We start from the raw sequence: 70,213 nt of genomic DNA, 5'->3' as shown, positions 1-70,213 counted from the left end.
TTCTTCTTGTTTGATGCTGTCTTACTTAAAATTGGCAGCAGCTTTTGAGGTAGAAGCCCACCCTTTCTATAAAAGAAGAGCATTGTCAGCAGTGAATTTCATTAGCTAGTACATGTATTACTCTTCAGGGCACTTTTATCTCAAAGCTGGGCTGAGAATTACAGAAAGTTGTTCTTTACTTTCTAGGTCACGTTTTTTCTGTTCACTTTAGCTCATTACTCTTGAAGTTTCACTCTGGATACCCATGCATGGGAGAAAAAATTAATTCTCTATTAAACTTCGAAGACAATAGGGAATCCCATCTTCAGAGATTAAGAAAATCACTTCATTTTACCCCACATATGTAGTAGCCTGGCCAAGGATGGGTGACAATGGCTGCCACTGGCACCAAGCATCTCTCTGCATCGCTGTTTGCTCCAAGAGGCAATGGCCTGCTGTTCTGATCCAGCACCTCCTCTTCCCCATGGCCTCTGAGATCACACATGCTTTGCTGTGTGCAGACAAACACATTCTCCATTGCCAGAGTGTGTCCTCAGGGTGCAAACGAAACGTAGCAGATGATGGGTAGAACATCAGATCATTGAAAATCTTGACGTGTGCCTCGAAAATCAGAACACATGACCAACTGACACCTCTTCTTTATACAGGGTGTATCTAAGTGGTGAAGAATAGAAACCTGTCTTCTACTCCAGGGCTATGGGCTTCTCTGGCACTTTAAGCTTCTTTGCTTCATGAGTTTGATGGAAAATTCCCTAAAATTTTGCTAAGAACCTACACTGATATGTATTGCTCCTGTTAAGAATCAGCCTGAGGTATTGAAGAAAACCTGCCTTTTAAAGACAGGACAAAGCTTATTTTACAACCCAGAATCCCACAATATTGTATTTGTGATGTTAAATACTTTGACTGCATTTTTCGTCTGATTCAAAGTTTACTTAAAACACATTGTCACATGTCCTTTATAGGACATTCCACTGGAAAATAGCAGAATGAGTGGGTTTACTATTTTTATTCTGCAGCACCTGTTTCTTAACACAGCCAAGGTTCTTGTAGACCCATCTGAAATGCTGTCCATGAGCTCCTGCTTGCTGCAAACAGGCACACAGGGCAGTATTATTTCTCGCAGACCCTGTTCTGTTTGTGCTATACCTTGCGCAATTGCAGAGATCAAAGAGATGCAAAGCACCTGGAGTACGTAAACATATTACTAAATTAACACAACGTAAACAGTGCACATGGAAGGAACAGTTTGACCTTGTTTCACTTTCTGCTGCTTTCAGAACAAACACCGCATCAGCACAGTCACTCTGGTTAGTATTGGAGCAGACCTGTTGCTGAGTCCCCTGCGATCATTTCCGTGGCCCTGTAGGCAAATACAGCACTTATATGTAGGGTGATACACCAAGAAAGTCTCTGGAGAAATTTCCCTTGTTCTTCGGTGAGACTTGGGTGAATAGACACCTTTAACTGAACCAGGTCAAGCTTATGGGGAAGCACTGGCACGAAGGAGATGCTCCCATCTCCATTGGGCCACAAGGTTCCTCTCAAAGGCAAAATGCAAGGGATGGGGGTGAAGGTGATAGCATGCCAGGGGAGAAGGGACAACTCCTGCCAGAGCCTCAGCTTAGCAGAGATGCATGTGACTTATCCCAGCAGAAATCACAGATCCAGGCAGCTTTAATACAGCATTCTTTTATCTTCTTTTTTTTTGACTGCCATGCACTCCATTAGTCTCCAGCTCCTTCATACCACTGCAGTAGCATTTTCTTTGTAGATCTCAAAGCCTTTATTAATGGGGGGAAATATCTCACAGTCCCCCTAGGAAACAAGTTAATCTTAGGTCCATTTACAAACAGAGGAGTTCTTTGCAGCTTACTGAGATCAAAGTGAGGGGAAAATAAGAACAAGGAACAGTCTGAGCAGGTCCCGTCTTACTCCACTGTGGTGTTCCTGGGGGGAAGGAGCAGCTCTCCCAAACCCACCAGCACCCCGCCACGATTAATTACTACCATCTCTGAGCTCAGGTAAGAACTGATCCTGAGGTACCTCTATCTCTTTCAAATAGTTTTGTGTGAAGGACAGCGGTGAGCATGCACATGGATCTGCAGCGTAAAGCCAAGGGGAGACCCTCCCCACTGCAACTCATGCGCTGGGTCACTGGCTGAAGGAGGAGGTTAAGTGCCAGGGAGGTGTCTATCCCAGAAACTGGCACTGGACTCCAGGAAAGTCAGACAAGAATGACTTCCAACGAGTTAGAAATGTGTAAGACTTCAGAAAAAGATGAAATCTACTTGTGCCTCCTGGACTACTCCTACAGGACACTCTCCCTACAGCTAGCTGGCCTTCTACATTGCTGCTTCTGTGCTTTTTGTGACTTGAACAAATATGCTGCCTTAACGCCTTAAAGGATGTTTAAAATCGATAGGGACTTGACTTGCATTCTACCTCAGTCTGGCTTGGGACAAGAATGTTTTCAAGGTTGCTGGCTAACGATGAGGCACTTCTCACACAGATCATGGTGATCTGTATCCCAGAGCACCATGGCACTTGAACAAAAGCCTCAGTTCCCAGCACTTTCTCCAGCGCAACAAAAGGACAAAAAAAAAAGACTGCCTCATATAAATTGCAGAGACTAGTTTGAGAGCTGTTTTCATAAGACAAGAGCAGAAAAAAATGTCTAACTGGCACAGACAGAGAATCACGCCATGGATCCTGTGAGTTCCCAAGGAGCTTGTCATACCTAAGGAGGCAGTAAGCACATCCACCCTGTTGCACTGGGAAGGGCAGGAGACACAGATTAAGCTCTTTCCACTCCACTGAGCAGCTGGAATAAGTCCAAGGAACAAATGAAATAGTTTCAGGAAGGTGGTGTCCCCTTCTGCAGCAGCTGTGTGTAGAAAGCTGTCATGTTAAGAGTCTGAGGAGTGGCTAGGGGTGGGGGGACAAAGGATCCCCTTGCCTTCTAAGCTCCTTCTCAGAGAGGAGTCTAGGATCTAAGACTAGATCCAATCCTAGTCTTAGACTTGGTCAACGGTTTTAAATCTGAATATGTACAGCCGCTCATCAGTCAACGTTTGCCTGCCAGAGCCCAGCTGAAGGACTTCTACGGAAACAGTTTCGCAAAGTTGAAAAAACCCAGAAAAATAGATTATTATTAAGGCGACAGATACAAAAAGTTCAGAACTGCTATTGATGAATACATTAACTGCAAAAATCAAGCTCGAGTTAAAAGAACAGGGCTTTTGTCAGTAATATCGTCCCAGGTAACATCCCATGTCATTGGAGGTGCAAGTCTTACTAACGAGGCATCCCTGCCTGGGGAGGCGAGAGGTCCAGGCGCATCAACCCTTCCTGCAGTTACAGTTCTCATCCTCAGGAAAAAAAACCAAAACCAACCTAAAATGCCAGACTTTATACTTGTGGCGAGGTGGGACTAAGTCAATTATTGTGTGCCAATTGGCCCTTAGCAGGGTGTCAATTCAGGAGGGTCAGTTGGACCCAATGGTTCAGCGCGGAGTTGGGAGGATTCAGTGCAGACAGATTTATGGTTATAGATGTGCGGGGGTCTTCTGGCCTTCACTGAAGGGACAGCAGGCTGTAAGGCCCCAGCCGCACCCTGGGCATCACTCCGTTGGTTTGCTTGTTAGACTGCATCCGTTACCTATCCCGTGAGATTGACGTGCTGCTCAAGTCACACTCCTGAACCGGCTTTGAGCTGAGGGCAGTCATTCATTGCCAGGTCAGGATGGGGTGGGGGGAGCACACTGCCACAATACCACATCCATGCACCCTCATGGCCTGAAGAAAATGAATTCCTACTATCAACAAGAAGCAACATAGCACAAGTTGCCTTTTGAGAAGACAATGAAATATCTAGAATATGGTCTTAAGAGTCAAGGTCAGGAAAGATGTCATGGCTGGTCACGGGACTTTGAAACCCCTCAGATACCTCTCCCATGTTTTATATCAGACTTTGTGGACGCTGAAGCAAAGATAAATTTCTGTAACATTTCACTAAAGCCATACACTCTTTTAGCTTAATGCTAATGCTGACTTTTCATCATATAAACCAAGTAAACTGAGATGTAATTGAACTTAGTTTCTTTTAGCAGCATGGAGAAGTACCGGTAAAATCAGATGATTGACAGCCCTGGAAAATAGGTACAGTAGACTGTCTTGCTGATGTTTCTTATCTGGCTGTGATAGAACCAGATGGATGAGATGCAACTGAAACAAATGCATACTTTTATTTGATCCAGCAGTGGCATGTCAGAAGATCAATATAGAAGGCTTTAATGTACTGTAAACACCATGAGAAAGAAGATGATTCAAGAAGGGACTATGTGGCCAGACCCCTCAGTGAGAACAAAGCTGTCATTTCCCTGCAGTGAGGTTTTGGGCCAGATTCAGGCTCCAGACAGCCAACCAGATACTTTTTGTTCTCTTATGGACCTGTCAGTCACCCAGGCCATATTCCTTCAGCATTTACATGCACGTAGGTATGTCTAGATTGCAAGCCCAAGGGAGGACTTCAGTCTTCCTAAGAACACCCTGGTGAATGCTGTAGGGATACATGGAGACAGGACTTGGAGTGGGAGCTTCAATACAGATTCCTACAGATGTGCAAATCAGGTTTAATTTCAGTATCAGGTGAAGTGACCGAGTCCTTCCACATCCCAGTCTTAAAGGTATAGCAGTCTGCTTTGCCTGTGGGATCTTTGATGCTGAAGCATCTTGCAGCAAACTCACACATTTGTAAAATAATGATATATCCACGTTGCTCTTTCATAACCAACTTCAAACTAATGCCTGTAGGTAAGCTGCAGGGAATCAATATAGGCTTCCACATGACATAGTAAAGCTGTAAATAAATAAGCACTCATTAGGATCTCTTGTTTCACCTGAAGAGCAGCAAAAATGAGCTTGCAAGCACAAAACTTCATAACCTCCACATTGCCAGACATGGACCTGCCACCCAGCCTAAAAAAGTGATGACCAGTAATGGGTAATCACAGGGTAGTGATGAAATGTGTTGTCCACTTCTCAATTGTATTCTGTCAAGCAAGCCCTGCCTTAACATATGGGTGCTCATCCAGTCTGTCTTGAAGCTGAAAGGGTCAGATTTAAACTTCTAAGTGGAAGTGACTTTAGAATCACTTGAACACAAGACAGCAGGTTCCCAATCCCAAAGCTGCCTTTTATTTGTGTAACTTCAGATAAGCCATTTGAAATTATCCTCTCCATTCTCAAGTTTTAATCTAAGAGTTATAAAGGGACAGTTTCATCTGAACACATGAAATCTGTTCTATTTCTTTGCTTATTTGCACTTTTTTTTTTTTTTTTTTTTTTTTTTGTGGCAGCCTTAGAGCTGCTACACTGTGCCAGATATGCAAAAGTAGCAGAGCACGGTATGCCAGTGCAGTAACTGCACTCTCCCAGCATCATTTAAAACACTGATCCCAATCTAGACCAAGAGAGATGGACATGACATGCAAAAGTTTATCTGTTTTTAAAAGTCTTGCTCAGATTGCCAGCTTCCTAGGATACAGTGTGGTCTAGACTGATAATAAGCAGGAACTTCCACAAGAGTTGATAACATTTGTTATCAAGTGTTATATACTCCAAAAATCACTTGTGAAATCCATGGGCTATGTGTAGGTTGACAGAACAATACAAGCTGCATGGGGCTGACCAATATCCCAAGCAGCAAGATTTATTTATTGTTTTGGCAGCCTGCACATACTGCAACAGTTAACATCAGGAAAAAAAGAAAACTACTTTCTTTTTGGACAATGTTAATACTCTGCCTTTGCAAAAAAAACCCTTAGGTCATTCATTAGCAAACAATCAGGAGATGTCCTAAATGGCAGAGTCTTTCTGAGGTATCCAATGCCTTGCAAACGGTTTATCTAGAGATAACTGCTAACTTGTGGGTTTAGCTTGTGGACTTGATTGAGGATGTAGGGCCAAGATACGATCTGCCACTGCACTCACTGCTTTTCTGTGCAGAGCCAATGTCCCCACAAGTAACTCTGCTCAAGTATTTAGACAAGCTACAAGATGCAGGGGTATAGGGATGCCTGGAAGAAGCAGGCATCTCACAGAGCTGAACCATACGGTCAGGTCTGTCTCTGCATCCCCTAGGTAGTTGAGAGCATGGAATCTGAGCCATCAACGTTCCCACACAGAGCTCACTGCCTGCCCCGGGCCCTATGCATCTGCTAGATGAAGGTGGATGTCCCCAAGTGTGGGTTATAATAGTCCAGATCCCCTTGCAGTTATGCAGGATCAAGCAGGTGAACAAGTTAGGGGAAGAGGCACAAAATGAGGGAGTTCTCTGAGGCAGTCAAGGACCGAACCTAAATTTGTGGAGAAGCAGGTGTTCAGAAAAAAGAAATGGAGATTTTTCCATCCCCGTTCCTGCTACCATCATGAGGAGCGTTAACATGCAAATATGGAGAGTTTCTTCAATTTGCCATTTAGGGACACTTGCCTCCTAGAATGTCATCTGTTCTTTGGGTGTGATTAGCTTTGGTTAAGGCAAGGAGATGCATCATTCAGTTCTTTATCTCAGTTTCCTCCTCCTCCCAGCCACTTGGTAACTTCCCCGCCTGGTTATCCACAATACCCAAAGGCCATCAAAACAAAAAATCACATATCTACCTGTCGTTTCATGATGCTGCTTTTCCGTTGAGTATCACGACCTGCCAGATCAGACTAACCTGCCCAAGAGGCTGAGCTGGGGAGCCGTCCATTAAGAGGGAAATGAGAGCAAAAGAGGGAAGATGGCCCACAGCAGAACTGTAACATTTAAGTACACATGGAGACACACCAATCGCTAGAGCAACAGGAAGAGAGAAAACATTTAATATTGTAAAAAGTCTATCCAAATGCCTAAATAGCTGTCCCACAGTCAGCAGACCCTGTGGGTTAAAGAGTCCATAGCTCAGCCAGCTGCAGAGGTTAGACAGTTGTTGAGAGTTTATAGAGTTGTAAGACCCATTTGTTATACAAGAGGGTTAGTTAAAATCACTTCTGCCCTTGAGGCAATGTCAGAAAGAGGATTTTCCCCACAATACGTCACAAGTCAGTAACCAGCGTGAGAGAAGTGGTCTACGCCTCTGTACCTCACACATCTACAAAATGGAGGAGCAAGATTCATTTTTCTTCTGAAACGCTGGAGATGAACCTTAACTTGTTGTTCAGTGCCCTGATGGTCCTTCTGATGATACTCAACTTAGCAGCTGAATGGGTCATATATCTTGCTTGTGTGGTCAGGGTAAAATTACTCCCAGATGTGAGTTCCAAAAGGAAATCACCCCAACCTGGTCAGGTCACCAAGGCTGCTAGTCAGCCTTCCAGGCTCCTGCAAACTTTTCATCTAACACTTTTTTTTTTTTTTTTTTACAGCCTTGATCCTTGCTTAATTCTGCTCTCTTCTGGCTCCTGCACATGAGAAAAAGCTTACGGGGCTTTTCCAGCTTGTTTCTGCAGGTTTGAGGCATGGAAACATTCTGAGGCTTTAGCAAAGTCTGTGCCTGTCACCAAAATGGTCTCCTCTTGTGTTATTGTGAAGTTCCTTGCATTCCTCAAACTCTTTAGGCGATGGGGTTCAAAGTGCTTCAGAAACTTAAAAAATATATACCTTTGGTGACATTTGTTTATCTTCTCCATCTCACACATGGAGTTAAGCCCAGGTCTGCCGCTCATTCAGTACTACCTGCAGTGATGGTGCCCTTGGGGGCTGCTCAAGAATGACCTAAGCCAGTGGTCCAGAAGGGACCAAAAATGCCCAAAGCTTCAGCTTCTGCCCATGTACTGTGTTGACAGAAACATGGACCAGAAACTTCCCATTGCTCTGTCCCACCTATCCTGGTGTTGCCACCCTGTAGAGAGCAGGCATGCGATATGTCCCTGAAGCACTGTACAACATTGCTGCAAGGGCTGGGCAGGATTTGTCAGCAACTTGAATGAAGTAAGAAGACAAGAGTTTTGGGGTGTGCATTGGACTTTGAACCACTCCCAACAAACCAGCGGTTAACGGTATCCCACTGTTGCTTCTCAGTGATCTGCAACACACCATGAAGCAGAGCCATAATAACACACATCTTCCTCACTCCTTGACTCTGAGCAGTAAGCCAGATTTCCTCTCCTCTGTATTGGGGGGTGCAAAAAAACTCACCCCAAACAAAAAGTTTACTAAGAACTCACCAGCTCCTGTGGATTATTCCTCACTTCAATAACTTCCTAACTAGTAGAAACAGAAGTGACTCAACTGTAATGATAAGTTACAATACCACTTCAGGCATAGAATCTGAAAGGAAAAGTAAATACAAAAAACAAAGGCATGATATGTTCTATAAACCTAAAGTTATTTATTTAATGTGGCTTTCTGAAGATATAAGTAATTGGTACATAACATTCCAAAAATTAAATGAAGCACCTCAGGAGGTAAAGGTGGGCATGTTGGTTTCCATCGGTTGAGAACTTGCCCTTGTATTTCTAGTTATTCATAAACTCCAAAGCAAAAAGATACCTCCTATGGGAGAGGTTACCCAGCAAGGGACTGCTAGAATCAATGAAGTTCCAGGAGGCATCTTTCCCTATAGGGTTAATATTGAAATAAACCAAAATGAACAAAAAAGAATGATGTTTTTGTATTAATTTGGGCTCTCCATGTGAACATTTCACTTGCCATCCCTGCCCCGGCTAACCTCTCTTTTTGTGGTTTTACTGATGTGAATTGCCTCCTCTCTTTTGCTGCTGATATGCAACCTGCATCTTCCTGCACTGAGCATGGCCATTCTGGTCCGCCCCTTCTAGGAGGTTTTACAAGACATAATAGGTATTTGACTCAATTGAATATTCAGCATTGAGGACAAAACCAAAGGAAATGGCCATAATGTGTAGGATTAAGTTACCTTAATAACTTGACAAGAACTCTGCAGAATGATAACATTTTACGTTCTGGAAAAAGCGTTTTTAGTGATTAATTTCATTCATTACTAAACAGACACGGGCTGAATGAAACTCTGTTTCCAATGACAGCAGTGCCAAAACACCTACTGATGTTAAGTGGAGCCATAAGGACTTTACCTTCTGAGAAGCAGCTATAGTTGTAGTTGGGTTAGAGCCTTCTGCGATATTCTGAAGGCTCACATTCCATGGAGTAGTTGTTTCACTAGAGGCGACCTCAGCCTACAAGAGGGAAGAGGGCAGGAGAGGGGATGCATTTTCTCTCTATTCCTACAGTGATCCCAGACAAACCAGCAATTCTCCAGGTCTGAAAAAGGACTGAAACTAGCCTGTGCCTTCCCTTGCCTTCAGTCATCTTTGTTGCAAAGGTTTAAGAAGGTTTTATGTTGGGAAGCATGATTAGGAAAATCTGTCTCCCTCTTTCCCTTCATTAACCTGCTGCACACTCAGTCTCTCTGTTGCACACATGCTGGCTACAATAGATGTGTCCATCTTCACCCTCCTTCAGCACTAAGAGCGTCGTCTAGAATGAGGATGGGAAAGAGAGAGAAGACTGCAGGAGAAGAGACAGAGGAGCTGGTGGTAGCCTTGTTCTCTTCTTTTTGTCATGCAGTAGCAGAAGTAGAAACAAGCAGACAAAGCCCAGGGTGCGCACAGCTGACTGCAGCTATGTATGCCTGGAGTATCTCTGGGCATCAAATGTGCTCCTGCAAAAGTGAGGATCAGTCCCAGAAGACGTAAGCTGATGTCTGCAGAAGACAGGACCCAGTGCTTCAGACCAGCCCTGTATTCACTAATAACTTGGCCACAACTACAGCGGAAACTTCTACAGCAAAAACCTCCTGGTTCTTAGCTCTCTGCTAGAAATCCTTGAATAACTTTCTTCTCCCAGTTACATCAGTGAAATAAATTTGTTATTAAAGTACTTTTGTAAAATGGTAGAATACATTTAATATCTGTATTTAAGAATAAAATCTGGGTTTGACATAATGACAGTACAACAGAATAAAATGCCCGCTCTCAGTTATGAGGAAGAGTAATTCAGCATCATGCAGGCTCTAGCTTTTCTCTGAAGACTGAGTGCAGAAAACATTCCTCACTACAGTTCCTGTAACAGACAGGGCAGCAAACCTGTGTTTTTTCATTAGTGTGGTTGCTGGTGCTTTATCAGAGCCTGAACCCAGTACAAATTCTGCTCTAATTACCCTATTTTTTTTCACAGCACAGACATACTGCATAAGTCTTCGTGTTCTGAGGTACTATAGCAGTGGGAATCTTCAAGGGTACCTGATAAAATAATCTTCACCAATAAATAGAAAACTCACAGCATAAAGTCTCAGCCTTAAAATCCAATGAGATGTTTCTCTCCAGGCTGGGGTCTCAGACAAAATAGCACCATAAAACATGCTTCTCTGTTTTGCCTTCAGCCTCTGCTGCTTGCTTGCATTTATCCCAGGGCTACTGCAAAACATGACCAAAATTCTCAGCAAAAATCTGTATATTAACTTTTCTCTTCTTAGCGTTGCTTCTCCAAAGTGAGCAGCAATTCTCTCCGAAGTGAGAAGCCATTAGAGCCACAGGTCTGTGCACATTTGAGGAGCAACGCATGAATGACAGAGAAGGGGAAAGAAGCATTAAGCCAAGCAAAATGTAGGTTTGGGACTGGAAGGGAAATAAAAACAGTCAGAGCTCTGCCTTAATCTCAGCAGGCCATTCCTATTCAGAAACAGATGTAAGCATAAGCACAAGTACAACTCTGAACTTATGTTCTCTGTTTTTAATTGGAGTTAGAGTCAGCATTTCCAAGAAAATTGTCTTTGTTCACAGTCAAGAATTAAAAACGTATATCCATGCTTTCCTGCATTTGCAAGCCTTTTTTTTATTATTTTTTAAATTTCAGTATAATTTTTCCATTTAAAATCCAGATTTGCCTTTAGTACAATAATTTTGATTCATGTAGTCCTGTTGTGTATGCTTCAAATAAATCAAGCATCTTTAACACTGCAGTTATTTGGCAGTGTTATGAATGTACCAGTTTTAACTGTCCGCAGATTTAAACCTGTGCAATTATAATGCCAAGGACCTAAAGTCACTGAAGGACTTTAGACAAGTATTTAATCCTTCGAAGAAAACTTTCCAATGAAAACGGGCTCATAGCTTCCTGAACACACTGAGCATCTTACCACTGGTGGTGTGAAATCCCTGCAGCTCTCAAAGCACTCCTGAAAAACAAGCTTTGTCTTACTCCTCTCAGATATTCTTTGGGGTGAAACTCTCAGGGACAGCCGCCACTGCGCTAAATTAGCTCAAGATCATAAAGCAAGATATCTGCAGAACATAGAGCAGACATAGATACTCTGGCCTCAAGGACTGTTTAAACTGACCATATAGAAGAAAACACAGAATTATACAGATCATAATTGTTAAACTGAGTTGGTTACAAGCAACACCTGAGTTATTAAAATAATGACTATTTTATTGATTAGAAATAGGCTTTTATACTTGGATCCTTATTTATCTTTAGCTACATACCAGTTAAATCCATGTTAAGTTGTTGTGTTCTCATCAATGCATTTTAGATTGAGTCAGCTACATGCTCCCTGCAAAGGACTGTTTACACTCTTAAAACAAATATCATTTTATATGACTGTTGGATAGAGAGCTGTGCAAGTGAGTTTAATCAGATGTAACCCACTTCTTCAAAAGTCACCAAACAAGCTTGAACAAATGGTACCCAACATCTGGCAGAAAAGTATTTCCACCAGTTTCCTCAATCCAGAGTTCAACCACATCTGGAAAACCAGCAAACACACATTTCCCCTTTCAGGCACGAGTGAACAAGTAGTCAGTTTAAGGTCTACTTAAAAAAGTGAAATGTGATGGTGATAAAACATCAGTCTCCTGAGGCAGGGGAGGGGAGAGTAAGGACTGTAGCACTTACCCTGGCTGGGCAGAGAGTTTCAGAAATGCTAAAATTTCTCAATACTATGCACTAGGCAGTACTGAAGATGAGTAAAGTGAGAAGTAAGCGATCACCTGTGCTGCAATCAATGTTAACAAAAGCTTAAAGCTTTTTGAAAAAAGCTGCAGCTAAAAAGGTAGCTGTAGCACTCTGCATCGAGCATCAAAATAATACAATCTCAATTTCATTTTGAAATTTGAGGGGGAAAAAGAATCCAACCACATTCAAATTCTGTTGGTCAAGAGAAAGTTTGGTTTTGGTGTTGTTTGGAATGACATTTTTCCAGCAGACATCCAGCTTCAATAAATGCTCCTTTTGATACGGAAAATAACTCAGCACTGCCTCTCCTATAAAAATATTTTTCTCCTTGCACAACCAGGTTTCATTTCTAACCTCAGACAGTCTGACTACTTTGAGAACAATCAGCCACTTCTATTGATTAAACAAACATGAAAATAAATTAATTCTCTTTAAAAAACAGTTTTCTACAGCTTTCATAACATGGAAAACAAAATTTAAAAATAGGGTCATTTTGTGCTACTGCCTTTCTTTAATTTATGGAGTGTCAATCTAAATAATTAATACATATACAAAGTTACTTCATTCTAGGAAGAACAAGAGACTTTACAGTATAAAATTCCCTGAGATACAATATGTAACTTAAAGGATCACATACTTCTCTATTCTGTTTACACCATAATCAAAAAGTAACGTTACTTCTTCTCCTTATAAAAACCAGAAGAAAATTATCTTCCTTTTTTTCCCTCCACCCCAATATTTTAAGGCATGGAATAAAACACTTTTTCAAAGCATATTCAGAAAGACTCTTCTACTTAAAACAGAAAATAACTTTGCTTAATTTTTACAGATGGATTATATATGTCACCCGCAACATTTTGTGGAGTCTGGTACCTGATCTACAAACCAATTTGCTCAAGCAAATGTTTTATTCATCATTAAACTTCAGCTCTACAAAGTGAATTACAAAAACCAGTTCTTAGCCTACACTAGCTATGAGCCAGTGGAGTGGATGAGCCAAGAAGCAAAGCAGATTTACAGAGGTGCTGTATTACCAGCTTCAGCAGCTGTAGACCAAGACTGAATTCCTTCCAAATCTAAAGGGAAAAGCGTGCAACACACATGTAAGAATGCTGAAACTAGAAAAGGCTGCTTTTCTCCCAACACAAGTACTCTGCAATAATTATTGCAAGATTGCAGTTTTCATTATACAACTCTTGAAAATACTCAATATGTAACTTACAAATATAGCACAATGTGATCATCTTATTCAAACATGATGGCTTAATTATTGCATAGCTCTTCTCTGAATTTTACAGAACACTAGCTCATCAAAGATTTCAACTGCTTTTCTTAGAGAGGCTGAAAAAAAAAGTATCAGCTGCCATCCGTGGAAATTCCCGTGCTCCCGTAGCCTGATCTTCTGCCTGTGGCATCAATAATACACAGAACTGTGTGTCTGGAAACTTTCAGAAAATGCTAAAAAATTTAGAAGGACTGAAAAAAATGCACTAGTTTCAGCAAGAGTGATAAAAAGTAGTACAATCTTAAATATTATTCCACCACTTTTAAGATCAGAGGTTTGTATACATTTACATGAACTGCAATAAAAACTGACCAGAAAAAAAGGCTAATTCAAAGCGAGACAGACTCTATCATCCTGACACTTAGCTATTAAGTGTAGCTATTAATGCTATACTTAAATTAGATTTGTAAGATTATCAAAACCAATTTTAAGGGAGTAGTAGCCACTGGTAGAGAAACAAGATAGGCACACCAAGAAGAACATGCTTTTGCTTTAAACAATTACTTAAGACCACTTCAAGTGAAAATGCACCATTAGGGACCAGCCCTACTACACTCCACATTGCATTGACTGCCTTCTCTCCTTTCCTAACAAAATTTCTACAGCAACTCTGGCACTAACAACAGAAAGGTTCCTGAAGTACTTTCAGCCATCCTTCCTTGCACAAAAACTGAAGTGAATAAACATAGGGGCCAGCAAGATCCGATCTGGTAAATCTGTGTGCATTATTAATGAACTTCTTTATTATTAGGTTTTTTCCAACAATCCTTGGCTCTATGCTTACCTAATCATGGGGAACATAAAATTTAAAATAAATTACAGTAGGCTGCCAGCTCATAAATCTTAAAAGCAACTACCTGACAACCTGTACCGCTCAAGTCAAGTCTAATCCTCTAGTTCTAATCTATATATGACTCACAAATGCCAATAAACTCACCTGTTCTGATGCCCACCTTTTATTTGTAACTGACTTTCTCTTTTCCCCACATGTTCTGTGCCCATGATTTTACTTCAAGTGAAGCCTCTGGCTAACTCCATGGATTATCGAGCTCCTTAAATAGAAGCTGGATGAATCCCTTAATCATTTGTGCAGGACTCTTGTGGGTTATCATTTTTTGCCACCAAACCTTATAGTTGCAAAGGGCAGGGAGGGCTCAGCTTCCTGAGGCTGTGTAATCACAACTGAAGTTTCTTGGTGGATTTCACCAAGCAAGATCACACATAAACAAAACATAAACAAAAATAAATCACAAATAAACAAAAAGTAACTGTACACTGACTATTAGGAAGACTCTGGCAGAATGGCAGTCTGAAAGGGAATAACTACCATAAATGTTCCCGATAAGCACTAAGGAATTTTTATCTTAGGAACCTATTTAACGACTGAAAAACTGAGCCAGAAACCCCCCCTCAAAGTCAAGGAAAAAGAATAGTAATTTTTTGCCCTTTTGATACTCTCTCCTCACACACACGTTCTGTATTTTACCAGCAGATCTTGTTCTTAGATCTTACTAGCCTTTTTGGAAGTCAGTGATTTGGGACTTGAGTTTAGCCAGCGGGGGGTGGGTAATTACTGGTTTACAAACATCAAAGTGGCATTCTGAGTAGTCTGTCACCCAGCAGAATTTTTAAAAATGTGTGCCATAAACCAAAACCATTACTAAACAACAGGACTGTCTCATGATACTAAAGAATTAAGTTAGCCTCTCTGTATACATGTTCAATATAGTAATAAAAACTCTGTAGTTGTGAGCCTTTCCCTGCTTTTTCCTATACGGCAGTAATTTTGCGAAGAAAAACAAGCAGATTCCTGTAAACTTTTTCTAATTCCTGAATGAAGGAGGGTGGCAATGTTCTAACTTCTTTTCTACAATCTATCTTTTCCCATACTTAAAAGTTCTTCACTTTTATACAGGATAAATGTGCCTATGGTTTTGGTAGGCAGTGGAAGTAATACTCTGCATCATCTGAGCAGTTTGTTCCACTTGGATCCACTCCCCTCCATGCACTTTTTCCTAAACGGAATTATTATTTGGCTCAAAGCATTATTAGTCGGCTGCTGCAATTTCAAACATCGCTAAAAAGTGCTACTGTATCATTACATTCTTACGTTCAACATTTGCGGCTCAGAATTTGTCTGCAAAGAGTTTTCACATGCATAAAAATCACTGTCAAAAATATTCACTTTCGTCTTCAGAGTACGGAAAGCCAGGGCTGATGATGTATCCCCTGTAAGCAGAAGAAAGTTTCGTGGTCCAGGAAGCTGTCATAGCCAACAAAATTGGTTTCAGCTGTACAGCTGAAGAACTTGGCATCGGCTTTTTGTTGAGCTGTGCACAACTGAAACCTTCACGGATCTGTTCAACCTCTGGAAATTTATCTTTGCTCTTGAAGAATCATCTTGCCAGATGTTTCTTTGTACTCTCCTAATTTTGCACTTTAAGGAAAACCATTCTTTTGTAGGCTTTTCACGGCTTCTTCACCCATACCTGCGCGCCTCACTGGCTGACAACAGCCTGCTGCGTCCCACCTCGGCCACCCACCCCTGCCAGCCCCATCCCTCCCCAGGCAGCCCAGCCCAGCCTCACTGCCAGGAGCATCAGCTTTCAAACCAGCCAGCCAGATTTTGTACAGTCTTGATTTGGTTCCCAGCTGCCCTCACGGCCTCGCAAACCTTGCAGAAGTGCTCGTCCCAGAATGAGGTGACGTGGACCTCGTACTTCTTCCTCCAGGCAAAATACCTCCTGTAGTTGGTTTTGTTTTTATCGAGGAATTTCAGGTAGGTGGCCAGCAGCCGGGGGCTGGGGAAGTCGTCGACATGGATGAAGGAGTCGGGGGGGATGAAACGCTCGTAGTTGGCCCTGTGGGGCCCCAGGACGATGGGCACAGTGCTGGCAGCGAAGGCATTTCTCCAAAGCTTCTCAGTGATGTAGTCGGTGTGCTGGGAGTTCTCAAAGGCCAGGTAGAACTTGTAGGCCGAGACGGTCTCCACCACGCTGCCCTCGGCCAGCGCCAGCCCCCACGCCCCGTACACGTCGATGGCCAGGTGCTCCTTCAGCTGGCGGTAGTAGCGCACCCGGGCGTGCTCCTCGTTCCAGTTGCTGATGACCCAGGCCACCAGCCGTGTCTTGCGGGGCAGCACGAAGGGCCGGGGCGCCGGCGGGGCGTACAGGTACCCGTAGGGCACAAAGATGTCAGAGTCCCGCCGGTAGGACATGGTCCAGTTGAAGAGGCCGGCCAGCCCCCGCAGGCCGGGCGAGTGCGAGGGCGACTCGAAGTTCATCCAGACCCAGAGCTGCCGCGGGGGGCGCGGCGGGGGCCCGCGGGGCAGCCCCTCGGCGCCGTGCAGCGCCAGGTCGCGGTGGTGGAACAGCACCGCCTGCGCCTCGCCCAGGCGGCTCCGGTCGGCGCTCAGGCGGCAGCCCGTGATGTTGTAGCGCCGCCGGCAGTCGGCCGTGCGCCGCGGGCGGCCGAAGGGCTCCCACCACAGCAGCACGGTCACCTCGCCGCCCGGCCGGCCTCCCGCCGCCGCCGCCGGCTCCGGCAGGCGGGCGTAGAGGGCCAGGGCGGCGGCGGCGCCCAGCAGCCCGGCCGCCAGCGCCCACCGCCGCCCGCGCAGCCGCCGGCGCCACCGCCGCGGGCAGGAGGGCCGGCCGGCGGGGCAGCGGCGCGGGGCCGACTCCATCCGCGCCGCCCGCTGCCGCCGCTCTGCCCTTCGCGGCCGCCGTGGGGCAGCCGCGGGGCCGGGGTCGGCCAGCGCATGCTGCGGCCGGGGCTGCGGCAGCCGCCGCCGCCGCCTCTCCGCCCCTGGCCCCGGCGGCGGGGAGGTGCCGCCGCCCCTCCCGGCCGCGCCGGCCCGCCCCGGGGCACCGCCCTGCCGCGCCCCCGCCGGCCCGCGGCCGCTTGGCCAGCGGGGAGAGCCGGCCTGAGGCTGCCGGCCGCGCCGCGGGGCCTCGTCCGTCCGTCCCCGGGTGGCTGCCGCCGCGGGGCGTTGAGGGGCCGCGGGCAGCGTATGGGCAATGGCAGCCCGGGGCTAGCCCAGGGGGCCGCCAGCAGGTCCGGGCAACGGCAGCCCGCGCTCCCCGGGCCGCTCGGTTGGTCGTCCCCGACTCGGAGCTGCAGAGGGAACCCGTGTGCCTGCACTGGGGAAGGCCCCCCCCGGCTAGGGGCCAGACCCCAGGGAACAGAAGAAGGGTCGTGGGGATGGCTCGCATGGGGCAGCGGGGCACCCGCACCCTGCGGGCTGTGGCGGGCTGGCGCTCCTTCGGCTGGGCAGGGGAGGGAAAACGTAAAGAACGGCCCGTGGGTCGGGATGCGGACAGGGAGGGGTCGCTCAGCAATTGCCGTCACAGGCAAAATCGGCTCCGCCTGGGGAAATTAGTTTAATGTATTAACATTCAAATCACAGTAGGATAATGAGAAGTCAAAACCAAACCTTAAAACACCTTCCCCGCACTCCTCCCTTTTTCCCGAGCTCAATTCTACTTCACTCCCATATTGTCTCACTCCTCTCATCCCGAGCGGTGCAAGGGGGCAGGAACGGGGCTGCGGTGAGCGCATCACCCGCTGTCTCTGCTGCTCCTTCCCCCCCGCACTCTGCCCCTGCCCCGGTGCGGGGCCCTCCCACGGGAGACAGCCCTGCACGGGCTTCTGCAGCGCGGGGCCTTCCCGGGGCTGCGGCTCCTCACGGCCTGTCCCGGCGGGGCCCCCCGCGGGGCGCAGCCCCTCAGGCCCGGCCGGCTCCAGCCCCCCCGGGGGCACCGGCCCTGCCCGCAGCCCGGCCCCGGCCCGGGCTCCTCCCCGCGGGGCCACGGGCCCTGCCCGGAGCCGGCTCCGGCGCGGCCCCCGCGGGTCACAGCCCCCTGCGGGCACCCCCTGCCCCGGGCTGCGGGGGGGAGCTGCTCCCCCGCGGGCTCCGTGGGCTGAGGGGCACAGCCTGCCCCGCCGGGGGCTGCCCTGCCCTGCCCTGCCCTGCCCTTCCCCGCGGGCTGCCGGGGAGCCTCTGCTGCGGCGCCCGGAGCCCCCCCGGCCTCCTCCGGCCCGGCCCGGCCCGGCCCTGCCCCGGGGGGCTGCGGGGCTGCCGCTCGCCCCTCCCGGCCCCCCTCGCTGCCGCCGCTGTTCCCCCCCGCGGGGGTTTTTCCCCTTCTCAGCCCCTTCTCCCCGCGGCGCTGCCCCCGCGGCTGCGGGGCTCGGCCTCGGCCAGCGGCGGGCCCGGCCTGGAGCCGGGGGGCAGCGGCTCTGCCGGCCGGGGGGAGCTGCCCGCAGCCCCCCGCAGCAGCCGCCCCCCGGCACCGACACCCGGCCGCGCAGACCCCCTACATGTGCGCAGGTAGGCGCGTGAGGCAAGGGACCACCGGCGGAGGCCAGCCCTGCCACGAAGGCCGACCCAGCCTCACATCTCCCTACCCTGAGAGGCGCAGGGCTGCCCCGCTGCTTCCTCTGAGCCCTTCTCGCTTTTTTCTCCCCGCCCGCACCTGGAACAGTCAGAGGGTTTAAACTCCAGCAAAAGGGTTTTCCCACAGCAGCTGAACTATGGTTTATGTGCTGTATTCTGTGGCCTTGCAGGGAAGTACTTTGGAAGACGCAGAGGGTTTTCTTTTAAAACAGTTGCAATTTAGACGATGAAGTTGAGAGAAGCTTTGAATAAAGCAAAAAAAAAAAAAAAAGTTACATCAGCCACAGTAGCTTTGAATTCCTGTCAAATTCAGTGTCAAGCACCTCTAAAAGGATCTACAATGTGGAAAACTAAAAGTAAAGAAATTAGAGGATTTTTTTTGTCCTTTTAAAACTTTCTTAGACATATATACATTTACAATAAAATGTCACACCCATTTAAAAGCTACAGAACCCTGTGGTTGCCAGAAAATTACTTTTTCCAGCTCTGTGTGTGGAAAAGTGTATCGGATCAGCTCAAAACTTACCCCCCCCGCCCCCGTCATTTGCTTCAGTGAACTGAGAGATCATTGATTCACACAGTTCAGAGACTGTTTGTACAGAACTGGAGAGTTTCCAGCTCTGACCTACGCATTTTCATATCCAACAGCCATAAATCCAAGGTCCTCTCACATGGATCTACTGAAGGCAGTGGAGTTACACCAGGCCTAAGTTCTCACTGCCCATTTGGATTGTAGCACAGCTTTCACATACCACATAGACCAAGACCTTGTCTCTATATTAGGAAAAAGAAGTGGTTCAAGCCTGTTTACTCTGCAAAATGAAGAACAGTTGTGTGTGACGTTGGTGTTAGGTTAGGAGCTAGGTAGCGTGCATCTATAAAGTTATTAATTGCACATAAAAGTGCTTGCAGATTTCCATTGTCCATGTTGTAAGCACTCATGAAATATAAGAAACACCAACAGTTGTGGTCATAGCCAGTATCATACTTCCCCTGCTCCAACATACCGCCTTGGTTGGAAGGGGTCTCTGGGAGTCACTAATCCACCCTCCCACTCAGAAGAGCATCACTGCCAGCACTGGCCAAGGTGGTGGCTGGACTAGCACCAGGATGTTGAAAATGTTCAAGGAGAGAGACTCCACATCACCTCTGGCAGCCTGTTCCAGTGCTATGTCACCCTCTCGGAGAAGAATTTTTTCTAATGTCCAACCCTGAACCTCCCAACCTGGAATTTCTGGTGGTTGTCCCTTGTTATATCCAAAGAGAGTGGCTCCATCATTTTCATAACTTACCTTCAGGTAGTTGCTGGCTCCCATTAAATGATCCCATCGCCTCCTCTTCACATGACTAAACAAGACCATCTCCCTTAACCTCTGCCCTTGTGTGCTGTAGGATCTCTCATCATCTTGGTAGCCTTCTGCTGAACCATGTTCTCAACATTCTTTTTGAACTGGGAGGCTGGGAACTGGAGACAGTATTCCAGGTGCTCCTTCACCAATGGGGGGGAATAATTACTTTCCCGTTTGCTGGATGTGCTTCTCATGTGGCCCAGCAAGTGACTTCCTTTATTTTTGAGGCGAGCTCACACTCAGCTTGATGTTCACGTAGCCCCCAGGTCCTTCCCAGCCCAGCTGTTTATCAGCCAGCCAGTTCCCAGCCTGTACCAGTGCATGGCAGTTTTCTGCTCTGTATGTAGAACTTGCTTTTTGTCCTTGCTGATCTTCCCAAGATTTCCGTTGGCTCACTCCAGGGCCTCTCTGCGTTGAAGTTGTACAAGCCAAGATCTTAACCCTGCTTTCTAATTTAGTACTGTCTGCAAAATAATGGTAGACAATAGTAGCAAAAAAACTTTTTAGGGCAATAAACATAGCACCTGTCTTGACAAATAACACTGATTTTAGTCACAAAATGAGAATCTGGGAAAATTCTTCTACCACAGTAGAAAACTGCCAACAAATGTAGAAATACAATGCCAAGGGACAGTCAAATCCTCTGAGGCCATGAGCTGTACCTAGAATCAATCCAGAGCTCATCCGATACAACAAACTACCTAAAATGAGCACAATCCCTGGCCTGCCTTAATTAAGCATTCAAAGGATTCACAGTGGTCTAAAAGCCCTTCTGTTAGTGATTTTGTTTACTTAGACATTTTTGCAAACAATGTAAGAGATTTGGGACCCATGAAAGTCAGTGGGAGAGCTCAATTGACTTCCTTGGAATTCTGATTCACTCAATATATTTGATCGTATCAGCTGCAATGGCAGTTCCTATTTTCCTTCGGGAACTTAAATTTCAGCATTGACATATGACTTTGGAGGAGCCCTTGTCTAGTCAAGTTTTCATTTCCATTGCTTGAAGATGTGATGCTAAGCCATTCCAATTCCAAAGCCTAGCCAACTACATTGGTGATGCCAGGCCAGATCCTGCATATGGTAAACTCAACAAAAATGTTGGCTTTAATTCAGGGTTTATGAAATGTTTCAGAACAACTCAACATGGAAGCCTTTTCAAGGCAAGTAGTGACAAATCTGAAAATAAAATATACATGTTTTCCTTGTGAAGATTAATAGCAAGAGTTGGCTAGTTACTTTTGGGTTGTTGCAGTCTCGCAGTGAAACTTCAGTGTGACATTCAGCTGCACTGCAGTGACATCCATTTTAAGACTTGTCACATGGGAACAAATCTGCTGAATTATTTAGCATGAAATCAAAACAAGGCTCTCTATATTCATCAACACACCATCAGCTAAAGCTCTATGCTGCATATTGAAGAAAACTATTACTGAAATCCACAGTAAGTTGTGATGGTATATACCATGATGGAAATGCAGTATTGTAATGTTTCCTATCTGTCATCTTACAGCAAATAAGGATTAGATCGATTCAAAATGAGAGGAAAGTAGCCTGAAATGTTTCTATGAATAATACTGCCACTGTAAGTTAATTTTCGTGTTATACCCGCCTCTGTGGAGACTAAATACGTGAGACTAAAACATTTACATGTTGTGTATAGTCCACTAGTTCAGAAATCTAAACAGAATTTATATCTAGAGCATGAGAAAACCTGTTTTTAAGGTATAATTTAGATTTTTTGCAAATTAGAGATCCAAATGTCTTGCTATTGCTATCTGTCTTCAAATCCCTCGCAATGTGGGAGATAGCACAGAAATACATTTTAGTTAGATATCATAGTCACTACTGAAAATAATTATAGCTGTGCCTTCTTTGAAGAATCTAGCAGCCTTCTAGAAATTTTGGTGTAGTAAGCTTACAAGTAAGATGCAATGTGTTGCTGTACAGTGAGTCGCCTCACTGTCAGGACCACAGTTAGAAGCCCAGCGTCCTCAGACCTGCGTGCTGGTGAGGAATTTCTCCTTTTTAATGTCTCATTTCTCTTCTAGAAAAGAAAAACCAGCCTGGCAGTAACACCCATCAGCTCCAGTTTGCCTCATTTCCACCGTAAGACACATGTCATGATCATGATCAGCTACTCTGCACTAGTAGGGTTTTGTCAAGCATTTTTGTTCACTCTGACTTGGAAAAACTCCACAAACGCCACGGGGAGGTACAACATGATGAAGTTCGAGTAGCGTTACCAGATGCCTGCAGATCTTCCAGAGGGAACACACTTGGTTTTGTCTGCTTCAGTGGTAAACCAGCCCAGCAGATAGCTCCATGGACTGAGGACCACACAGACTTCTTGGAGCTGTATACACAAATTGGGGAACTGTGGTTTAACTGCTCTGTAGAAACCACACTAAGCTCTAACGTTGCTGATAGGAATTTAAAATAAAAAGCTAGCTGCTAGTAACGAAGCTGTTGCAAAATAGAAAAAATATTTTGCTGCTTTGAAGGTTAAATGTTTGCCATTTCTAACAGCAGTAAACATTTTTACCTAGAGCTTCCCAGCTGAATTCCTCTTCTACTCTGACTCATTCTATTTTGTCACACTTGAGAAGTAGTTAAGCCTAGAAAAGTCTTTGAAGTTATTTGTCAACTTCTTGCAAACACAGTTTAAAAGCTACTGCAACACGTGGCTGTGTTTTCAGCCACAGCTATTGAGTCAGATATTCTGTTGATCAAGCAAACCTTGTGGAGTTTTTTATCCTAAGAAAACTTGATCATCTTCAAAGCATGGCAGCATGCTACCTGGTACCAAAATGACACTAAGAATGACTTTGAAATCTCTTCTTCATAAGTAGTCCCCATGGTTTCAATGCAAGTTTTTGCCAATTAAGATCCTAAATCCTGTATGAAAAAGAGTGATAAAAGTTCTGTATAAATGGCACACTGTATTTTAGTGTAATTTGATTACCTAGGGTTTCATATTCAGGATTATTATCTTTCTGCATGGAAGTTTAAAATTGTGAAATATGACTAGACATAAGCGATTCAGTTGAAAGGTGATGCCTGCCTCACTGGATGAACAGCTTCTGGACAGACAAGACCACATTATTGCACACACAGCAAATGTGATCTTAAAATATTCTGCCTCGCTACAGTTCTGCTTGTGACTGTGAGCAGGGCTGGATTAAAACTATGTGACCTTGACACTTCCAGACCAAGGCACAGGCATGAACAAATGTGCTGTGGCACACTGTGGATGGAGGATCCCATCCCAGAACGCTCTTTGACCTTCCGTTGCAACATCTTTGTTGTTCACCAGGGTAGACCAGAGCCCAAATCAGAGCAGAAAACTTCCTACCAGAACCACATGATCCTCAGACACTTTGATGTGTGTGTGTACAGCAAGCCAGAATTTGGGTCTGTGGATATTTGTTAGCAGTTATCTTGACCTTCCATTTTCCTTGGGTTTTTTGAGCATTGGTCTCCCATCTTACGCAGCAGCAGTGGCAGGGGCAGTGCTGTGCAGTCAGCACCGATGCTCTCATTTTACCTAGTGAGCATTCCCCAGGCCAGAGGGCAAGGGTTTGTAATGGAGCTTTTCTTCAAGCATCTTTGAAGCTCAAGCAACAAGGTGACATTTCAGTCCAGGAGACAAGACTAGCTCTAGTTCGAAGTGAATCTCCTAAACCACATACAGTCTAGTTATGGGGCTCTCAATACTCATTGCTTTAAAAACTTGATCCCCTCCTATTGTGCCTCATTGCTTGATAATGTAGACGTGACCTTTGAAAGATGTCAGTGTTTGAACATTGCTATTAATACATGGAAGCAATGATAACATTTGTCTTTTAAAACAGTAGTGTTTCGTTTCAAAAAGAAATAATACCAAAAAAAATTAAGAGAAAAGGGTAGCTGAACAGTTAGTAAAAAAGTCACTGCAATAAGATGTGACCGCAGTTAATTTCAATTATCTGACACCCCATTTAATGAAACATATATTATAAATATAATAGCAATATTAATAACATTACTATAATATTATGCAATGTTATTATATTTTTTAAATTGCTTTGTTTTATTCAAATGAAAGATGAGACATATAAAAAGGTCATGAACATAAATATACTGGATTAGCTAAAAATTACCCAAGCCTCATAATTTAAATAAAACATTCAGTAGAAAAGATCTAAAAGACATTTCTCCATTGTACAAGGCTGCACAAAAAGGAAGAGAGAGCAAAGGAGCAAGAGATTCACGAATCTGCCTTTGTTGCAGCAAAACTGAGCTAATGCAGGAATCCAGGATAGACCCAGAAAGTCTTTTCATCTGGAAAATTTTAAAACAAGATCATGAAAAAAACACCACTAAGAATGAGAAAGCAGGGGGAGGGGAGTAGAATAAAAATGAAGCAAGGAGCAGTAGTGAGATGTAACAAGCTTAATCAAAGGCCTCTATCTGAAAGCCCAGTGTTTCTCAAACAGTATTGTGTGGTTCATCATCAAATTTGCATCTAAAAAGGGAGAACAAGGTTTTCAAAAGCAGCTAGTCCTCTCGTGCCTCAGGTGCCATTTCCAGTGCCAATATTTTTTTTTTCTTTTAGAAGTGAAAATGCTGAAAAGAGTTGGCTTGGAGCCAGCGAAGGGTGGAGTGTTCTTTTTCCCTTCTCACTGATACAAAAAGAAAACCAAACTTTTAGTGTCAGAGAAGGGTTCCTGACAACCTAAGCCACAAGCATCCCATTTCATTCACAGATAACTGTAAAAACAGCAAAAGAAAACAAAGTCTAGCTTCACAAAGCCTTCACTGAGACTTCATTTTTAACAGTATTCAGTTTAGTTTAAACACTTTCCTAGGATCCGAGAGCCCCAGGAACTCCCATCTCCACCTGTTAGGATCACACCTTAGAAAAGATGTGAACTATCATCTGAGGTATAAATGGGAATAAGGAGATCTTAAATTATCCATCAGTCCCAGTTCATTGTTCTCACTGCACAATACAATTAATTCCCTCCTTTAAAAAGCCAGTAACATTTATCCCACAAACATGCTGCAGGGATGTCTGGAAAGAATTCTGGCAGTGAAAACTGCAGGGTAAGCACTAAGTATTATTAATCTGGAAAATAATGTCCTACAATTATTCTAGAAATACACCAAAGTCTGAGCATTACGTTAGATTGTTAAACACGAAGACAGGAACTATCATGTCCGCTAACCTGGTCCACCACCTCCTCACCTGACTGCGGGTTGTCATCTCCCTCCCCTTCCACTCCTACTTATAGTTCTCCTCCCTGGGTTGGCCAGGCAAATGATCACTATTGTGTATTTCTTATGTTATCACAATGCTTAGGAAACAATCAGGGATCCTTCTACATATGGTACAAACACAGTTTCTGTACCACCCGTTGAGGTGAATCTCATCTCTTCATAGCAGTTCTTAGTGCTCAAAGAGCAGACATCCCATAGTCACAAAAGCCAACTCCCCATTTTCAGCACCAGCTGTGCAAACAATAGTTACAGGATCCATGCCTTCCTCCAGCCTTACTCCCTCACCAGTAGGACTGAGGAGAAGCCACCCGGGCACCCGTGTCTTTGACTCACCTTACAGCGATGTAGTCATGCTTGATAGGCTCCGTGCCTGCCCTGGCAGTATTGTTGGTGACCATGTGGAAAGAGGTGGAAAGAGCAGTAGGGAGTAAAAGTCCCAGTAAAAGGCCCAGACAAGACTCAGCACGCTCTCCACGTTGTCCCAGATCTCAGCCTCCCAACAAACCTTTCCAGACAGCACGTTGGGGAAGCAAATGGGAGCTTCCATCTCCCACAGCAGGGAGTCTCCAGCTATTCTCACTTTTCACTTCCCCCTGCATGGTTCAGGCTCAGCGAGCTCAGATGCTTTGCTGGAGGGAGCTTCCAGCCTCTCATCTGCTACCAGAGCACTGGAGCTGTGCTGCAGCTGCAAATGTCACTCCTGTCTCTGGTACCTCTTCCAACCACCAATGACCTTGGAAAGCTATCTTTTGTTCTGGTTATATACAGCACCTAGGAAAAAAACGTGGATCCTTCTAAGTGGTATGATAATACAAAACAAAGTAACGATCACTTGGTATTACCTCACCGTAATAATGGTTAAGGGTGAGAGTTAAATGACAGGTTCCGTTTCAGGTTCCATGCTGCCTCTGTGGTTCTTAGTAACTCTAAGATATGTAGAGACATACAGAGAGAGGTTTATTTATGTTAAACTTTTATTAAATCAGGCTAGATATTAAACCACAAACTCCTGGCTTCTGAACTGCTCAGTTCAATGAAAGGACTCGGCCTCAGGCACTTAAAGGCATCTCTTCAATTACATTACAATCTTCTGCCAGAACTTAGAATCACTTTGCAACAAAGAAGCCTATGAAAATGTCAAGTTTCACAGTAGTACATTTTTGTCAGCAAGAACATTTTGTAATCTTTGGATTATGACATCTTCATCACTGGCTGAAATATGGATCAGAGTTGGCTACTACAACATCAGATTAAAAAGTGCCATGAGGATATGAATAAAACAACAACAAACGAAGAAATAGCTCCCTATCCAAACAGAACTTCCTTCAAAATTTTAGAATTACAGATCTGCTTTTCCAAAGGCAGCCAGTCATTTTTGTGTTTGATTTGACACATCACAACAGGCTCAGGTCTTCACAGCACTGAAGTTCAGCAATCTGTAGAAAAACAAGATCCGTTCTAAGGACGGATGAGATAGCACACAGTGAGCCCCCCAAATCACTAATCACTTCTAGGGGAAGACAGTAAAAGGGAGAAGCAAAATCAAATGCATTAACTTATGCATGGATTTTTTTCCCCTCTCTCTTCTATTTATTTCTTCTACATCTTTTCCTTTCATTTCTTACAGTTTCTATCTTTGCATTGCTGAACTGTGTTCTCCTCTCTCTCCTCTCTCCAGTTCCCTTCAGGAATTCCCAACCTTCTGTTCTGTATCTCTCTCCTTTCATTCCCCTTGTCTATGCTGCTGCTTTTCCTTTTGCTGATGCCTTTCCTTCTGGCACTAAACACAGTAGGCTCATCTCCTCTCTAGAAACACCTCTTCTTTTGGGCCCATTTCCACAGCCTGTACCTTCTCCATCTCCCAATTAGTATATTACCACCTCATTTCCTCCCCAGATCCTTACACCGAGGCAGGTGTGTGAATGGAAACTGTTTGGTGAGTAGAGAAGCTGAAGCCAGATTGCTCTCAGTTTTTCTCCTGTCTTGTATCTTTTCTGTCACCCCTTCTCTCATGATACCTGGCTGTTCTGTTGGAAAACAGGCAGTATATATAGCTAGTAAGGAGAGCACCACTTGTCTCTAGCAGCAGTCCCTGGGAATGAAGGTGTATCTAAATTCCCAAAGGAAAACCAATAGAGCCTATAAATTTTAGCACCTAAATAAATTTGAATAAACTGCTTTGTTTTACAGCTGTTCTTTCCTCACAGATCTTAACAGGAAATGGAGGAGATCAGGATCTTTGAATACTCCGTGTGCTTTCACTAGCAGCCTCAGGTACGTGAGTTTTAAAATAATATTTTTTTTAAAAAAATATTATTTTTTAAAATTTATGTAGCAAAACTCTGAGGCATTCTTTGGCTGTATTTTCTATGGTGTGGCTAAAATTTTCTTGGTTTAAGTACATACCAGAAGTGACTGCAGTTAGTACTTGCACAGATTAGGCCTGCTCTATAACCAAAATATTCCTACAAGTAGTAACTCTAGAGTACAGGCAGCATGGCAGAAGGCTGTACTCATTAAATGCTACTTATACTAGCAATCACTTAATTGATACTGCTGTTGTAACTGAGATGCTGATATCTCTAAAGCTTACAAGATTAAGTTAGGAAGAAAGAGGTGCTAGTCATGCAGCTAGCTATATTTTTAAACCGACAGCTCCTGAGAATGAGTTAAGGAGCTTCATTTAATGGCAAAATATGCCGAGTTCATATATCATGCAACTAACAATGGCACTAACAACCATCCTCTTCCAAAACTAATGAGCTCTGTTTCCTTAGGGTTGGAAGCTTTCACCTTCCACTACAAAGTTTATACATTTCACGGAAAGAAAGTGAGCACATTGAGAAGACTATGCTAAAAATCTACCAGCTCCTAAGGAACAGGTCTGCTCCACAAAAGCCATACTCCACAGATGTGGACCACACTCCAAAAGCTGAAATGATACCTAGATATGTATCTTTTCAGGAGGTCTGTTGGAGGAGGCTTTTCCCAACATTTTAATTTGTTAAGGTTGGATGTTAAGAAAGGCCAGTAAGGTTCATTATGTACATGAAACCAACACTCACCACCTATCAGTAGGAAACAAGTGATTATTCCACACATTTACAAAAGGTTTCCGAAAATGAAATCAGGTGACCCAACACAGCAGTCCTAAACAGGTTTCTTATGCAAAGATTTCAAATCTGCTGGCTACTTACTAAAGGAAGAAGTAGGTTAACTCTGCAGAAAAATGCCCAGAAGCAATTACCGTAAGACCATATAGGTAATCTGCAATCCTACAAGATGTCTATGAATTATAAAATAATAATACCCTGTAACTTTAAAATGAGGTGGTTTAGTAAAAGTTTCTTATTATTGACTCTTACTTTTCATTCCTGCATGCCTTGAGTAGAACTGAGGCTGTAAAAGTAAACTGTTTCTGTTCTGTGACACTGGTTTCAGGCTTCCAATGGCAAAATTCTTTTTCACACTGCAAATCCCGTCCAGAGCCACTGTTTGTCAAAATAATATCATTACAACTGATTATTTCCACTTGTTCTAGAATTAATGCAACTTTTAAAAAGACAGTCCCTTTGGTCTATACAGTAATTAGAAGTAGTTAAGCAGAACACTATAATCTTCCTCCATAGTTAATGATATTGACATCTTCACAGAGCAATTCAGATTGCTAAGGGTATACGATGCTCTCTACTGTCTGTAGAACAGCTCAGGACTGCTGGGCTCCTAACTGAAGCAGGATGCAGCTGATTTATAACGTATAAGAAACAGCAGTAATACCATCAGCGCATTCAGCATAATTTACTGGTCATACTGAAATACCAAATGCCTTCATAAAAAGACAGCAGAACAACACCCCTGTGCCCACCCCACCCCCAAAAAACCCCCAAACCAAAAACACACAACAAAAAACCCAAACAAAACCAATGCCAGCAAAACAAAACAGCTAATTTATTTGGTGGAAAGGTTATAATTTACTAACCATCAATATATGTAAAAGAAGAAACTTAGTAATAATCTGTGTAAATCAGTAACCATCCCATCTGACAACCATCGTTTATCAGAGCCCAGGCCACTTGGGGAGTATCTCTTAATTTTCCAGATGCATACAGATGAAAAAGGAACTGGGTACTTGCTGAATAATCTGTACACCAGCATCTGTTTGACCTTATTATACATAGCATTGTTATTCTATGCATATAACATTATGCCATACATACCGTTTCAGTCTGAAATGTTCCAGACAATTTTGATCCATTGGCAGATGGATACAGTGAAATACAGTTGCGTTCAGCTCCTAGTAACTTTAGACTCATGAGCCAACTGAGCAGACCAAAGTTAACATCTGCAATTCAGCTACTAATGCCTTTTTCTCTCCATTTACTATAAAGAGAGCCTACTATAAGTCATTCATTTGCAGGTGCGCTGTAATTGCCTAAGGAGCTTAATCACACTAATGGAGTTGCAGGTTCAAATGGTCTTTACATCCAATAGGATACTGATTATATCACCTAACTTATGTACATTTTTGCCTGTGGATCTAGCTGTTTTAAATTACCGTTGAATGAGTTTAGACTTGGGTCTTAACCCTACATAAGAGAAACCAGATTTTTTTCAAAATGTTCCAAATTTTGAAACAAATGCAAAAATGCCCTTACTACATTTGTGGAGGATGTAATAATTAGGAGATATAGCAGTGGACTTATTCCAACAAAATGCAGCTTAATATCATCAAGGAATAGCTTTACTCTATGGAAGAGAATGTGGCACTAAAGAATGAGGACTGTGTATTGTGAAGCAAAAGCATCATGGATTTAGCAGCAACAGGTGACAAATAGTTCAAGGTCCTAGTGCTGGCAGCTCTAAAATTAGATGATTCTCTCTCTCTACAGGCTACCAGTGATACAAATACTGAAATTCCATGATCAGATTTGGTATTCACATTTTAAAAGAGGAGGCAAAACAACTGGTCAGAGTACATAAAGAGCCAAAATAAAATTTATGTATACCTTCCCTGGAAGAAAATCCTCGATACATATTACATATCCAAGAAAAGCAAGGAGCTGAACCATACAAACCCAAATTATTAATCAGGCTTTTTTTTTTTTTTTTTTTTTTTTTTTTTTTTTAAATACACTAACCACTAGAACAAACTAATGAGGGAAGCTGTGGAATAAACAGCTTTACTTAGTGGAATCTACAGAGAAGCGGCTAATAATATACAATGGCTTGGCTGATAAAGGCAATGAGACCTTATAGACAACCAGATGACTGATCCTTAAACACTATAAACTTCTGAAAATTGATTTTCTACAATTAGATTAATATATCTTATGGCTGCAGGAGATCACCAGCGTGATTTAAGTTTTGTCTTGCATAGGCTACGTGGCTTCAGGTCATCCCTGCACCAAGACGAGCCAGTATTTAAACTGTGTATTGCAAATGCTGAATCTAAGTGACCTTTATTAAATTGTTCCAGCATTAAGTTATCTTTCTGTTAAAAACTGCTAATTATTTCTTCTCTGATCTTACCTTGGTTTTACCTCTGGTTCTCAGAATAGAGTGAACACCTTGTTCCCTCTAAGACTTCCATGTCCTCATTTGCCTACTGTAACCAAGTCTTTCCATAACCTTTAAGCTGCCTAAACAGACTGATTTTCTTTCTTGCTTGCTTTCACTGTTTTCCTGTCTTTCATTTAGATTTGTCATTCTTACCTCAACCCTTTCTTTTCAACGCCAACTTCAGTTTCAAACAGCAGAAGGGAACAAAGTATTCTAATAACTACAGCACTTGTTTCAGAGAAAAAGGTCGCAGAACCTCCCTACTGCTTGACATTTGTTACCGTTTTATTAAACTGACAGATCATACAGAATTATCCATGTTCTCTATGGTGCTGTAATTTTAGACTGGAAAAAAAAGTGAGAAAGACTATAAGTAATTCTTCCATTTCTATATGTTCCCCAGGCTACTACAAACTGTGTTAGGCTGGTTTTTAAAGTAACAATTTGCCACACTCTTCAAAACAATTTATATTTCATTTCCCTGGCAAACACTTATTTGCTGCTAAGGAGGATTACCTGCAGCTGGGTGTTTAGTACCGCATGCTTCTTTCCAGAAATAAAGATCTTCTTCAATTACTTCTTTAACTCTCCTAGGTGGCTCAACATACACAATTTTTTCCCCTGTTAGTAAAGATAAATTACAAAAGAACCAGTTATTTCAAATCCCCTGAACGTTAACGTTGCTTTGCCAAATGTAACATGATTTCACGCTGCTCTACTTCTGTCTTTAACACGCTTCAAGTCAAATAATTTATAAATGCACGGTACCATTCAGTCAGGCCCTGCTCCCCCATATCGAGTATCAAGTGATTCCACTTGACGAGAGCACGGTGAGGGAGCGAGGGCATCAGCCAGGCCCAGCTCCCCGCTATGAGAGCGTGGGGAGGGAGCGAGGGCATGAGCCAGGCCCAGCTCCCCCCTATCTCACGACGGGAGCACGGTGAGGCGCCGAGGGGACGAGCTGGGCCGCCACACAAGAGCCAGAGCCACCCCTGGGCACCCGGGATGCTGTGCCTCAGCGGCCCAACGACCCCTGGCAGGGCTGCGGCCACGCACGGAGGCCTCCGAGGAGGTGCCCTCGCTGAGGGTACTCTCCAAGGAGCTGAGGAGGCCCGAGGGCCCCCCGCGGCGGCGGGGCAGCCACCACCTGACCGGGCACTGCCCGTGCTCCTGCCGGGGGAGACGTGCGACCGCCGCGCAAAGCCCGACCCCCCGGGGGGACACGCCGGCGCGGGGGTGGGGGGTACGGACAGCGAGGTGGGCCCCACCGCCGGGCCGGGGCACCGCCGCGCTCACAGGGCTGCCCGCCTCCGGCCGCCACCGGCTGCTCCTCGCTCGCCGCCCTCATGGCTGCCGCCGACGCCCGGGCAGGTAGGAGGCGGGCGGGTCGCCGCCAGGGGAGCGGGGCGGGGCGGCTCTGCCCCGCTGGCGGCGGGAGGCAGCGCGGCGGCGGCCTGCGCCCAGGCCCCGAGCCGGACGGGGCCGCCCCGCCCCCTCGTAACGAGGCGGGCGGGCCGGGGCCGCCGCTCCCGGGCACAGCTGGGGGGCTTTACCCCTTCCACCCGGCAGGGTTAACGGCAGCGGCCTCCGAGGCGGGGGGCGGCCGGTCGCCATCCCCGGGGGACAGTGGGCCACGGCCACCTCACGCCCGCTTGGGTCACAGGGTGGGTGAGGGCTCCAGGTATCATCGGGAGCTCCTCGTTTGTGTCAGTGTCACTGCACTCAGAAACCGGCACAAACATCAAAAACGTTTTATACCCCTGTGGGGTGTCACCACTGGCCTGCCTGGAGAAAAGACGCCTCGTCGTCCCCCCCCGGAGGCGGCAGCAGACTAACAGAACTAAAGACAAAAGAGCCCGGTTTAACTGGATGGATCATGTAGATCTAATACTCAGAAGTACTAGCTTGGTTTTAATAACACTTTTCATAAAAGGAGGCATATTGAGGTGCTGTTCATAGGACTGAAGTGGACTTGACTCCCCTTGTTTTGCCACTGTTAAAAGTTTTGAGAAAGAACTGCGGCTGGCAAAAAAAAAAAAAAAAAAAGGCAGAGAATGCTGCCGACAGGTGCACAGGGAAGCTGTCCTGCTCCCCTGGCTGCAGGCTGTGCCCCGCAGTAGCTTCCTTGAAATCAAGACTTTGCATATGGTAGTGAGACTTTATACAATACAAACCAAGTTTAGTTACACAAATGCATGACGTAACCCATTTCTCTATTTTTTCTTGATGCATTTCAAGGTGTATTCATCTTCCACAGGTGTCCTGAAACCAAACTTTCAAAACAGTAAGCATTAAAAATCATCTTGTACCATTCACAGGTCGGAGGCAGTTCTCTGTTTTGTAACAGAAGTCCTAACCGGACCTCTAGAAAGTGCCCTCTACAGTTGCTTGACCAGAGCACCAAATGTGGGCCAACATACCCCAAGCCTGCTGCTGCTGTTGCAAATATACTTCAGCTCTGTTGGTGGTGTCTGGAAGGAGCTTGGGATCACTAAGGTGTCTGCATGGGGCAACAAAGTGTTTTGTTACAGCCCTCATATGGAGTTACAGTACTTCAGGTTTTACATTCAGTTGATTAACAGGGAGAAGCAAGTTTCTCCCCTCTGAATTACAGATGGCATGAAGCTCAAAACCATGCCGCATGCCATTACCATGGGAAACCTTTAGTATGCTAATTCCCACGCAATACAGATCATCTACTGGGCTGACAGCACTGCTGAAGTTCTACCAGTATCCTTCTAAACCACTATTGATGAAAAAATATCTACCTGCTCAGAGTAATTGTTTTGAGATGTACTGTAATGATACTTAAAAACCCTTACCTGTTAGTTACTTGCATTTAGTAGTCATTTTTGGCAAAAAATTTACACTTGAACTGAGGCGGTAGAAAGAAAAAAATAAAAGACAGGAAGTATATATTTTACTGGACCTTTCACAAATAGCTGAATAATCCAGAGATGCTGATTCTCCAAAAGAAGTTGAAAGATTGAGAGATGCAGACTAGTACAGATGATGTGAACAGTAACACAGGTAAATTAAACTCTCACACCAATTCTAAAAATCATAGAATTTTCCACTTGCTAGCAGAAAGGCTGAACTGACAAGCAGAAGCAGCAAAATATGTCTCTTGTGAAAATTTGTACCAGTAATTAACATTTTTCTGCTAAGCTAAACCAAACAGTACTTGGCGCTAAGAGCTGCCTAGTGTGCTTCAGGTTAAGGGCCCCAAGTCTTCACTGCAAACCAGTGAGATTCTAGCTGGCATGATTGCAGAGAAGCTACACTCAAGTGTGTGCTGAAGGCCTCAAAATCTTAAGAAACAACCCAACAAACCCACCCCCACCACCTTAAGTTTGGTTAAACAATGGCAGCCACATTCAGAAGTCCAGCTCAGATGTGAATGCCTGGGATTAGTAACACAGGCTATTGCAAATTAAAAATGCATCAAATAAGCAAATAAAAGAATGGCCTGGAAATTACTGGTATTTTCCCTCAAAATTCCTTAAAGTTTTTAAACTATACTGAATATTTGAGCTGGAATGAGGGATTCTCTTTGGGGATTCAGAAGTGGAACACTGCCAAGTGCGTCCTGCACTAAATTAGCTGTAACTACATCAGACACAACATTATGTTGGCTGTTTATCCTCACACAGCTGAGGTTCCTTTGTTCTAATGCCCTATCCATGACATTAAAACTTTACTCCTCAACTTAATTTACAAGCAAAAAGTAAATAGGATCTTCACGGAAAGTAATTTGCTTGAAAGTACCAGAAAAAAACCTCACCAAAACTACTTTATCTTCCTATGAATAATACTTCTGATTTATGAACAAGCAATTGCATTAATAATTGAGCTTTCAGTTAAAAATATGACAACAAAAATACTTAGGGCTAAATATTTTATTTTATAATAAGCCTTACATGAGAATCACTAAACATTTTGTGTATCACTCAAATAAGTTACATTCATTCTGAGCTTTCATGCAGCTTTAAAAAAGTTAAAATTTCTCAAAAAATAATTTTCAAGTGGGCTGTAATAAACTGCATAACCAAGCCAGAATTCTTTCACATCAAGTAAATATTCCAGTTTTCCCTCCTGCTTTGACAGTACAGGGCAATTACAAAGGCCCCTCGGAAGCTGCACTAACAAAATGGCAACTCACTGAAATTACTGACACTTTCTGAATACCTCGAATAACAGCAGTAACGCTTCTAAGCATGTCTGAGGCCACTGAGCAGAGTTGCAAGAAGTGACGTTTTGCCTGAGGAGAATACTAAAGTATTATAAAAGAAAAACCTTGTTGCAAAGGGACAGACCACCACTGATAAGCATGCAGAACACAAACAGGAGGCAGCAAACCTCACATTCACAAGCTTAACCAACAGCTTTTAAGGGGACACAGCATTTATGCAGTCTTCTACAATTTCAAAAAGATAATGGTATACATCAGTCCTCCTAGCAATGTCAAGGGCAGTTTCATCCAAGTTGTTTTTCAGATCTGGTTTCACATAGCGATTCATCAGCAAGAGTTCAAGGGTTTCTCTACTGTTTTTGTTTCCTGCAGCAATATGCAATGGTGTCAGCAAACCATTTGTCTGCGCGTTGATGTCCGCACCCTGCTGAAGTAAGAACGCGGCCACTTTTGTGTTGTTCCACTTACAGGCGCTGTGCAGAGGTGTCCAGCCGTCCACCGTCTGCGCATGAACGTCTGCCCCTTGGGCAACCAATTCATGTGCAACGTCCAAGTGCCCACTGTAGGCAGCTCGATGCAGAGGAGTGTACTGATCTTCATCACGAGCATTCACTGGAGCCAGTTTTTCAGAAAGGAGCCTCCTCACTGTACTCAGCTATTTAAAGGAAACGGGCAATTCAAAATAAGACTCTACAAACAAGATGTATGGCTTTTACTGTTCTGAAATTTTGTAGGAAAGCAACTTCTGTCAGTCTCAAAAAGGCTTAAGTGCAACAAATAATTTTAAAACGAAACCATTTATTCTTACATTGGTGGGGTTTTTTTTGTTTTGTTTTTAAAGAGCTACAAAATGAACATTAGTTACAGTGCCTTTGGAGTACCTTTTTACCTTACACCTTCTCTCCATTCACTGTGAACACATAAATACCTCCACAGAACCGTAGGTGGAGCTTGTGTGTGTAATTAATGAAAATAAATGTACACGAGGGTGTAATAAGCTAGCTAACAAGTATCTTGATCATCTCTCCCTCACACCAAAAAATAAAAAGCCCCCCCCAACAGGGAAACATTCACCCATTATCTGCACATCGAGCTTTTGAAAAAAAGATTTCAGACACACCCTCTCCACCCCAGTTAAAAGGCTCACTTGCCATGAAGGAGGAGCCTGGCATGCTTTTAGTTCATAGAAGTTTAAGAAGAGTGCTGTTACTGTAACTTTGAACTACAATTCAAAGCTTTTGTTCTGAAAGCTAATGGATCTAGAGATAGTTTTTTGGGGTGAAGTGTTTTACATACAGTGGCTTGCAAAACCAGATCAAAATAGTTCAGAGAGATAAAGGAAACCGTAGGTAAATTTTTGTTTGTGGATGGAACTGTAGATATTTGCTCAAAATAACATTCTTGTCGTTGATACAAAGGAACAGAATAAATGCCTTACCCGATTATTTTCAGCTGCCCAGAGCAGCAATTTCTCTGGATTTTTTTCCATTTTTTTTTCTTGCATTTCGTACCATTCCTCACTTCTTTCCTGTTCATCATCGTCATCGTCAGACTGTCCTGACCAACAGCTCTGAGTTCCTACAGGAATCAAATGCCTGTGTGTCTCCAGCAGTTCGAGTTGGTTAAAATTCTCTGTAAAGTCCTCAAACTGCTCGCTGTCATCATCATCTTCATCGATTTGTTTGTCTTTACTCATTTTCAATCAGCATCTGTAAGCAGCAGACATACAACGGTATCTGTAATAACTTTTACTGTTTCCTGTGCAACTAATTGTCCATAAAAACATCTGACGAATGACGCAGACGCCAGCAACACCACGAACAGCAAAACTCAGGAGCGAACTCCATGTTGCGCCACTAAATGAGGCTTCGCCAGCTCTGCCGATATCCCCGGGTCACACGGTGTTAGCTCCATCCCCCGAAGCAGCACCGCCTTCAGACGGCGTTTCGTGGGGCGCACGGGGAACAATGCGCCCCGTATAAACAAAAGATTAGGGAGAAACGACGGGACTCCAGAGCAGCGCCCCAGCCCCACCCCGCGCTGCCCGTCGCCCCCCTCTCCCCGAGCGCCCCGAGCGAGGGCCGGGCGGGCCAAGCCCGGCAGCACCGGCCCTGCTCCCCTCCGCGGCGGCTGCACCACCCCGCCAGGGCCTCAACGCCCGCCCCCGAGGCCGAGCCCCGCACCCCCCGCTGCCCCAGCGCTCGCCGCCCGCCCGGCCCGGCCCCACTGGGCCGCGCTCGCCCCCCGTACCGCACCTGCCGCCTCCACCGCCGGGACGCGCCGGGGGCGGGGCGACGCGCCGGGGGCGGGGCGACGCGCCGGGGGCGGGGCCTCCCGCCGGGGCGGGGCCTCCCCAAGAACACCCCGCCCACCGCCCGCGGCCTTTTTCCGGCCCGCGCGCCGCTAGCGGACGTGACGCCAGCGGTTGCCGGGGCTGGCTGACCAACCACGGCGGCCCCGCGGGAGAGGCGCCGGGGGGGCGGGGGCGCGGGCGCGCGGGCGCCGGGCGCCAGCGCGCGCGCTTTGAACGAGACGGCTCTCGCGAGAGCAGCGTGTGGGCCGCGGCGGCGGGCCCGCCCCCTTCGGCGCCATGGAAACGGCCGCGCTAGGCCGCGGGGTGAGCGCTGCGCCGGGCCTCAGGCTCCCCGCTCGGCTTCTGCTTGGTCGCTCTGGCGGGGGAGCGGGCCGGCTGCCGCCGCCGTTACTATTCGCTGATGCTGAACCTCTTGGCGGTCGCGCTCGTCCCGGGGACCCGGTGCCGCTGTTCTCGCTCGCCCGCCTCCTGCCCCGCCGCGTTTTGCAGCCGTTCCCGTGAAATCCCTTTTCTTTTCGCGCTTCCGGGTGGCCTTGGCTTGGCGGGGTGGGGGCGGGCGGGGCGGCCCCCCATCTGGTGCGGTAGGAGATGGTTAAACCAAGCGAGGGGCTTTCCCTATCCTGAGGGTAGTTGCCGGTGAAAGGCTGGGCTCAGCTTGCTGTGCCGTTCATTCTAATTCGGTTCTGTTCCTGTCTCTCTGGCTTTAGTTAGTGTCTACGAGGGTCGGAACCGACTTCCTGACCTGAGTCCAGAGCCTGTTTGTGAGGAGCCTTGGAACCAAGATGAGCACCATCAACTCCCAGTAAGCTGCTGCTGTCTACAGCTCTGTGTTCTTCTGTCATATCATATAACAAATCTTTTGTATGTTTGGAATGAGTTGAGAACAGCAAAGGTCATCATTTGGGTTTACCCTCAGGTCATTACGATCATATGTACAAAGAGAAAAATGGAGTGTTTGCTTACCAAGATTTTTTAAAGGCAGAAGACATACAAAGGATTCTTTAGGTTTTTGTTAAATATTTCAGAGAGGTGGTTGCAGCCTCTGCTAGAGTAGGCTGATTGGGAAAACCAAATCATCAAACTGGTTGGTTTGGTGAAGGAAGGGCTATTTACAATAAAAGTAGTGAAATGCTTTGAGAATATTAACAGGAGTGATATTTTAGTAGAGTTTTATTAACAAATCTCCTGTGTGTTTAATGACTTCGGACAGAAAAGGTTACCTTAAGAAAGCTGGTGTTGAAATCCTTAAGTATATTTCCCTCAACACGCATTTTCCTGTTTTATTCAGGGATGACGAAAATACCTTTAAAATACTTATTGCTACTGATATTCATCTTGGCTATTTGGAGAAGGATCCAGTGCGTGGAAATGACACATTCGTAACTTTTAATGAAATTCTGGAGCATGCTCAGAAAAATGAAGTAAGTACTGCTTTTTGGAAAGTGAAGGAGTGAGACCATGCAAAGTACATTCCAACCTGCCAGAAGCTATAAAGCTTAGTCCTGGTTCAATCTTTAGTGATTTAATTTGATATTACTAAACTATTTATTCCAACAGTAATGTTTCTGTTTAGTAAAAGGAACGCCTATTCCTTTCTGAGAGCGTTTTTCTTAAATTATGACACTGGTTCGACTAATGGCGTTTTTAGATTGCCTACACTAGTTCCAGTAGTATTTGGAGAGGATGTGTCCCTGCGGTAAGGGAAGGTGATTATGGAGAGCAAGGGTAATGATACAAAGTCTTTAGGCAACTTGGAAAGTAGAAAAAAGAGTTAGGAAGTGTTGAGTTGCTGAGACGAGCAGCTCCGGTGCCGACAGGATTGACAGTGGAGTGCTCCAGTGTGGTGTGCAGTGGGATTCCCACGCCAGGGGAGCAGACAGTGCTGCTAGGAGCCTGCAGCTCATGCAAGAGCAGCTAGTGTGACCTGTGCGGGTCCAGGCAGGCAGGACGCGTGGTACAGAGGATTCCCCATCCTCTCTCTGCCTGGCTGAGCACACAGGGGGCAATGCTGACAAGTCCCTGCCTGGCGCATCAGACATGTCCCCTCTGTGGCCGCCCCAGGTGCCCTCGCGTGATGGGCGTGAGGCTCTGCAGGTGGAACCGAACAATAACGGGGACGATGGTTCCTCTAACACAGAGGCGTCGCTGAGGTTAAGTCAGCCTACACCCTGCGTCAGAACTGCTTCATAAAGAACAACAGACGGGCCCTTGTCAGCAGGCTCCCGTCTGATGGGACCGGAAGGCCCAGTGCACAGACCGAACCCACTTCTTAGGGAAGGCTGCGGCCTCCCTGCGGCCCGGGTTAAAGATGTGAAGAGAAACCTTCCCACCCTGGTGCAGCCCTCAGATCAGTACCCATTGCTGATCTCTCAGGCAGGCAGCAATGAAGGTGCAACATGAAGTCTGAGGGCAGTTGGGAGGCTTTTGGGCCTTGGGATGACTGGTTAAGGGACCAGGACCACAAGCAGTGTTCTACTCTATCCTTTTCCAACCTAAATGATTCTAGGATTCTATAATATGATTCTATTCTATAAATCTGTTTTTAAGGATTGAAAGTTTCTTAGTGAAATTATTTGTAATTTTGATGAAGACTTTTTTTTTTTTTTTTTTTTTCCCCCCTAATGCTTTTTCAAAAGCTTAATATATACGGAAACTCAGCTAGTACATTCTTGTCGTGTTTTAACCTCAGCTGGAAACTTAAGTACCACAAAGCTGCTCATTCTACCCTGCCCCGCTCCCCCCTCAGCCCCACCCCAGAGGGATGGGGAGGAGAATTGGGGAAAAAAGTAAAACTCAAGGGTTGAGTTATTTTAATTATTAATAAAATAATAATAACAATTGCAATGAAAGGGAGGGAGGGGACGAATAAAATCCAAAGGGAAGAAAAAAAAGAAGTGATGTACAGTACAATTGCTTACGACCTGCTGACCAATGCCCAGCCAGTCCCTGAGCTGTGATCCAACTTCCCCCAGCTTATATACTCAGGATGGTGTTCTGTTGTATGGAATGCCTCTTTAGCTAGTTTGGGTCACCTGTCCTGGCTGCGTCTCCTCCCAGTTTTCCCCCAGCCCTCTTGCTGCTAGGGTCTGAGAAGCTGAAAAGTCCTTGACTTAGTATAAACGTCACCCAGCAACAACCAAAACCATCAGTGTGGTATCAACGTTATTCTCATACCAAATCCAAAACACAGCACTGCACCAGCTACTGGGAAGAAAATTAACTCTGTCCCATTTGAAACCAGGACACTTCTCAAAGTAATGTGGTGATAGCTACTGCTTTCTTCCCACTTGCCATCACAGCAATGAAAAGATAATGTATCTCTTCGTGCCTTTCAAAGAAAATGTTCAGGAGCCAATCTGGAGACCCTTATTAAAACACTTCACTGGAATTTTTGTTGGTTTTTTTTCAATTGTTTCGGTTATTTTTTCCTATAGCTCTTCAGAAATGGGTCTTTTTTGGTTTGATTTTGTTTTAATGAATAACTTTAGTTAATGTTTCTTTCATGAGGAAGTTAAATACTGTGTTGACAACTACCAGCTTGTTTTACCTAGCAGTCCAGATATGAGGAGATACATGGAACTCCTTAGAAGAAATAATTTAAACAATTTGTTTAGAAGTCTTTCAAGGTAATACAGAATGTTGTATTAATATAATGCAACTTTTTGTTATGTACAGGTGGACTTTGTTTTATTAGGTGGGGACCTTTTTCATGACAACAAACCTTCCAGAAAAACAGTACACTCTTGCTTGGAGTCACTAAGAAAATACTGCATGGGTGATCGTCCTGTTCAGTTTGAAATTTTGAGTGATCAGGCAGTTAATTTTCATTATAGCAAGTAAGTATGTTCCTATAAATTACGGTATAAGGTTTGGTTTGCACATTGAGTGAATGAATTGTGATTTTTGTGATTTCTATCCTCCATGACTGGAACCTTGAAGTTTAGGCCTGTTTGTGTGGTACAGTTTACAGGATGACTTCACTTGTCATCTTTTGTAATCTAAGTCTATAATGGAATGCACAGAATTTTTTAAGAAACTTCTGGATGTGTTGTGACAGTTGATACATTTATGTAATCTATAGTTTCTATCCTGCAAGTACAATGCAAATAAACCAATTTAATTGAATTGCTGTGGTAAAATTGGCAGAGTTCTTTGTGTGCAAACAAAGGTTGCACAGCTCAGTCTGCTCCTCTTGCACATACCTCACAACAAGTTGTGCGATTCTGTTTGGGCTTGCCCTAAAAAACAGGATCTTTTTACTAGCCTGTTCACAGTGGGAAGTGCTGTTCCAGTCCATGAATAAGAATCCTCTTACATTGTGTAGCTTAAGTTTATCCATAGCCACATAGTACTCATTTGTGCTGCTGTCATAATATATTTTTGATGACATTAATTTGAAGAGAATACTGAGAATTTTCCACAACTTTGCAGATTAACTTTTAACTTTTAAAAAATGTAATTAAAAAAAAAATTACTTTTTTTTTCCTCTTTTTGTTCAGGTTTCCATGGGTGAATTATCAGGATGGGAATCTCAACATTTCTATGCCAATTTTTAGTATTCATGGCAATCATGATGATCCCACAGGGGTAAATATGATCATAATTGTGTACTGTGCTGTTATATTACAAAAATAGTATTATAGAAAGAGATTTGTATAGAAATACCGTTCTTGAAGAACAGGCTAGTTTTAGTCAGTTGCTCCACTCTTCACGTAAATATTTTGTGTATCTTTAGGAATTCTATTAGTTAGTAACAGGTTAAGCATGACATTAAAAAAGAGGGAGGAAAGAAGTTAAGGGATCCATATTAACTATGTTTAAATTCTGAATTTATGTAGATTTCTCTCATTGAGAACAGAATCACTTTTCATACCAAGAAATGGCAGCCCTTCAGAAAACTTCTAATACAAATCCAATCTGTTGAGACTGAAAGCCTTTTTCTTAAAGAAGGGGAATTTTGATATTTGGACTTGTGCATATGCAATTGATATGAATCTTACATTTTCAAAGAATATAATCTAATAATGATGAAATGCTAAATCAGCTACTAAAAGTAAGTTGGAAAATTACTTTTAGAAAGCAGCAAAGTGTGTGTGTTGAATTAAAAATGTTGCATTTTATCTCAAATAGCAGTGTATCATGGAGATGAGTGTTTTAACAACAGAAGTTTAACTTTGGACCCACTGTGAAGTAGTTAGCTTAACCAGATAATTTTCTATAGTAATTTAGACTTCGACTGTTTGGGTTTTTTGTTTTGTTTTTGTTTTTATGAATGATTTAATATTTAATTTCATGTTGTTCAAATGAAACAAAACTTGTAAGGAAAAGGGATTTTCTTCAATACCCATGAGTACTGAAAAACGAAACTAATATGTGTGGTGGGGTTTTTCAACCACAGAAGTTACTTGTCCCTTTTGAGTCTGTTTCACTTATACTTTAAAGATTAAATGTTCATTTAAAATTTTTTATATTTGTTTCTTAATATTTTCTACAGGCAGATGCACTATGTGCGTTGGATATTTTAAGCTGTGCAGGATTGTTGAATCACTTTGGACGTTCAACTTCTGTGGAGAAAATAGATATTAGTCCCATTTTATTGCGTAAGGGTAGAACAAAAATTGCTCTGTATGGCTTGGGTAAGTATTAGGCTGCCAGACTGTGGCTACGCTGTTCATGTATTACTGAAGCTCAATAGGTCTAAATTAAGTTGGAACAAACAGAGCTGCAACAAACATGAAAGCCTAAGTAATGCTCAATCAAAGTGTATCATTCTGTCACAGTGTCAGGTTTCTCCTCCTGTTGTCACTGGCTGACCGGAGTTCTTTTGTTTGCTTTTTTATATTTTAAAATAAATCCTTCGGTAACTTCATTTCCATACTTCTGTTGGCCTTAAATGAACCCTGCTTAAGTCAGCCATAGATAGTACCTGTGTATTGAATCAGGGCAATGACACTCTTAAATTCTCACTGTTGTGTATTAAGTTTACTTCCTCCTGTTCAGGTAAAACTTAAAATGTTGTATGTTCACTTGACATTTTGGTTATATTTAAAAACAAACTGTCGGAGCAGAAAGCTAATGTCTGATGTACCTGAAGTGGTTCATAAGTAACATCTGTCACAAGTAACCTCAGTTTCTTTAAAGAAGCTTACAAAGAGCTTCATAATTTAAAGGTATTCTATGGTAGGTTTTCAACTTCATTTTGTCCCCTTCTATTTTCTCCTCTACCCTCACTTCTTACTTAGAATGGTTATGTTTGACTGTTTTCATCTGGAGAAGTTAAGTATTAAGATCTTAATTTTTCCCCCTTATTTTACGTCCAGTCATGAGTACTTAAACACTTATTTCCAAGCAACCTTTATAGCTATAAGTTAAGTCCTAGTTGGCTGTGATTTCATGTGTTTAATGAGATACTTTAAATGCTCACTAGATGTTCTAAGGGTTAGTAGTGAAGGTTCTAATGCCACAATACAAAAGTTTTCAAAAAGCATTTGAACTTTTAATACCCCAAATATTCATGGGAAATTCAGCAACTTTCAAAAGTATGGGTGTTGCTTCATGAAAATGTTCATGTGGTGTTTCTTTGAGCTTGTGCCAGATTTATATACCCTCTTAACTTTGTCTGATTTAGAGAGCACTTGTTCTTATACAAAATATGTCAACTCCATATGGGGTTTTACTAAAATGCATCGTGTACCCTGGATATGGATGGTTTGGGTGTTTTTTTTTCCTTGTTAAAAACATCAAGGAAATAATCATTGACAAACAGTTCAGAAGTACTGCAGGCTTTTTCGTGCTGTGTGGGAAAGCACAGACTTTGCAGAATTCATGGTTTATTTCTTGTTTTGTAGAGAACTTCAAAGTATTTTTAAGAACTCCATCTCTATTCAGTACGATCTGTTTTTAGATGCCACCCTACAACAAAATATACTTCTTACTCTGTCAACAAGAAATAAAACACCTCTTCTAATATTTTTATTTCTTCCCTTAGGCAGTTATTTGGCACAGAAACCTGGCAAGGGTTCTTAAACCAGATGTAGTAGTTAATGAAACTGCTTTTAGCAGTTGTTTAAAGGTAGATTTAATGTTAAAATGTCTGATTTTCAGAAGTCTATGTAGTAAAATAGCCTATTTATACTTTGATTTGTTCAAATTCATAATCATGCCTCGGACTTCTTAGGTCATGAAAATGAAGATCTGATCTGGCCACAAAGTTGTATTCTTCATGATCTTTTTAATAGAGTTGCTAATAAAAATGCTATAAAATAAAAGAGTTGGTTTACCACACAAAAGTGATTTAATGTTTTGTTTTATCCATTCCAGGAGCCATTCCGGATGAGAGGTTGTATCGTATGTTTGTCAATAAACAAGTAACCATGCTGAGACCAAGGGAAGATGAAGATAGTTGGTTTAACTTGTTTGTGATCCATCAAAATAGGTGACAGTATTGAATGAATTTCAGTGACTTTTAAATCTGTTGTGTTACTTCATTAAACTGCCTTGAGAAGGGTAGGTGAGAAAGCCAGCTATGCTAGTTGGTGCTTCTTGTGAGTAGCTGGTCTCTTAAGATTTTCCCAAATGAAAGCATTGTTTTACAGCTCTTCTTGCAGAAGAATCATAAAGGAAAAGAGTGTAAATAAATGAGTTAGGGATGTTGGGAAACTGCTTCCTAAGCTTTTATAGTTAGGGGCAGCGGAGGGTTTGTAGTATAATATGCCTATAGTTTAGTCTTGTGTGCTGCTTAGAGCTGAAAGCATTAAACTTCGTATTGTATTTTCTATCCTTGTTTGAACCATAATTTGACGAGTACCATATCTTCCCTTGCACTGTTATACTTTGCAGGTTCTCTTGAACAGAGGATACGTAACATGTTCTTTCTGCCTACACACTTCTCCCAGCAGTGGTAGTAGGAACAGGCAGAATGCCTTTCGTACAATTTTTCCTGAATAAGAATGCAATCCTTATGTGCAAGTAATGGTGAGACAGAAGTAAACAAATACAGCTCAGATCATCCTGTGTACTGATCTCTATCTAGTAGGCTGATGGAGCTCACTCATCCTCCATCTCCTCTGTCTTCTGGAAGGGGATGGGAGGTGGTGTGTCCCATGTCTAATTCAGTGCTTTTTACCCCACCATTAAAAAAAACCAAACAAACAAAAACAAAAAAAAAACAAAAAACAAACCCCGAAAAAGGCCATGAGGTGCTATGAAAGCACTTGTACAGAAAAAAACCTAAAGTCTTACAAGCCAAATACTAAGAAAAGAGAGATCCGTATAAAAGGATGGGAGCAGAAAAGAATGAGCTGTGTAAGCTGCCTTTTTGTTTAACCAAACAATTGTGTACGGAAGAAATGTGAGGAGTACCAGATATGAAATGTATATCAGATATTTTTTGCTGGAGTTTCTGTATCACTTTAAATCACACCTCCTTCACTCCCTCTTTGTCCACCCAGGACTGTACACTTTCTAACTATTTTTCTCTTTTCTTTAACAGGAGCAAACATGGAGCTACCAACTACATTCCAGAGCAGTTTTTAGCTGACTTTATTGATCTTGTTGTGTGGGGTCATGAACATGAGTGCAAAATAGCTCCATCTCAAAATGAACAGCAACATTTCTATGTTACTCAGCCAGGAAGTTCAGTGGTGACATCTCTGTCCCCTGGAGAAGCTGTGAAGAAGTATGTGATCTTCTCTTTTTCTTCTTGTTTATCCCTTGCCTTATGTCTCTCATGTGTTGTGTTGAGAAAGGAAAAATATTTCCTCTAAATATGAAAGGATTTGTGTTATAGCATGGGTTAGCTTCAGACATAACAAATTAAGTAGATGGAATTAGTGCCTAAAATAACTTTTGCTTTATTTAGGATTAAACCTAACATTTGAAGCAAATGGAACATCTAAGAGGAGTTACACCCTTGTAAGTTGGAATACAAGGAACTGTGTACATGTGCTTGTGTATGGAACAAGCAAAATCTAAATACAATAGAACTGAAGTTCTGAGAACTTCCTATAGCTTTTAAACTTTTGCCCCTGGAAAGTAAACATTAATCTAAAACAAATCTTTATGCTATAGCTCTCTTCTAGTAAGTTACCTTTCTCCTTCTAGACACATTGGTTTGCTGCATGTTAAAGGGAAAAAAATGAAAATGCAGAAGATTGCTCTAGAGACAGTGCGAACTTTCCACACAGAGGATATTGTTCTAGCTGATCATCCAGATCTTTTTAATCCCGACAATCCTAAAGTAACTCAGGCAATACAAGCATTCTGCATGGAAAAGGTAACTTGTAATGCTAACAGTATACGGATAACTGTATGGACAGGGAGTAGGATCTGTGACTGGTTTTAAGACTGGAAGATGAGAAATCTTGTGTCTTGCCCCATGTTATTTGAGATGAACTTAGCCAGTGTTTCCATAGGAAGCTAATTCCATGACATTCACTGCAGCCTTAGCTTCCAGATTCTTTGACTGGGATAACTTATTAAAGTAGGCTGGAACTGGCTTTATGGGGCTCTGTATCATTGTTGTACAAAACCCCCTGCCTAAGAGTGGGTGTTGGTTGGGTGTGCACTTTGGAAACAGCACAAATACATGCACCTAAACCCTGAGAGCTGGGCTATGTGCTGGCACAGGCTGCCCAGAGAGGCTGTGGGGCTTCCTTCTCTGGAGACATCCAAAACCTGCCTGGACGTGACTCTGAGCAACTGCTTTAGATGACCCTGCTTTAGCAGGGGGTTGGACTAGATGATCGCTAGAGGTCCCTTCCAACCCTGACCATTCTGTGATTCTGCGAAGTGGCAGAAGTAACTAGGCACGTTTATTAATTGCTCTTGATTCTTCAATCTGTGTAAGTTTCTTCCTGCTTTTCCCTGGAACTAGAAATTTAGCAAAGGATGATAGCTATAAAGTAAAATAGTATGAGAGATCAGTGACGTAGATACTGCCAGACTGCACTATAACTGAAAGATAAGCCTTTCATTGTGATTTTTTTCTCACTTGTTCTTGTGTTTTTTTTCTGGATACTGGTTTATATGTCTGTTCAGGAATGAGAACACATTCTAGAATTACTTATTATTGTAGCTCTGCCCCCTGCAGCTGTATGTATTTTAAGTTATACCTGAAGGGTTCAGGCATCTATAAGAGAACAAAGTGGAACTGAATTTTGAATTCTGCTTCACAGGTTGAATTGATACTGGACAATGCAGAAAGAGAACGCTTGGGAAATCCACGCCAGCCAGAGAAGCCTCTCATAAGATTACGAGTGAGAAATGGTTTGGTTTGGATTGCTTTGTTTTGAAAGGTTACTGTGAGAAGTTTCAAGGCAAAGTTATGCTTTTTGTATAAACACATAATATATAAAATTTCTTACTGTGTACAGGCAAATATAAGTAATCTTTATACCTGATTCTGTTTACTTATAACCAGTATTCTACGGTAAAGGATAAGATTGGTCATAGGTGTACCTCACTTCTGGCCTGAGTAAGGGCATCAAAAGTGGCCATTTACAGTTTTTCTTGGGTCATATTATCCTGTGTTTGTTCCTACCCTAATTTATGGAGACTCTCTTGAAGACTAGTAAATAGAACAAGTTATGAATCTGGGCGGTTATTAGCTATTTTTTTTAATATTATTATTAGCTATTATTATTCATTAACTGTTCTGCATAGTATGGTAAAGCATTAATTTTAGGTTGACTTATATTTTACTTCAATTTTTCCTTTGAAGGGTAAGAAACTAATCCTGATTTGTGTGGCTTCTCTACTTCTGGGTGTTTCACATCTAAATTTTTCCTTTCCTCTCTTAGGTTGATTATGCGGGTGGCTTTGAACCGTTCAGTGTCCATCGTTTTAGCCAGAAGTACATGGACAGGGTGGCTAACCCAAAAGACATCATACACTTTTTCAGGCGGCGTGAGCAAAAAGAGAAAAAAGGTAAATATAAAAGAAGGGATCATTGACTTGCTTTGGTTTTCATTATTCTTCCTTCATTTAGTTGCCCAGCACTTGCAAAGCCTTGGTGTCTGCCATCTTAGTATGTTATAGAAGGAGTAAAGATGCATTTAATATATATATTGCACAGGTATTTCTGTTCTGTTTCTGGGTTTGTCTAAAATTCTGATGTTCAGCACAGCATCTTCTGACAGTTATTGATAAATAATTCCTTCTTCTTCAGCCTCAAACCTTAAGTTGCTTATGGTAATACATATAGCTCCATACCAGACTGAGTTACTTTATGATTCTATGATAAGTACCATGAAAGGCATTAAACACTTCACTCCTGAGGCTTCTCAGAGTGAGTTGGTTGGTTTGGGGCACTCTGCAGGAAAAGAGATGGGTGTTGTGCTTTTTCCTTTTGTTTTTTAATTTTGTTGTAGTAGCATAGTAGCAATTAATTTGTTTATACCTAAAATAGTAATGGAGAGGGATGGTTTTGAGAGATGTTTGTATTCCAAAAAAAAAAAAAAAAAAAAGGTCCGAGTGTACGACAGCATTTTGTTTGCCCTAATTAATCATGTGTATGAGGTGCTCTTGGCTTGTCTGTTCCAGGTATGTCTCTATTCAAGCAATTGTGGAAAACAAATAATAGCTGTTACTATTGTAGCATTTCTCACTGTGCCTAGAATTTTTAATAAATGTTTAATAGATGTTGCCCAAATACTGGATTTGTAATAGTCACTAATGAAGATACAGCTTGCACAAGAACATACTGTGCTAAAGAACTGTTAATCCTAGTGCTTTGTAAGTACTCAAGTTCCATTGACAGTTTTTACGTACACTGTCAATTTTATAAAGTTCAAAACATCATGTTTCATTAATAAAACCTGCTTTTAGTGAGGCTTTTTTTAATTATGTTGTATTAATCTTGGTTTATTTTGCTCTGTTTTTTTTAACAGTTGTGTAATCTCATTAACATTTTGAGAATACACGATAGCTACCACATCTGTCACCATGTTTCATCAAAGTGTTTTACTTTTCCTAGTTAATGTGCATCTCAGCTTCAAGTAGAGGATGTAAAAACAATACTATGGTTCTTCGCATTGCTTTATTAGATGTCCCCTAATACAAGGGAGGTAGCTAATAAAGGAGAGTTGTCAGTACATGTGCACATAATGGTGTGGTTCAGTACAGGTGATGTAAGGACTTCATGAGTGCAGAAGTTGCTGTTGTTTCTTTTGTCATAGCTGCTTGCATATAGCAAGGCTAACAAAACAACATCTGGATGTCTGGAAGCAGTCTGTAGTCCATTGATATTACTTTGCATGGTATGCAGTAACCTCAGGTGATTATCCCTTTCATCCCTCTGTCACTCCTATCTTGCTGCCCAAGAATGGGGGGGCAGCTTTAATGAGCTAAGAGCATTTTCTACTGTAAATCAATTGGCGTGCTTTGGAGGAAAATTTCTTCTCTAGTAACCGTTACTTGTAAAAAAAAAAAAACAACCCAACCCTTATGCTTTGAGTCCTTTGATTTTCTTCCATTTGTGATCTTCTAGATTTCAATTGTAATAACCTTCAGGACTTAGTGTTCAATTTATAATTCCAGTCATTTGGTAGTTAGAAGAACACTTTGTATCTGCTAGAGGTGAAATTGTCTTGTACAATTATCACATCTATTATATTTACCTGTGTTTCCAGAGAACAGACTACAATTAGAACAAAAAACCTTTACATGTAAAAGGGTTCACAATTGTTAGGAAAAAAGGTTAACATAGGCATCTTATTACTGTCAGTGGGATGATAATTAAAAGCTGCAAATGTGGGTGACAGTGCCACCATGCTTTTCTGTTCTAGACAGTGATCTGAATTTTGGAAAACTGGTTGGCAGACCTGCTTCTGAGGAGATGACACTGAGGGTAGAAGACCTTGTAAAACAATATTTTCAGACAGCAGAGAAGGTATCTACCTTTTATGATTTTTATTAAAAAAATATTTTTAGTGAAATATAGTTTTTTAATCTTTTTTTCTTCCTTAATGCAAGTAGTGTACCCTTAAAAGACTTTGACATTCATCAAGAAGTGAATCTATTTTCTATATAACTGTATGTGAATTCCTGTATGAAGTGTATGTCTTAGGTTAATAGGTAACTGTTGTATATATGTTATATAGGGTACCTGAACACATGCTGATGTGAGAACATTATGGCGACTCTTCATCTGAACTTGTGGTGTCTGCCCCGCACTAAATGATGTGTCATGTTCTTACAGGAGCAGCATGCTGTGAGTGAGAAGCTACCTTAATACACTGTAGGGTCAGTGTGAGGCTGTACCATTCATTTACAGTGACCAGCTGACTTGGAATAGCTTATTAACTTTGCAGTGTATTGGTGTCCTCAGACATAGTGCAATTCCACGTTATATTTAAAGCAGAGCGGGGAAAAGGAAGAGAGCCCCCCCAGTAGTTTGCCTTCTCTCTACCCTTCCATTAAACCTGATCTATTTCCCTTTCCCAAGACCAGGGCAGTAACTTCTCAGAGGTAAAAAATACTCATCAGCGAGTCAGATGCCTAAATGCATGAGCTTACATGATCAACCGTGACTTTCAGAAGCTGCTTCAGAACATGCCTTATAGAAGGTCATTAGAGCAAGGATTCCTGAGGTAAAGATCCCCCAGATTATATCATCTTGCCTAACTTTAGACACATTAGGTGTCAGTACTAGGATGGCATAAATCATGCCCTGGAAGGGCTGTTTGCCTTCTGAGTATGATAAGGGAACCCAGGGTGACTAGTTCAGAAGTAGGTACTTGTCAAACATGTGCCAACCCTAAATCCCATGGGGAGCGGTAGCAGTGTCAAAGACAGGGCACTGTATTATTCTGTGAAGAATAAATTTTGCTTTTACTCTCTTTTCCTCCCTTATTCTACAGAACGTCCCTGTTACACCATCTTCCCACTTTGTATGCTCTTGTATAAACAGCTCAGTTACTGCTCCCTGCATTTGAGGCCTGCTTCAGCAGCTCAACCTCTGTAAAGACCGGAAAGAGTCTGTTGGTGTTCTGGGAAGGCTTGCAGTAGGGGGATAATATATTAGTTAACAGTGGTAATGAAAGAAGGAGGGGGGGGGAAAGCATATTGTGCCCCAAAAGGATGATAGGGGTCTTAAAATTGTGTTAAGGTAGCTTGTGGTTTAGGTTTTGCTAGACACCTGATCTTGTCTGATTAGGGAAACAAATGAGCCCTCAGACCCTGAGGTGGCACAGGGCCATAGTTGAATGTTCAAAAAAATTTAGACCAAAACCACCTAACAAGCACCAGACTTTGTTCAGTTCCGGTGTTGCTGGTAAGCTGAGGCCTGGGAATTAAAGTCACTGCCATTTATCTCTTTTAGCAAGCTTGCTTTTTTTTTCTTTGGGAGAAAGCTTAATTGCTGAAAGTCAATGTTCTGCGTCATTACAATCACTCGGTCTTTTGAGATCCTTACCTTACTTTTTTGTAAACTTCATATTTTATAATCGCTGTAAAATTTATTCCTCGGTGCAGCATTATTTCAGGAAAGGTTTTATGTTTCTGATGCAACCCTCAAAACAGTTCCTAAAGGACACCTGGAAGGATCAAAAATAGTTGATAAGCTTATATAATGCTTATTACTAAACAATTGTCTGTGCTGTAATTTAGACAAAAGAGGCTGCTATTTAAACAATACTGCCCATGTGGGAGTTTCATTCTCAGAATGTCTCTTCTTACTGTATTGGGAAGGAGGGTAGAGAAGAGAGTGTCTGCGAAACACCACCAGTAGCATCTACTACTATTAATAATTAGTGTCTGTAGTAATACCTTAATGTAGAATATCTTGATGAATGTCATCTCACTTGGTGAACATATGAGAACTATTGGTATTTATAGAATTGCATTTCAATAGAGTAAGACTTCTGTTTAATAGCTCTTGATGCTTCATTGTAATAATTTGCCCTGCTATGTAACTGCCATTTTTTTAATGTTAGAATTTGACAGTAAAACTAATTTGGAATCCATAATAATTCAGAGCCTGTTTTTAATAGCGTTTTTATGTCTCTGCAAGTTGGTCTTAACTTTAGCTTGAATAAGAGAGGGGAACTAGGAAAGAATACAGTTTACCTTCTCTTAGCAATACATTTTAGGTATGGCTAGCATTATAGTTTCTTTACTGTTTATGAAGCTTTTTTCTTTGAGTCTTGAAAATACTTGGTTAGGTAGGTGTAACGTGCTAGTAGCCAGATGGTTGTAACTATATTATGATGGGTAACGTGTTTGCTTATCACTGTGCTTTTATCTGATTGAAATCTTGAATGCATGTTACCGATTTTGGAACCAAGTTAATGTAATAGTTATCTGAAACCGGAGGAATATTACTCACTTTCTTTGATGACAAATGTTTCTTAACAAAATGTTTTCCCCAATTATAAAGAAAGGACAGCTTTCACTTCTAACTGAAAGAGGAATGGGAGAAGCAGTGCAGGAGTTTGTGGACAAAGACGAAAAAGATGCCATAGAAGAGTTGGTGAAATTTCAATTAGAAAAAACACAGAAGTTTCTTAAGGAGCGTTGTGCTGATGCAGAGGAATCAAAAATAGACGAAGAGGTAATACTGTGTTAATTCCTTAGGAGAGATCAAGACAGACAGTAATAAAAACAGTGCTCAAACCTGGTTTAATAGATTTGTGTGATGTGTGTAGCATGTGCAAACTCACTTCTAGTCATTTTCTGGAATTAATAAATATGGTGATGAAGTTTCAAATACATAATTTAAAAGCTTGTATTGACTCTCACATACAAGGTATGCTTGTACTGATTCTCACTTTATTTGCATTCACATGCGTAGAAAAGATGTCACTAATATATGTAGAACTACTGTGAGAAAGATGTAGATATAATCTCTTCTTAGCTCTTTCATACTGGCTTAGGGAAGAGTACAAGAACAGGACAAGCATAAAGGAAACTAATCCTTCAGGTGCTCTACAAGCTTCTAACTGCTTGCAGCTCAGGGTCTCCCAGAGACAAACCTGGATTATGTGTATCTAGTAAGCCTTAATAGACTTCTCTGACAACTTTTTGAGGTTCCACATGAGGCTAGGTATTTAGTTGTCATATTCAAGCATTGTATGACAAGTTGTTCTGTAGCTTAACTGTGCCCTGCATAAAGAATAATCTGGTGGGGAGAGGAAGGTTGTGTCTACCTGCTTTCTTTCTGATTGCTTTCATTCACAAGGGTTTGGAAGAGACCGTAAACAATCAGTACCTGTAGGCTTTCTGTGCCACTTTGGGTTTTTTTGTTTTGTTTGTATTTTGCACTACTATCTTCTTTCCCTCTCACCCATCATATCTTTTTACATACTTGACAAGTTGGGCTTTCTTAGTTACACATGTATTGAACATTTGTCTCTCCCCAATACCATTGTTTTCTATCTTGCTTCTTCATCTGTACCCCTTGTTTTCCAGTTATTCATATTTCACTGTCCCTTATTGTCAAATTACATATACTCTCAGTCTCTTGAACATAGTATCTCCTGTTTTTCATCATGTCCCAAGCTTTTTTCTCCCCAGTGATGTAGCTCCAGTTATTAATAGAACGTGAGATTCTTAAACTGTAGAACAGCATGAAAAGACTCTAGACAAACTCTTTAGTTATTCTGTGCTCTTTTTTTTGCCTCTCACATGAGCTTGACTTCTCACTTACTGTGTTTTGATTGTATGAAATGGACTATTATTTTGATGGGAACTTTTTTTTTTATATAATCAGGTGCGAAAATTCAGGGAGAGCAGAAAAAAGAATACTGACGAAGAGGATGAGGAAGTTCATGAGGTAACTCCTTTGAATTTTGAAAATAGGCTGAAAAATTAAATGGTGACTTCTGCATATGAAGTCACTTAGCAGTACTTCAAATTGTCCTTGCCAAGAAGTGCCTGTCTGCCTAGGCAAGATAAGTAAGTCTTTTTTTAAATCTTCCTTGGTGTAATATGTGCCTAGCTACTGTTTGTTTTGGCTTTTGAGATCTCTTTTCTTGTGCAAATTTGTGGACCTGAGCATTCAGTTGTTCTTGCTTTGAACTGAGGTTAGACCAGGCAGGTGATCTTCAGGGATCTGTCAGCTTAAACTATTTGTGATCCTGTCACCAGTGGACATGTGGATGGGCTGTATTGAGTGATACTACTGGAACAAATTGTTATTATCGGTAAATCTTTAGGTAATTCTGTTCTCATTGGTAGTCTTGGGTCTCCCAGAGATTCGTATCTAGGTTGCATATGTCTTCCCAAAGAGAACTGCCAACCACTGACAGCTTTGATGCTCCTTTGTCTTTGCAAGCTATGTGGGACTGGAATGAAATTTTGAGAAAAAGGACACCTGGGGTGAGATTCAGTTCTGATCTGAGATATCTTCACATGAACTAGGCACCCACTGTCATCAGTGAAGATGAAGTCAATGGAGCCCAGAGGGTGCTTCCTCCAAGCAGATGTACATATCTGACACAGGGTGACCTGAACTGTTCACCAAACTCCACTGACGGTGTATCATATTAACTAGCTCCATTCTGTTATCAGAGCTTAGCTAACTACTTTATATGTGCACGTCTTAAATTAAATAGACTAAAGACTGTCCTTGCTTTTTGACAGACTTCCTTGCCTTCCATAACGCTGTGGATTTGGGTATTCTAAGCCTCAGTGGTTCAGAAGTATATATCACAAATAGGATTTAACAGTGGTACATTCCATCATTTAAGGTTCTTTTTCCTGTAGCACTTACTGTTCCATTTCAGGCAATGACCAGGGCTAGAGCCCACAGGTCTGAGGATGCAGTCCTTGTCAGCGCCTCCAGTGATGAAGAACTCATGGATATGGGAGTGAAAGGCACCGGTGATTCAGATGATGGCCTTCCTGCAACACTGAGCCGAGGAAGGGGTCGGGCAAGAGGAAGGGCAAGAGGTGCAAGAGGACAAAATTTAACAGCAAGAGGTTCATCTCGAAGGGGAAGAGGTGAGAAAAACTTCACTTTCTTTGTACTGCAGTTCTTGAAAAGGCAGCTTGGTTCTGATGCTTCCATCAAGTGGAAATTTGTCGCTTAAGGACTCTACTGGAAAAAAAAGTTCTTCACAGGTATTTTTGGTATCATATTGCGTACAGTTGACTGCCTTATGAGGCTTAAGTTGCGACTTTTTCACAGGGTGATGAAAAGAAAAATACCTTGCTTCCCAGCTATGGAAACATAGCAGACTCTTTAACAGATGCATTGTTGGGAAGGACTGTGCAATGAAGTGCATGGATAAACCTTGGTTACTGCTAAAGGTAATGCATTTGATCAGTACAGAGAGGAGATGAAGATTGTCTCTCCTAATGCAATTTACCAGAGACTTCATTGTCTCTAGTGATGGAGAAAATGGGGAGTGTTTCCTAGCAAAATGAAGTAAATAGCTCTTTGGTTATGTGTGATTATGTACTTTACGGTGGTAGCAGTACTTCCATTATATATATATATATATATAAATAAAAAAAACCAATGGGGTCTTGCAGTAATGTACTGCTTTGAGTTGTCTCTGTAATATGCCCAAAGGTCTAAGAGCAGGATGAGTTGAAACAAAGGCAGTCACCTTAGGACTGATTTGGTTAGTGCCTTTAAACTAGTTCAGTGAGCGTGTGCTCCAACACTTGTGATGCCATCAGAGCCCGGGGGAGTGTTAGGAGGCCGAGTCTGTGGAGCTTTGAACACTTGGCCCAGAGCAGTTCTTCTGCGTGTAAGGAGGGCTTTGATTCAAGGAAAAAAGTCAAGGAGTAAAGAGGAATGTAGGGTATTGAGTGACTTCCCTCTCAGTAATAGTAGACTAAATGGTGAAAAAAAAACCAAATGACTGATTTCCATATTGTTTATTATCCCTACAGGAAACACTAGCCAAGAGTCAGCTACTAGCAGCAGAACCTACAAGCCTGTAACTGCGCCTGCCAAAAATATGTCTATCCTGGATGGTAGGCCTTTGACCTGTCCATTACTCTAATCTGCTCTCTCAGATTGTAATGAAGGTGTTTATTTAATGAAGTGCCTTACTGCCTTTATTTCTATCAGTCCAATTCAGCTGTGAGAGATTCTTCTGGTTCTAATGAAATAGAATAGCTAACAGTGATGAGAGAAAGAAAAATGGAGAGGGGAGGAGAAAGAATAGGGATATCCTGCTGTCATGAGTTAAAATGAAATGTGTCAGGGGCTTCTGGCTAGAACTGAAAATAGGAAAGATCTTACTGTATGCAGTTCCTGAAGGAATGTGACTTAATGGCATCTGTTTTGTGCAGAACATTCCTCAGTGGATAAAAAGTTAAACTTCACTGATGTCCACAAGTTAGTAAGCTTTAATGAAAATCCATTTAATCTTGTATTGTAGCAAGTTTTAAGAATGCCAGTTTTTACTAGGGCAGAGAAATCTACCTGCAATTTAAGCTGCATGTGTGAGTAGCCCTTCCTTGCTACACAGGGAAAGCTCTGAGGAAATGGCGTAGGTGATAGTATTAAAGAAAAAAATACTGCTCGCAAGTCTATACATGAATCCCACACAAAATACCTGAAGGTAGAGTGAGTTTTAAATTAATCAGTAAATTACCGAAATTTTAGGTTGGTCAGCAAATGACCTGAAATACTACAGAGAAATCAATTTTAGCAGTTATGTTCATGTCTAAACTGTTAGACATACAGGAATATCAATTATAGTAATATTTTTCTCTTCCTCCTAAGTAATCAGCCAGAGTGGGAAGCACTTGCTGCTGTGCAGAGGGTTAGATCCCTGGGTTGTCAGACTCTAGCAAAGGTTTTGGGTTGGGTTTGGGGGGGGTTGCTTGGTTGTTTTACAGAAGAAATGCACGCTAAACAAATTTTAAATAAAAAGAATGATATAGTGTCATTTGCATTTTATTGTGTGAGCACTTTAAAATCTTTAAATTTCTTTTATTCTAGCCTTTAGGTCTTTGAAACCAGAGCCCTCCTTGAATTCATCTAAATCTTACTCTGAGGTAAGGAGCATCTTGCATGAGTGAAATTGTACTGCCTTTTGCTGCCATTTGATTTGAAAAATAAATATATTGTCAAAATGTTAGCCAAAACCAGCAGATGTTCCCAAGCTATGAGTTCCAGCAGTAAGATTCTGCATGTTAATATGTAGACCTTTTGTACCCTTTTTTGGTGTGATGTTTGTCTGAGAAAAACAAGGACCATGGTTTATTTGTGACCATAGTCTAAGATACAGAGTGTATATGCATGAGTATTTTGGGGGTTTCTGCAAGAGCAAAGATCTGAAGAGCAGAACTTGTGCTGTATTTGTATGCTGTACAATTCTAGCCTTGGAACCCTGTGAAGTGTATAAATAGGTAGGTATATACCTGGAAAAAAAACAAAGGCTCTGTGCTACAGTACTTTAGTATTATGTGCTACGTCTCTGTAAGAATAAATTCTGTGAAAAAGCTTTATAAATTACATACTTTTTCAGGATATTATAGATGATGACTCAGATCTAGAAGATATTTCTATTGTTCCTTCTTCCAAAGTAAATCAAAGGTCAGTATGTTTGCTTCGTGAATGCTACCATTGCTGCCTTATTTCTGATTGGCAATTAGCAGAGTCCAGGGATCTGATCCACTACCTGAAAAAACCCAGATTTTAAAGAAAGTCGTAACGCTACTTAGGAATTTATATAATATTTTACCTGTTAATGTGGCTGATCTTTCTGTAGCAATAAATCATGGGATCACAGAATGGTTTGGGTTGGAAGGGACCTAAAGATCATCTAGTTCCAGCCCCCTGCCACAGGCACAGACACCTCCCACCAGCCCAGGTTGCTCACAGCCCCATCCAGTCTGGCCTTGAGCACTGCCAGGGATGGGGCAGCCACAACTTCTCTGGCAACCTGTGCCAGTGCCTCACCGCCCTCACAGTAAAGAGTTTCTTCCTAATACCTAACCTAAATCTACCCTCTTTCAGCTTAAAACCATTACCCCTTTTCCTGTTGCTATAGGGCCTGGTAAAAAGTCTGTCCCCATCTTTCTTACAAGGGTAGGATCCCCCCTTTAATGTCTTGAAAGGCTACTGAAAGGTCTCCCTGGAGCCTTCTTTTCTCCAGGCTGAACAACCCCAGCTCCCTCAGCCTGTCTTCACAGGAGAAGTGCTCCAGCCCTCTGATTGTCTTCATGGACTTCTGTGGACTTGCTCCAACAGGTCCATGTCCTTCTTATGTTGGTCTCCTGACTGAAATAAGCTAGGTCAGAGCTTTACAATTAATTTGTTAGTTTGAGAATTTGAATCGTTCTACTTACTGCTATTTCTGTTAATTCTTAATCCTGGATTGGTGGTCCAAATCTAAGTAAAAGAGCAAGTTATTGGAATGCCTGGTAATTGAGAACATGATGATGCTTTTTTTTTTTTTTCTTTCTATGTTTCAAGGTTGTCAAGTACACCTTCATTTAGTAAAAGAGGTTCACAAAGCCAAACAGCTAGAGGAGTTGATTTTGAGTCAGATGAGGTATTGTATATAGTGGTCTTTTTTTCTTTTCTATTGCTTACTGTTTTACAGCTATTTGAATAAAACATTTCAGAGTAAAATTGAATATTTTTTTTTTCATTAACAGGGCTGGATTATTGCAACCAGCTTTAATTACAATATATACATAATAATAAAAAATCAGGCTAGAGGGGATCTCGGGAAAATATCCAGTCCTTTTTCCTTTCAGTTCCTAATCAGTTAATTGTCATTCCTGAAATGTGTGGAACAGGTTATTTTGCCGGGGGAAGGAGGTAATCATAAGAACTTCTAGTGCTTTGCTATTTCCTTTTGTTTGTTGATGTATTTTATTCTTGTAAAAAGGGATAAATTTGGGTTTTTACATTTAAAAATGGCTATTTTCCAGGACACTTTATTGTTGTTGCGAATTATGTAAATGCATTTAAAAAATCCAAAACACTATCTTCAAGTTCAGGATGTCTGTTCTTGCGCTGTATATTTGAACTGCTGGGAAATGGTTTCCTCCATAATTAAACAAGTAGAACTTTATTCACAGTATTGGACTGATTAAAATATACATTATACCGTCAAATACCGTGCAGTAAGTTTTCACAGACTAGCAGACTGTCATGTATGGTCAGGATCCTAGCCTTAACAATGTCAGACCACTTCAGAGAAGATGTTACATTCTTGTCCCTTCCCTCCACTATGCTATCTCTTCTTGTGGTACCTGAAATACAAAACTAAATGTTTTCTTGAACATGCAAAAGGAACAGTATTTTTGATTCATGCACATCTCGGTAAATTATGATGTGTGATATGTATACAGATATAACTCCACTGAGGTATGTGCTGCAGGTAATGATAATGTTTTCCTAGGTCACACTTGAAATGCAGATTGTTCCTCATTTCAGGTAGCTGTTCTGAACATACTGACTTAAACTCAGTTTCTATTCTCTGCACATCTGTGATCTGGACTTTTAAATCGATGGATAATTTCTTTCATATCAAAACCAGCAAAACCAGGGCTGTCAAAAAACATGGAAAAACATGACCAGGCTTTCTAGTTTAATCTAACGGTGGCTTTACTTTTAACGGCTCAGAAAGCATGCTAGTTCTAGTAACGGACATCTGTTTACAAATTGCAGGAGGAATTTGATCCATTCAAAAGCACTGCAACATCAAGAAGAGTGAAGTAATTTCTGGCTTGCTGTACAGGAGAGACCATGGAAGTTTGTGAAGAAAATGCAAAGCAGTTTGCAAGTCATACCCTATGTATTTCTCTGTAAATGATGGCTTGCCTCCGATCTGCAACAAATTCAGTGCCACTGAAAAAAAACCAAACCAAAAATATTTCACAGAGGTGAAATTTGGGTGTTGCATTGCTTGATACGTTAGACTAGAGTGTCTAATATTCTGAAGTACTACCTGAAACTGCAAGTTCTTTCTAAAACTTTTAAAACCCTGTTTTCTTTCTGGGATGATAATGTAAATAAGTAATCTGTTTTATAGAAAACTCCATCTCTTGGGATTGAATTTTGAAGAGGAGTAAATTTATGAGAGTATACAAGTATGGATATGGACACTGACTCGCTCAGCTTAACAGAACATGTACTTATTTGCAATTTTCTATGGATACAGTTGAAAACTCTGAAGAGTAATAGCTTTACCCAAAAAATACAGTTTTCAGTATTGAAGCTGGAAAATGTTATAATGCTTTCAACTCTAGTAGAACTAAACCCACTAATTGCACTGTTATTAAAGGTCATAGTATATGGGAATGAAGTCTGCTGTGTAATTAAAGAGGTGCCAAAGGGGACTGTCTTTTAACGTTGGAGACATCCTAGACAAAGATTTTAGAAACGTATATAGGATTAATAGGAATTGTATCAATGGACGTTTCTACCTTTTTGTTGTGAGTTTAACCCAACAACAACAAAAAAAAGGTTAACCACATTTTTTTTCAGTTAGCTGTCCTATTCACAGCAGCTTTGTATACAGTGTTAAACGGCAGCAGTTCTCAAATCGTCTTATATAGAAGATAAAGATGGCACACTTCATTTCAAGGGGAAAAATGTATGCTGGTGTGTGTAGAAAGACTGTACTATAAACAGATACTTCTGATTTTTATGTCTGTTAGTTGTATGGGGGTAGGGGAGTAAGATGGTCAGAAAATCATTATTTCTCAGAGATCACACTGGATATTTTTTTAAAAAGTCACTTCTCACTCACATAACTTCCAATCCACCTGCCCCAGGAAAGCTCAAAAATTCAGCAAAGCCATGCTAGCAAAAGATTGTTCCCAGGGAAATAGCTGGGGCAGAGGGAAATGCACATTCTTGCTGTATAATTAAAAAGGAAAAAAAGCTGTTACTCCTTTTCTTGAATGCTTCCAAATTACACTAAAAAAAAATGAATCTGCGTGATTTATTTTTTTTCAATTATTCTTACAACCTTTTTTTCACCATGCCTGTTTTCTAATTTAAGTTTGAGTGTGCCATTGCACGGATATTTTTGGTGACTTCTTTTCATTACTTGACTCCATGAGCTCTATAGCTTTATTCCATTTTCTAAATACTGATCACTTTATAAATTGCATCATTTCACAGATACCTTTTACAGAAACGAGATAAAGCATACCAAATCCTGATATTCCTGTGCAGCCGCTTCCTTTGCTGTCGGTGGGTGCTGGGGATGGTGGAGTAAGGGTGAAGTCAGCAGGAGCGCGTACCAAGCTGACAAATCCACTGCAGCCTGTTCTCTAGTAACAACCACAAGGTGACCTGTTTAGACGGTTCATACTGGGGTATGTTTAAATACAAACTAAACCAGAAGGGGTGATGTGAGGCAGAGAAGCGCACACAGACAGCAGGGGAGAGGTGACAAGAAATAGATGCCAGCAGCATTTTGCAGAGGAGCACTGTGGGCTGGCTACACCACCTGTCCTGCTACATTCCAACTCTTGAGCAGTGGTGAGGGGAAAGCAGCCTGAGTGGTTCACTGGGAGGAGTTACAACCGTCTTCTGGAAGTGTTATTTTCACCAGTAAGTGACCAGCTTATAAGCTCTTCAGATAATAGCCTTTTAATCGTACATAAGAGTCTTTAACCATCAAAACCCGCTCTGCCACCCAAGCAAATCTCCCCAGCAGAGGGGCAGCACCTTACATGTACGCTTGTGGAGGAGGGGCGTGTCTTTCTGTGCTGTGTATGTTTTGTGGCTCTGTCTCCTGATACTCATTTTAGATTTCCTACTGGTTTTTGGGCGAAGGCACGGGGAACCCATGCTGCTGTCTCGTCAATGCTTGGGTCCAGCGCATGCTGCCTGTTGCTTTGGATACTGGACTCACTGGGGTGGGACATCCCTTCCTGTCCTCTGTCCTGTATAGTCGCTTCTTTGTAACCACCTCTGTATTGCTACAAAAGCTAGAAAGCACAGTTTTGCATCAAACTTTTTATTCCCTCGGCCAAGAGGAAATCCCTGCCAAGGGAAAGCTGAAGTATTTCTCTGAGGGGAAAAAAGGTCTTTGGAAAAATACCGTTAAGTACAGTAAGCTGGCTTGTTATTCACAGTTCATCTTTTACGCCCTAATGTCACGCTGTGAAATAGGCTGAAGCTTGCCTGCCAGGTATTTAAAACAGCTTAAAATTTGAATGGTGTCCTGGAAAAGAGCAGAGCTGCCACACATGCTGCTGGTTTATAAACGGCACAGAATTTGCTTAAGCTGGGCTGCTTGTAGCGAAAAAGGATGCTGATGACTGGAGAGATTGATTTGCCTTTCTCACAGATGTGCTTGTCTTGGAGTAGTGCCTGGGGGAGCGTGACTGTGTGGAAAAGCAGCACGTCAGAGCAGAAATAATGTCATGCAGCCCAATGACTGCAGAAGATCCCAGCCCGGAGCTCGCCTCGGGGTATAAAGCCGGCAGACAGAGCAAAAGTAGCAGCGAGCTGAGCAGGAGAGAAGCACGGGCTGTGGAGGACAGGAGCATCCACCCGCTCCTGCTGCTTGCATGCTGTGCTTGCAGCCCCTGGGCTGAGCGAGACGGCGTGAGCGCTGCTCTTGCCGATGAGTTATTTCCAAACTGGAGGAGCAGAGCGGTGCTTCGGAGATGTTGTCCCGTTTTGTGTGGCTCTTCCTCCCTGACGCGGTTAACGCCTTTGCAATGCTGGGAAAGCTGCCCCTCAACGGGAGCCTGGAGAAGACTTTTGTAATCCCGAACATCTCAGGTTTCTTTTCCTGGGATAATGACAGCCTGGCTGACTGGCAGAGCTTTGTGGGCAGGAGCCGGTACGGAGCGGAGTCCCAGAGCGTCACAGTGAAAGTCCTGCTCATCGTGGCGTACTCCTTCATCATTGTCTTCTCCCTCTTCGGCAATGTCCTGGTCTGTCACGTTGTCATCAAGACCAAACGCATGCACTCTGCCACTAGCTTGTTTATTGTGAACCTGGCTGTAGCCGATATCATGATCACGCTCCTCAACACGCCTTTTACGCTGGTAAGACTGGGGCACAGATGCTGTAAAGGCATCAGTTACTTCAGTGACCTTTTCTTTTTTACGCCACTATAGGCAGTGCATGGATGTTCTGCAGATACCTGTCCAGTCCAAATCACAGAGATCTGAGTTATGGGAAACTCAATGTGTCTTTTTCTTCTCTAATCCCTGTCATCTAGTTGAAGATTTGAAATTATCCATTTGTTAAAAGTGGTCCTTTCAAGATAGTACTTGAATAATAATCACCTCACAGTGATTACTTAGTGCTTTGTAGTATCTGGTCTGTTTTTTTCCCTCCCCTCTCTGAAGTATTTCTAAGGTAGTACTGTGAGCCTCTCGACAAAAAAATTAATGCTCACCATCGTTTGACAAGCTGTGTTGAAAAGCTGTAGTTTCCTTTAAAGTGAGATAAGATGTATAGGTCAGCCCTATCCTGTAAGGAGGTCTTAAAAGGGAAACCCAAATGATTTGACTCGATAGTTAGACTGCAGAAGGACACGCTGTGGATGAAACGGAACAGAGCTTTGGTACCGTGCTGCGGAACTGTCCTGGAGGGCATTGCTGGGCCACTGAGCAGCACTAACGTACCTCTTCAGGGTTCAGAAGCCAGAAAAAGAAACAATTATACAAAATACCTGCTATTTTAAACATACCTTTTACATAGCACAAGGAATTATGTGCCAGAGGTGTCTCAGGTATCTATAAGCATGTGGAGATGGTGCGTGGGGTGCACAAACCTAACGGTGTTCTGGTTTTAGGCTCGTTTTGTGAACAGTACCTGGATCTTTGGGAAGGGGATGTGCCATGTCAGTAGGTTTGCACAGTACTGCTCCCTCCACGTCTCTGCCTTGACCCTCACAGCCATTGCCCTGGACAGGCACCAGGTGAGAGCTCTCTGAAGGACAGATGGAAAGCTTGGGAGGGTGTAATTAAAATGGGAAAGGATGATCCTGTGTCCTTTCCTTCTCAGCTCCTGGTTTAATGTATCCGGGTTTATGATGCCTTGCATCAAAGTGGGAGATGGGAGATGTCCATTGCCTTGTGACTGCTTCCAGCTGGGGAACAGGAGCTTTTCTGCGGTAGATAGTCCAGGAGCTCTCAGACAAGGAGAAAGTTCAAGATCCTGACTGGAATTCACGCGGGCGGCTCTCCTCTGGGGTGATTTGCCCAGCACCATGGATGTCGGGACATCCCGGTTAGCTTCTGCAGCTCTGTCTCCCTTTGCTCTGGGATGTCTCACCCCTTGTTACCCCAGACACTGCAGAGCTGGCTGTAGCGCACTGGTGTTGGTCATTAGCAGAGCTGTGGCTTGCTGTTGATAATGGACTCAAAACTGCGGACAGTCAGGCACTATCAGTTTGGAGTCACCCAACAACCACACAAAACAGTTGACATTTTCCTCTAGAAAGCTTCTCATTTCCAGAAAATACACTGGCTGTCAGAAGCATCCCCAGGGAGATCTGGCTAAATCACAAACCTGTGGTTCTTTGGGTCACCAATACTGAAGAGTCTGAGACTATTTTCTCCTCTCTTTTTTTTTTTTTTTTCTCCCCCCCTCCCCGCCATTCTTCTGCTATTAAGTAAATTGAACCTGGAAATTAACATGTGTGAAAGACCCCCCAGTACCCAGTTTTCCCCACCTAGACACAAATACTGAAATGTGAGGGTAGGGCTGTCATCTTTACCTGTTTCCATGGAGCAAAAATTCAGGCTTTCATGTACAGTTTACAGTCAATGGGAGCTGGGTGAAGACTGTACTGCTTGCATGCTAAATTTCCACATTAAGTAATAGATTTAAGGCTGAAAGACCACATGAAAAAATGATATAATCATTTCCTTAAATATCAATAAGCCTGAATATTTGTTTATTTTGCACAGGTTATAATGCACCCTCTGAAACCTCGCATATCTACTGCAAAAGGTGTTATCTACATCTCAGTAATCTGGATCATGGCAACTTGTTTTTCCCTACCACATGCTATCTACCAGAAACTCTTTACCTTTGAATACAGGTAAGTTTGTGCCTTGATTTCCTCCACAGCCTCCCTGGAGGCCAAACTCTCGGTGGTTGTACTTTGGCATCTTCTATTGAAAGCCCTGAGCTTATGTTGAGGTTAGCCAAATATGGATCTAGTCTATAAGTTTCATCAGATTCCTTTTGCAATGGCTGATATCCTGTCCTTGCTTCTACTTATAATTATTTTATCTTTATTCTGTCACACTAATCCCATGAAATAGGCTAAGGAGTTAGAGGGTCTGGCCTGGCCCCTCTAGACACTGGTGTTTTACACGATGTACCAATTTGACCTGTTTGGGCAGACCAGGAATGGGGAAAAAAACTAAAACCTAACAGGTTTTAATCTACTCTTTAGCCCTGGGAAAGTGAAAAAACCTGCCTCAGCTGCTTGTCCCGTAATTGTTCCATAAAATGCTGTTATGAGCCTTGATATTTGGAAAGTGCTTTAATGAGGGAAAGATCTTTAATGTGTGCAGATACTGCGTTTGTGTTTGCCAAAGCACAGACAATAAAAACCTGCTTCTGTGCAGCTGGAAATTTTGTAACTGATGAAATTCATAAAATTATCATAAGGTCATGAATGCCTATGAGAAATTATCACCATATTGCTCATAGGCTGCTCACAGGCTGAAGTCCTTGGACAGCAGAGTTCTGCTTGACTGTGACACGTGCTTAAACGAGCTGTCTGCCTCCAGGCTTCATGGCTGGAGCCCTCATGCATCTGCCTCCTCGTTCCTGACGTATTTCTCCCGCAGTGGCCAGCCCCATGCTCTCTCACCTCCTGTCTGGTATCTTCACTTGCAGCGAGGAGGTTACCCGGTGCCTGTGCCTGCCGGATTTCCCCGAGCCTGCTGACCTCTTTTGGAAGTACCTCGACTTAACAACCTTCATTTTGCTTTATGTCCTGCCCCTTCTGATCATTTCTGCTGCCTACATGACGGTGGCCAAGAAACTCTGGCTGCGCAATGTCATCGGGGATGTCACCACTGAGCAGTACTTCGCCCTTCGCAAAAAGAATAAGAAGACCATAAAGATGCTGATGCTTGTTGTCATCCTCTTCGCAGTCTGCTGGTTCCCCTTGAATTGCTACGTTGTCCTTCTCTCCAGCCAGACCATCCACACCAATAATGCCCTGTACTTCGCCTTCCACTGGTTCGCAATGAGCAGCACCTGCTACAACCCCTTCATCTACTGCTGGCTCAATGACAGCTTCCGATCAGAACTGAAGGCTTTGCTCAACATGTGCAGAAAACCTCCCAGGCCCACAGAACAGCGGCTTCCCTCCACAGTCCTGTCCTACCAACTGGCTTGGCCAGAAAACGCCAACTTCAGGAGGTTACAGGCCCCCCATGTCCTTCCACCAGCCTCCAACATCCAGTCAGGAAAGACAGACATCTCTGCGGTTAAGCCGATAGTAGCTGCAAGCTGAACAGTGGCCCTGTAAAATCTGTGCAACCACACGGGATAAAACCAAGCAGGAGGTTCTGCAGGAGGTAGTATGGAAGAGCGGCATGTTTGATGCAGGCTGATGATAGTGGCATGAAGTCCCTAAAGGGGTAAAAGCAAACTCTTCCCGGGAGGGAGGGAACTCTCTTTGTCAACTTGACTTTGGGCCAGCTTGCAGGGTGGGACTCTGCATGTATGTCGCTGTTATCTGCATGAGTAAGCCTTTTCACCGCTGGGGCTGTGTGTGTGTTTTGCTGGTACTTAAAACACTAAAGCAAGAATCTAATCACGTCAGGCCTCCCTTCCCCTTTTCCAAGTCTTTTTGTAGCAACATGGCAATGATGGAGATGTAGACCTTTAGGCTGCTGGCTTAGATCCAGTGCAACTGGTTAGGAAGGTATCCTTTCTCAACTGGCGTCTGAAGAGTCCAGATCTGTTCAGAATGAATGAACTGATATGCTTCACAAATCCTGGGGTTTTGTGGAAACAACCTCAGAGAAGTGGGAGGTAAGATGGGCGTTGATAAATAGAAAAGTCCCTTACATTGCAGGCACTTTTTCTAGGTAGGGTAGAAGAAAAATGGATGCCTCTTCTTTGTGTAAGGAGATGGTGAACACCAACCTGTCCGCTTGGCATCTGCTGCCCGTGCTAAATCACACAGATTTTTTCTTTCCTAAGATAAAGTAATGAATATTCAGACAGCTTTTCTTCAAATAGAGAAATAAACCCCTAAGAGCTACTTTGGAGAATGTTGGACATACCACCCATAGTTGGAGAATGGGTAAATACACACGAGACTGAGTTTGGGCTAGGACCTTTCGATCAGAGCATCTTTGCATTATTGTCAAGTGGCAGCTAAAGGATCCCACACTCTAACTTTTTAATTTGCCTTTGAACGTTGCTCTCTTATCCCATAAAGTGCCTGGGAAATTCTCAGATCAGGTGTTCGGGACATTTCATCCCAAGTAAGATGCTAGCTCTCTACAATCAGTACATAAATGAATTGCTTTGAGAGAACAGATGATATCTCTGATAGCCAGTAATACAAGCGGAACATTTCTCTGCAAGGTAGCCTCTAGTGATCGCACAATTCTGGTACATTTAAAGACAAGCGTGCCATCTCCTTCTCAGGGTGGGCAAGAAAATTCATGTGGCTGCAACTGCCTGGAGTAGTTTGCAGAACTTAATGTTCTTAGCAGAAGAAAAGCTGATTTTGAATAACAAAATATAGGGGCATTCCAAAAGCTGTACCTTGTAATGCACAGGAAAGCAGTAATTCTCAATTAGCTTGAATGTCACACAAGGGTGCCCCATTCCACATTCAACTTGCAGCAGCCAGCAGTGAAGAGAGAAAGCTCTTCTTTTTATAAATGGCTATAAATGGCAGAGAAAAAAAAAAAAAAAAAAAAGAAAAGAAACCCTGTTTTTCCCGATGTCCTGTAATACACTTACATTTCTGAAATCATTTTAAGCCTTGTGCAGCTTTTTCACACCGAGTATTTAAAGAGACTGAAATGCCTGCCACTCCTCGCAGCTAGGCTGTCACAAGGTGTTACCAGTCTCTCACTTTGAATCCAGCGCTGTTTTACTCCCCTTTATCAAGGCCCCATGGATCAGAGTATTCTGTATCACTGATATGCAGAATCAAACCTTTCCTGCTGCCTGTTCAGCCCCATAAACCGGCTCCCTTTTCCTCCCTTAACATTTGCAATGTCAGCCCTGAAGTGGTCAGGCAGTCAGACTAGATGATCATCGCAGGTCCCTTCCAACTGAAATTCTACTGTTTACCAGAAAATAAGCCTTTGGGAATGCTAAGTACCTACGAATCTATGAATTTCAAAGAGGAAAGTGATGAAGGGGTATTTTTAGAACCATAGTAACCTGGACATACTCTGAACTGCTCTAAATCAGACCCATTTCCCATTTTGGTTGCACAAGACCTAACCTATGTGTTCACTATAAGAAGAATTCAATTAACATGCCATGAGAGAAGCAAGGACCGCAGCCCATTTCTGCGCCACGAGAGAGAGAGGTCTGGTAGTGTTGGGAAACCCTCTTCAGGAGAGTTTGGGAAGTTAGCCCACTGCCTCCAAAGTCCACTCATCGGACATTATCCTTTCATTTTTCCCTTTGCCTCTTCCTTTCTTGTAATGACAAACTCCAATTTAATTTCGGGGTCCCTCGTAACCCTTTGTAGTCATCTTATTACTTTTTGACTATTAAAACATTTCTCCCAGATACTAAAGTATTTTCCAGGAGACGGAAAGTGTATGCATGCACATATGGGCAAGGGATAAAGCGACAAATTAGATACTACATTCGGTTCCCTCAGTCAAAAGAAAAATGGTCTGTTTATGTGCAGTTTCTAGCAGCAAATGTTCACTCATTGGTAGCAAAGAGGAGAGAGAAGAGCGCTGAGGAGGAAGCTGAGAGGGGAGGGAGCGTGTGGTGGCAGCAGGGGGAGGAAGGGACTGAGAGGCAGGACACAAGGGCAGGGGTTGGTGTGAGGAACGGCGATACAGGGAGCCAACGCTCTCTTCTTCCCACCTTAATTTTGTCACAAGTTTTGTAAATGCCGAACAAAACTATTCTGAAGGCTACGTCTTTGTAGTTTTGTATTCATTAATAAAAATCTTTCTTTACTTGGGTTTCTGGAATGGCTTTTCTCAGCTAGAAGCTAGCAATGAACGGAAGAGCATCCCTGTCTGGGGCAGAAGGAGACTGAAAGCAGATCAAGAGACCCTTCCCAAAAGCATCGTTTCTTCACCCAGGGAAGCAAATGGTCAAGGCTACAGTTGGGTTTACCTATGGAATCACCTGGCCCAGGAATGGAAAATGTCTTCTTGTGTGTTTGGGTTTTTTTAGAGGGTCTGCCCCTAGGGAAATGCAATGTTTCAAATCTTCATATAGTATCCAACATTTTGCAGGATTTTTTTCTCTGCTTGGTCACAAATGACTGGAGAGAAAAAGTCTGCCTGGAAATCTGCTTCTGAAGGTTAGATTGTGCTGGTAGCTTGACCTTCTGCTTTGATCCTTCAGAGCATCTCCACATGCCTCTCATGGCTTCTGCCAGACCAACACTATGGTGGCTCTGTCCTGCCAGCATCCCCTGCCAGCTGCGGGGAGCCGAGTGAGCACGGGGCTGGAGGACTAAACTCAGAAAACTAAAGCAAGGCGTTCTCAAAGTATGATCCTGCTGCTGTCAGTCTCATCAAAGAGGGGAGGGAAAATTTTTCTTTTGCATTTTGAATTCATCTCTTTACGTTTTAAGGCTTTATTTTCTTTTGTCACTTCTTTTATTCCTTTTTTCCAATGAATCGGTAGCTGAAAAGACTCAAGCACAAAGGCTTACTTCAATTGCCATTATTGTTTGTTGTCTGATGATGACTCTAGTTGCGTTAGATGTCCAGAGTTGCTTTCTTGCCCGTAAATCATTGCTTTTCAGTTTTGTCAGCATGGTGTCTTTGATTTGTAGTACTTAACCATCA

At 42.8% G+C, this 70,213-nt stretch overlaps 4 protein-coding genes and 1 long non-coding RNA gene across 7 annotated transcripts; 2 read left to right on the top strand and 3 right to left on the bottom strand.

Annotated features, from left to right (window-relative positions):
• Nucleotides 1-14,514: 14,514 nt before the first annotated feature.
• On the bottom strand, nucleotides 14,515-17,285 carry FUT4 (fucosyltransferase 4). Its single transcript, XM_080376235.1, has one exon. It carries the CDS (start codon nucleotides 16,945-16,947, stop codon nucleotides 15,862-15,864), a length of 1,086 nt encoding a protein of 361 aa, XP_080232361.1. The 5' UTR covers nucleotides 16,948-17,285; the 3' UTR covers nucleotides 14,515-15,861.
• Nucleotides 17,286-26,224: 8,939 nt separating this feature from the next.
• LOC308059237 lies at nucleotides 26,225-31,587 on the bottom strand. Its single transcript, XR_013926180.1, has 2 exons — nucleotides 31,344-31,587; nucleotides 26,225-26,704 (listed from the first exon to the last, which is right to left on the bottom strand). It is a non-coding gene; the product is annotated as an uncharacterized lncRNA (long non-coding RNA).
• A 3,121-nt stretch (nucleotides 31,588-34,708) lies between these two features.
• Nucleotides 34,709-37,401, bottom strand: ANKRD49 (ankyrin repeat domain 49). The gene is made up of 3 exons (XM_080376236.1): nucleotides 37,275-37,401; nucleotides 36,458-36,728; nucleotides 34,709-35,674 (listed from the first exon to the last, which is right to left on the bottom strand). Exons 2-3 carry the CDS (start codon nucleotides 36,713-36,715, stop codon nucleotides 35,216-35,218), a joined length of 717 nt encoding a protein of 238 aa, XP_080232362.1. The 5' UTR covers nucleotides 36,716-36,728; nucleotides 37,275-37,401; the 3' UTR covers nucleotides 34,709-35,215.
• Nucleotides 37,402-37,514: 113 nt separating this feature from the next.
• On the top strand, nucleotides 37,515-60,892 carry MRE11 (MRE11 homolog, double strand break repair nuclease). Of its 3 annotated transcripts, none has more exons than XM_080376230.1 (20): nucleotides 37,515-37,636; nucleotides 38,045-38,135; nucleotides 38,622-38,754; nucleotides 41,009-41,169; nucleotides 41,833-41,920; nucleotides 42,828-42,969; nucleotides 44,654-44,768; nucleotides 45,825-46,010; nucleotides 46,436-46,607; nucleotides 47,509-47,589; nucleotides 48,133-48,259; nucleotides 50,119-50,222; nucleotides 52,710-52,883; nucleotides 54,042-54,104; nucleotides 55,057-55,273; nucleotides 56,174-56,257; nucleotides 57,234-57,289; nucleotides 57,763-57,830; nucleotides 58,713-58,791; nucleotides 59,919-60,892. In XM_080376230.1, the coding sequence occupies exons 2-20, from the start codon at nucleotides 38,116-38,118 to the stop codon at nucleotides 59,967-59,969; spliced, it is 2,121 nt and encodes a 706-aa protein (XP_080232356.1). In that variant the 5' UTR covers nucleotides 37,515-37,636; nucleotides 38,045-38,115; the 3' UTR covers nucleotides 59,970-60,892. The 3 variants fall into 3 exon arrangements, with proteins under 3 accessions (XP_080232356.1, XP_080232358.1, XP_080232357.1); XM_080376232.1 differs by having other exon boundaries at nucleotides 37,578-37,636; nucleotides 38,041-38,135; XM_080376231.1 differs by lacking the exon at nucleotides 37,515-37,636 and adding an exon at nucleotides 37,771-37,959.
• Nucleotides 60,893-61,534: 642 nt separating this feature from the next.
• GPR83 (G protein-coupled receptor 83) lies at nucleotides 61,535-69,367 on the top strand. Its single transcript, XM_080376234.1, has 4 exons — nucleotides 61,535-63,265; nucleotides 64,021-64,146; nucleotides 65,141-65,274; nucleotides 66,084-69,367. The coding sequence occupies exons 1-4, from the start codon at nucleotides 62,879-62,881 to the stop codon at nucleotides 66,706-66,708; spliced, it is 1,272 nt and encodes a 423-aa protein (XP_080232360.1). The 5' UTR covers nucleotides 61,535-62,878; the 3' UTR covers nucleotides 66,709-69,367.
• The last annotated feature ends 846 nt before the right edge of the window (nucleotides 69,368-70,213 follow it).

This window comes from Falco punctatus, assembly GCF_963210335.1.
Source record: "Falco punctatus genome assembly, chromosome: 2".
Lineage (NCBI taxonomy): Eukaryota > Metazoa > Chordata > Aves > Falconiformes > Falconidae > Falco > Falco punctatus.
Note: the sequence above shows the minus strand (reverse complement) of the source record. Positions and strands in the feature narration are given on the sequence as shown.

Coding starts and splice junctions, on each gene's coding strand:
- MRE11 (XM_080376230.1), top strand. CDS start 38,116: ATGAGCACCATCAACTCCCA. Junction 44,769..45,824: donor TTTGTGATCCATCAAAATAG/GTGACAGTATTG, acceptor TTTCTTTAACAG/GAGCAAACATGGAGCTACCA. Junction 47,590..48,132: donor AGCCTCTCATAAGATTACGA/GTGAGAAATGGT, acceptor TTCCTCTCTTAG/GTTGATTATGCGGGTGGCTT.
- FUT4 (XM_080376235.1), bottom strand. CDS start 16,947: ATGGAGTCGGCCCCGCGCCGCTGCCCCGCCGGCCGGCCCTCCTGCCCG.
- ANKRD49 (XM_080376236.1), bottom strand. CDS start 36,715: ATGAGTAAAGACAAACAAATCGATGAAGATGATGATGACAGCGAGCAG. Junction 35,675..36,457: donor GGGCAGCTGAAAATAATCGG/GTAAGGCATTTA, acceptor TCCTTTAAATAG/CTGAGTACAGTGAGGAGGCT.
- GPR83 (XM_080376234.1), top strand. CDS start 62,879: ATGTTGTCCCGTTTTGTGTGGCTCTTCCTCCCTGACGCGGTTAACGCC. Junction 63,266..64,020: donor TCAACACGCCTTTTACGCTG/GTAAGACTGGGG, acceptor TTCTGGTTTTAG/GCTCGTTTTGTGAACAGTAC. Junction 64,147..65,140: donor TTGCCCTGGACAGGCACCAG/GTGAGAGCTCTC, acceptor TATTTTGCACAG/GTTATAATGCACCCTCTGAA.